The following is a 72089-nucleotide window of genomic DNA, read 5'->3' as shown; positions in this document are numbered from 1 at the left end:
TAGTTTTTTTTCTTTTTAGTTTTTTTTGTAGTTTTTACCTTTTTTAGTTTTTTTCTTCTTTTGTATTAGTGTGAAATAATTCAGACGTCATATGCGGACAAACACGACGTCACTCGACAGACAGACAGACAGACATAACCCACAAACAACTTATTTTTATATATATTTATTCATATTTTTTTAGTTTTCTTTTTCTCTTTTATTTTTCAGTTTTTTCCTTTTTTTTAGTTTTTTTCTTTTTTAGTTTTTAGTTTTTTTAGTTTTTTACCTTTTTTTAGTTTTTTTTAGTTTTTTTAGTTTTTTAGCTTTTTTAGTTTTTTTATTAGTTTTTATTTTTTTGTAGTTTTTGCCTTTTTTTTTATTTTTTTCAGTTTTTTTTTAGTTATTAAATTTTTACCTTTTTTTAGTTTTTATAGTTTTTTAGCTTTTTTAGTTTTTTTCTTTTTAGTTTTTTTTGTAGTTTTTACCTTTTTTAGTTTTTTTCTTCTTTTGTATTAGTGTGAAATAATTTAGTGTGACGTCACCTGATCCATCCACAGATCCACACACAGACAACTTATTTTTATATATATAGATATAAGGGGGCTTGCCCCTCGTCGATACCTCGCTCTTTACACTAAAGCTTAAATTTTGTCCCAATTCCTTAAGAATGACCCCTGAATCACAAAGACCGTAGAATAAGTAGTTGTAATTACTAAAAATACTTTAGCGTAAAGAGCAAGGTATTACGAGGAGGTAAACCCCTCACATGCGTTATAATGTCTGTTCGTTTTCAGTTTTAATGCTGCTCCTCACTTTCAGTAGAAAAAACTTTGCATATTTATTTTTTCATTGCTTTTTTAAATAATGCTAGAAAATCCTGCGCCCCCTCCATTGAAAGTCTCTTCCCCCATGAGAAGTTCTTCCATGAAAAGATCCTAACACCTAGGCCCTCCCCTCAACTCTCCCCCAACTAAAAAAATCCCCCTGAAAACGTCTGTACACTTCCCAGTAACCATTACTATGTATATAAACACAGGTTAAAGTTTGTAACTTGCAGCCACTCCCACGGGGACTGCAGGGGAGTAAGTTGTCCCCAAAGACATAGTTATTAGGTTTTTCAACCATGGTGAATACAATGGCTATCTCAGAATTTTGATCCGATGACTTTGGGGAAAAAATGAGCGTGGGAGGGGGCCTAGGTGCCCTCCAATTTGTTGGTCACTTAAAAAGGGCGCTAAAACTTTTAATTTCCGTCAGAATGAGCCCTTTCGCGACATTCTAGGACCACTCACTCGATACAATCACCCCTGGAAAAATAATAATAATAATAATAAAAAAATAAACATGCATCCGTGATTTGTCTTCTGGCAAAAAATGCGAAATTTCACCATTTTATAGATAGGGGCTTGAAACTTCTACAATAGGGTTCCTGGATACGTTGAATCTGATAGTGTGATTTTCGTTAAGATCGTAAGACTTTTAGGGGGTGTTTCCCCCTATTTTCTAAAATGAGGCAAATTTTCTCAGGCTCATAACTTTTGATAGAATTGACTTTTGATTTTCTCAGGCTCGTAACTTCGTAACCAATCTTGATGAAACTTATATATTTAAAATCAGCATTAAAATGCGATTCTTTTGATGTAACTATTGGTATCAAAATTCCATTTTTTAGAGTTTCGGTTACTATTGAGCCGGGTCGCTCCTTGCTGCTTCGTTTGTTTGAGTAAATGGAACAAATTATTTCTTTTATTTCTCAGTTGTTTGTTAGTACCCGTCGTTGGCAGTTCAATTTTGTTTGGATTTTTTGCAAGTTGCGGATATTAGCGAATAACTCACTTTATTGCTTAGTAAGTATTTGATTTTAATTTTTGGTCTTTTATTGAATTTTATTCAATTTTTTTAACTTTTTTTTTATTCGTTTTGTTGTACTATCCGCACTTGTTTTTTGTTTTTTCCTTGATGTTATTATTTTGTTTTCGCTGAAGAAGAGAGGTGGTTGTTCTCTCGAAATATTCGCTTTCTGTGTTTTCTTCAGTATTTTCGTTTGGCCTTTAAAAACCTTATTTATTTTATCGTTTTCTTTCTATATGTTATGGCATGCCACCGTGGTTTCAGAAATTTTCTTAATAAACAAAATTTAACAAATTTCCTTAGAACCCATTACTGAATACTTACATGTATGCGTGAACAATGTTTATGTGATCAAAAAAGTGAAACAATATTCTTTATTAAAAAAAAAACATATTACCTGTCTTTGCATGGAAAGTTAGAAAAACAAATTTATTTACGTGAATTCATCCTTCGGGGCTGAAAGACATGTCTAAAAATTGAACTCACTTATGTAAAATGAGACAAGACTTGAGGTAGCTTATTCTGGTGACACATGGCAAACAGAAAGCTCTCATATGTGATGTGATAATTGATTTGCTGAAATCGTCATATGTGGCGGGATCACTCAAAAGCAAAATGTGCGTATTTATTTACGCTCTAGCGACCTCCATTTGAACCCAGAAACGATACAAGAGACAGCTAATACACTGAAGTGTCTTAAATATTCGTTTTCCTCCCTCACAGTAAAATGCTGGCTGATGGTGACATATAATTTATGGGGAAAAAAAGATTGATACAAGTATACTCAATGGATTTGGAAATGGTCTTGATGACATAAATTGTCTTTTCTTCCTGTTTTGAAGGAAATTACAGAGGAAAATGAAACTTAATTCCTTGCAGGGTTTCTTAGTAACTACAATTTTACTAAGTGCAAATTGTTCTCTTATAATGACTGTTTTACGGCAAAAACCAAAACTAAACGGCACTGAGCTTCATAGTCTCTACTGGTAGTGCTGAGCTTCGTTTCTTGTCCCTCCAGACAGGAACTCCATTAAAGTGGGGATGTGGCGGTTCTAGGTCTGGTCACAAGGGCAGCAGTCCTTCAGTTTATAATGAAATTAAATTTCTTTTATTTATATTTTTACACTCCTATGGTATACCCCCTCCCTCTGAATATGAGATGTAAAAACTGCTACTGGTGTAGCGGTAGCTGCTCTGTTCATAGATCCTTCCTGTTTACCTTCCCTGCATCTCCGGGCACTACTTTGGATCTGGTCACCTATGTCTAAGCTTGAGGAATTTCACTACTGACCCTCGTCCCTAACAAAATAGTTGGCGGAGCCAGGGCTCGAAAACCCAATCCCAAATGCCATGAGCCTCAAGATAATGCCAACATATATTAAATACATAAACGATAGACATATTATTTAGCTATATTTTTATACATTCAACTTACTACAACAAGACCTAAGCGAAAGCCAAAAAAAAGATGTGTTATCGATTAAGAATAATAAGGACATTTACCTTAAGTTGATTATCTTTTGTTATTTTCTATTTAAATTTAACAGACCATTAGAAAAAAATTAATTAGACAGACACTTTATTCGAAAGCAGTCTTTATCGGGAAGGAATGGTTTATTAATAACTTATACATGCTATTATTGTTATTGTATAAGAAAACTGTTTTTTCACCCTAAAGTAAGGTGCATCATTAAAACTTAAAATGGACAGAAATTATTACGTATGTGAGGGGGTTGCCCCCTCCTCAACACTTCGCTCCTTATACTAAAGTTTGACTTTTTGTTCCATTTGTAAAAGAAAAACTATAAGAATAATAAGTTTTTTTAAATATTTAGATATAACTTTTGCGTGTAGAGCGAAGTATTGAGGAGAGAGCGACCCCCTCATATGCGTAATATTTTTTGTTTTGTTTTAAGTTATAATGTTACTTTTTACTTTTAGTTGAAAAACTGTTTTTTTATTTAATCTTTGATGTTTTTTAGATAATGCCGAGAAATCCGGCTCCCCTTCATGGAAGATTCCCTTCTCTAACGAAGGTTCCTCGATGGAAAGATCCTCCCAAGTAGTCCCCCTCCCCGGAAAATATGTGCAAACCTCCCTATAACCAATACTACATATTAACAATAGGCAAAGTTCATAGCTTGCAGCCCTTGCTCGGAGATCGTGGGGGGGGCCAAGTCATCCTCAAAGACACAGTTACTAGATCTTTCGACCATGCTGACCAATTGGTAGTCACAAAATTTAGACGGGGTGACTTTCGGAAAAAATGGGCGTGGTAAGGGGGCTAGGTGCCCTCCACTATGTTTATTCACTCAAAATGGTACTAGAACTTTTGATTTCCAATCAAATGACCCTCTCCTGACTAGTGTTGTGCCAAGTACTTCTTTTTTTACTTAAGTACAAGTACCAAGTACTCAGAGAAATTTTTACTTAAGTACAAGTATTAAGTACTTCTCTAAAAATATACTTAAGTAATAAGTAAGGTAAAGGTAAAGGATGCGGCATTTAGACTTTACAGTCCGTTCCGGCGGTGCTGATATCCGTTTCTTGGCCCTTCAGCCAGGAAGTGCAATGGGGGGTTGGGGGCCAGCCAACCTGTACTTTCGCACACCCTTCCTGTTTACCTTCCCCAGATTTCTCCAGGTACCCATTTAGAGCTGGGTCGACTCTGGCTAAGCTTACAGGATCATGCCACTGACCCCCGTCCCAAACTGAAGAATTGGGTACACCGGGATTCGAACCCACGTCCTCTCAGACACAGGATCCCGAATCCAGCGCACCAACACACTCGGCCAGGGCGGCTTTAAGTAATAAGTACTTTTGAAAAAGTACTTCAGTACTTAAGTACTCAAGTATTTCGATTTTGCTTCAGTATTTAAGTACTAATTTTTTACCTACAGTAAGTAACACGCAAAGCACTTCTTTAATATTCGTTTCCTTTCCAAGTAGACAAGATAAGCAAGATTCTGACGAAAAATCGACCGCTTTTCAGAAAAACCGACAGTTTTCATGAAAAAAATCAACTGATTTCACAAAAATAAAATTTTACTGCAGTTAAGATATAAAAAAAGATTTTGCAAAGACATTAATTACGGCTTCATCATGACTTAGCCTAATTTCTTAATTGCTCCTTAACAGAAGAAGCTTTTCAAACATATCATCTCCAAGCATGTTTCTTTTTCAAGTAAAAATTCCACCACCTACCAAAAAAAGTCGTTCTGCAGGTGCAGATGAAGGAATAATACAGTTGTACTTCCTGAAAACTTTCATTACCCTTGGGTATACTTTGAGCACATATATTTCCTGTCGCCTCTCATTCATATATGACAAAACCTCCACCTTCACAGAACTGATTTCATGGTCACGGTTGCCAGAATTATCACAAGTAGTTTCTTCACCACTAAGATCAAAGTATTCTTCTCCAGACAAAAAGCTACCTTTATCAGCCTCGTAAGTAACCCTGAAATCTTTGACGTTTTTCACTTCGTCAAACAAGATTTAAACTGGTACATCCTTCTGGTTATAAGGAAACCACTTCATTTTGAAGAAAGTATGACTTACCATGGCAATTACATAGTCTCTTGCATCTAGAATTCTCTCGTCCAGGACCGTGGGGAATCGTTTTTCAAGACCCACAAGTAAAGCATGTACCAAAGGCTGATTGACTTTCGCTAAATCTTTCAGCTTTTTGAGCTTACTTTCAAGCATTATGATTGTAGGATAAATAGCACCGAAGTAGCATTTTTCCTCCCCCTCAAGAATGTCCAATGCCACTGCTACTGGCTCCATAATTTTCATGTATTCTTCAAGAATTTCCACATCACGAGAAGTTAGCCTCGGTTTTTGCAAAGCATCACATACTTCAGCAAACTTTCCAATTCTGTGACAATCCATCAAACGTTACCCCCTGGCTACCATAGGTCTTATAAGCTGTTTGTTGTCATATACCTCTTTCACAGCATCAGCAGCTTTTGAAATCTTATTCACGGCATCCCAGAGAGCAATACACTTCAAAAAAGCGGTATGGTACTGCCTCTTAAAAGCAATAATCAGCATCGGTGAATGCAAGCAGGTTAAGTGTGTGGCTGACACCTGAAGTGTGGGGGAAGTTAGAAATACTCAGGGTTGTCATGAGAATCGAGTATCTTTCCAACGTTTGTAAAAGAGAACGAGCCATTCTGGCCTGCTTCATCTACATTTTCTTCATCACTGACTTGAACATCTTCATCGGAAATCATCGGATATTCCCTGAAAGCCTTACTAAGGTTAGAGGCATTATTGGTCAAAATCCATCATACCTTTTTATCGGCTGCTTTTTACCATTCAGTTTTTAATTAAGTGTGTGAGCCCTTGAATCAAGAACAAGCAATGGCTCAAGATTTCCATTTCAAATCTTCATTGAGCAAGTGTGCAGTCATTTCCAAGTAGCTTTTGTTGTTGACAGACCAAATGTCTGTTGTCAACAACACGTAGTTTTTGAGTTCAAAATCATGAACCATATCTTTCTGTACTTCAACAAACTTAGCTTCAATTTGCTCAACTAAAGCTTTTCTTCCTGAAACTTTTGCATAAGGTGCAAGACCTGTTATCAAATTTTTGAACGACGGCTTCTCAACAGTGTACAGGGGTCACATATCATCCACGATATAGTCCAGTACCAAAAAAATCTCCTTTTTGACTGTGTCAGTTTCAACATTCTTGCAGCAATTGCAGCAAAGAAATCTCCATTAACTTTTTAGAAGGTGAGCTATAATCAGGGTCAGTATTATCTTCAATATCTTCAGCTTCAGATGACCCCAAAAGTAAGCCTAAAAGCTCGCTAGCCTCTTTGCTACTTGATTTCCTTTTGTTCTTACTGTTCTTGTTGAGCTCAGTAAACTCCTGGTAATCAGAAGGATGGGCAAACTCACCTTGAGATATTTCTGGAAATTTGTTGTTGTATCCATATGACTCTTCAGAATTTTGTTTTTGCAGTTTTTGCATGTGGCGGATACTGCACCATCCTTCCCCATAATGGGTAGGATGGTGCAAAAATTCCCATAAATGGTAATTTTTCCATTTATCACAAAAAAACTTTCTGTTTAATATATATGGTACTTCCGCCATGATAGCATCCTTTTTTGAAATTTTGGGCTGCTTTTCCCAAAGACTAAAATCCATTCATCCATTAATATATAGGTAGTTCATTTTGTCACATTGCCCTGCATCATGCCGGTATAATTTTTCTGTGCCATGAAGAAAGTACTTGAGTACTTAAGTACCCTTAAATACTTCAATTTTGTACTTAAGTATAAGTATTAAGTACTTTAGAAGTTGTTTACTTAAGTAGAGTACAAGTACTCAAATTTTTTACTTAAGTAATTACTTAAGTACTTTTACTTAAGTATTTCCCAACACTGCTCCTGACCCTCAAGGATCACTAGTTCAATACGATTACCTCTGGGAAAACAAACAAATAAAAAATTAACACGCATCCGTGATCTTTCTTTTTTGTGATCTTTCGGGCAAAAAATGCAAAATTCCACATTTTTGTATATAGAAGCTTGAAACATCTACAGCAAGGTTCTCTGATATGAAGATCGTTAGATATTTTGGGGATGTTTTCCACTTTATTCCAAAATTAGATAGATTTTTCTCAGGCTCGTAACTTTTGAATGGTAATATTAGACCTGAAGAATTTTGTATATTTTGAATAAGCATCAAAATTCTATTCGTTTGACGCATCTATTGTTACCAAGACTGTTTCTTAGAGTTTCAGCTACCATTGAGCCGTATCGCTAGTAGCCAATGATTTAAAACAAACCTTACAGAAATATTCTTGTTCAATATTTGGCGTAGCGTATGGGGAATGTCAACATCCACTGTATAAGTACGAAAGATAATGATCTTTAGCAAATATTCTAGACGCACTCCAAGCAATTATGTGGATATGCATGCTCCCTGAGAATGCTGAAGCTATCCAGATTTTAGTCGTTCGCCGGAATTATTATACAAGGGTTTTTCTGATCAAAATGGTACTGCAACTGACTCTGTGTGTGACTTAAGGTCCGGGCCCTATGGCCACAAGTTTCTCATCTACTCCCCAACTATGGAAATACCGTTTGTATTTGCAGACTATCAAAGCTACTCTTTTTTGCGACACTGTGTCAAGGCTGCTATTCTTTGGAATCCTTCCCCAGATCTCGGGATTTCATTCCTGCACTTAGGGTCTTGGAAAAAGTGTGTGTATATTAGACATTACCCTCTAAAAGCACATTAGTTATTCAGATTTTCATATTTTGTAATTTTTATTTTAAACCATGGGGTTTTTTCACAAGTTGACCTTGAGATATTGTCACTTTGTCAGTGGTATCCCTCTTTATTGCGAATGGGCTTTTTGTTTATCAAGAGGAGCATATGGCACTTGACTGCTAAACTCTACGCCTCAAGTTGTACTCTGGGAATGCCCAAATTTTTCGCTGAAATTTTATTTCATTTATATCCATGCTTTTGTTTTCCATTTTAAGGTGTCCTTTTAGCATGCACGCCATGTTATAATTATTCTATAGGTATACCAGTAAAAAATTCGGACAAAGAGAGCAAGTATTTAACAGCAAAGTTCTAATTTCGTAAAGGAACAGTAAGGGAATAATTTATATCGTTTATTATTCAATGGGTGGTCGTCTCGATTCTAGTATCTATGACTCTTGCAAAATTATACAAGATGACGAATGAATCAGATACTTTAAAGCAAAGTGCACGACAAAAATGTCTGAGGTAATGACCGACCAAAAACCAAGCACAAGAAAATCTTTGGTTGAAAGATATATAAAATTACAATTTAATGAGAGAACGTGTTATTTCAGTGCTACTACATAAAAAAAGGCAAAATTAATACCGAGGACTGTTGATCTTTACCAAGGAGACCATGAATCCTATAAAAGCTACGATTCTTTGACGGAATAACAGGAAGGAGGACTTGAAATAGTACCAGAATTCCTTAATTTAATTGAAATTGTTGATTTGCCACATCATGACTTAAAACAAAAGAATAACCGGATAATTATGGAAAAACGTGATTTAGATATTTAAAATCTGCGGCTAGAAAACAAGCGACAAATAGCATCACAATAAGTTACAAATGAAAATGATACATAACAAAATTTGCGGCTAGAAGAGAAGTGACAGTGAGAATTACATTGAATCGCAAACGAAAGTGACGCAAACCAAAACTTGGGGTTAACAATTTAGATTCTTCAGAAGATATTGTAATGGAACACGCCTGGATGCTACTGAATCATGTAACAAAGTAACTAAAACAAAAATAGTTACTTGGAAAAAGACTGGAAAAACTCCACACTAATTTACGGTTATAAGACAAGGGACAGTGAGAACTGTATGTCTACATACCTGCCGCGTGCCAAGTTCTAGCGACGATCTAAGTTCGGAACACGAGCTATCACGAGCATCTTTTGACAGGAGTGTGATGTCATGATGAATTGATTCTGTTGCCTGATTTCATTAAAAATGAGATGTTGTGATAAACACTTAACGTGGTATTTGTCAAAATTGTGTCTTACTTTAGAGATATCACTTTTACCAAAATGATCTTTAAAGTGATACATAAGACTAAAAATATAACCTTTGGCTTTTTCTTAGTTGTAAATAAGAAGCGAGTACTTACAGATCAACAGCGAGTACTTCAAACTTGACGTTTACTGAGAGTTGTCGCTTCCTCGTATTGTTTGCGTCTGTTCTTTACATTCAATTTGACAGCACCCTGGTTTCAGTTATAATTTTTTTTTTCTCGGCAACTTGTTCAGCTTGACTTCCATATCATTCTTTCTCTCTAAGTTCTTCTTTTAATTTTGCGCCACCGTCCAAGCTGTTGTCTACTTTCCTGTTAATCTAGAGACAGTTTCTTCTTTCTCACGATTATTAAACTTTTTTAGCTATCAAAGAACGTTCTAAACAGATGAACCTAGCTTATATTTAAATGGGATTTTAAGAAAAAAAATAGTAATTGTTGTGTAGAATTTCAACACTATGAAAATGATGGACTATCTTACAATTTATCGATCAATAGAAACTTTCTTCGTCAGGGGAGAATCATAGTTTGGTTCTATATTAAACTTGAGATCAGCCGAAATAAATACCTACACCGTAAAATTTTAAACTCATTACGTCCAGAAATGTCTGTTTAAGAATAAATTTAACCCAAAACTAACAGAAATTAAATTAACAATTATAGCAGACAAAGATACAACATATAGGCCTACTTATATAATGAATAAATACATCTTAAATTGAGTAAAACTTACATTGAATTGGCGTTGCCTCTTACAGGTTTTATGTAACACCTTCAAACAAAATAAACCGTATTCGGTTTATAAATTCTCTCGCTGCTTTCCATATAATTTCTCAGGTTTTCACTTCTCCCTTTCAATTTTTACCCCTACAACTGTCTACGTACAGTAACTGTCAACGTTGCATTACCATGAACTGTCTGACGAACAGCATGGTACTTAACCGTCTTTCATACCATAGCGCTAGGGAGAGCAAAAGAACTTATGTCTTGAGAGAAGTATTAATAAGATAATCAAAACATTATATACTGTTTCAACCCAAGTGTGTATTGCTTCAGGCTTCAGTGGAAAATGTAGAGAGGGTATTTTCATACTATTTACTGATCTTTGCTTGAGAGGTCCTAATGTGACAGTCGTGTTTCTTTTAAACAACAGCAAAGTGATCAATCTCTTTGTTAGTTGGTATTAAAATCTTCAAGAGGTCAAAGTTCTACAAACCTCTGGTCGTAAACTGCTACAACTGAAGAAAAAAATAGCGCTGAATTTATTCACACATAAAAATAAAAAATATAAAAGCGTTAAAAAATGTATTCATTTTACATATTCACACGTAAAAAATATAATACGTAAGATTTCGGACAAAATTCGGTAAAGTTTCAATAGCAGATTTCGGAGAATGATTCCTATATTTAAAGAACTTCCTACATTTAAATTAAAATTTAAATTACAATCAGATTGGATTATACATTCATATAATCGAATAAAAAAATTTTGTTCGTCGCATACAATTTCGATTTATGGTCATGAATCAGTTACATCGAACAGCGGCTGTAACAAGTAGGAGAAAATGCACTCATGTTTAAGCCACAATGATTCCTTTGCACAGTTATGTGGTAATTAAAAAAGAACCACATGCTTTTCTCTTTCACAAAGCATAAGTGCGGTCGAAAGTTTTTAGTTTCCAGGAACGGTAAGGATAAGCGTCCCTGTTTTTGGAGGGAAGGGGTAAAAATCTGAGACAAATACAAAAATAAAGGCATTTGTCCTAATTTTCAAGAATACAATATTGGTATTCTATATTTCGTCAGATTGGTTTTACAACCGTTCCTCATTCTTTTATAATTTCAACTTCAATTATAAGTTTTTTTTGTCAAGACTTTCATTCTTTAGCTCCCTCTCCCTTCGAAAAAAAAAACCTATAACCATGCCTGTTTTGCGTCAAATAAACTTGAATTAAGAAGAAGAAAACAAGAAAACACAAAAGGCTATTCTGGCTTCAGAATCCACTGCTAGATTTTCATCATCCACTTTCTTGGCTCCAAGGTTATTCGGCAATTTTTTTATGTTTCTAGCTCTGATTGTCGAACTGCCTTCTCAGTGAAAAAACACTCGGAAACTAAGACAGACACGATGGATCAAAAGCAAAAATGCTGGGAGTGGGAAAAACAGCAGCCCTCCTCTTTCATAAAACAGTATCTTCCATTTCAGATTTTGGACTTTAATATTTATTGTCATTATTAAATAGCTCATTTTTCTGTAATAAAAAACGAGCTTTTAACAACAAAAAAAAATGTAGGACAACGAACAAAACGAGGAGATTTCACGACCAGTGAAAAAATTCAAATATTTCTTTGCTATACTTTCACTCAGGTGTCCTCAGTGGAAAACCGAATAGAATATACTCTGCAAAACAATCAAACAGACAAACTTAAAATACAAAAATAACAAAGTGATGCATAGCCTTTTCATCTGTTGAGGCTTTTTTTTATTTCGTTTTATTGACTGTAATTTAAGTTTAATTCCAGTTGCCTCAAAACAGCTGACCGATGGTTCTTGGGCTGAATGTCAGTATTTTTGCCTTGTTTTCCACAAGCTGTGTATATTTTCTTGGTGTAGACCTGAGTGTTCTCTAGTTTTCATAATTATGCATTGTGGTCCGAGAGCCTATTTACGATACAAGCTACAACAAGGCTGCCACTCCTTCCGAATTTTGCCAAACTTTTTGGCTTTCAGTCCTAAACTTAAGATCTTTGGATTTATTAAACCTTGACCTTAGAAAGTATGCTGACTATGTGTACTATTACTATTTAGTGCCTAGTCATTTTTTCGGAATTTACGAAATTCTTTTTCCAAGCCATAATATCAAGTTAACTTTTACAGTTACCCCTTTTTCCCTTTAATAGTATCTAAAGATGCAAGTAATTCATTTGTCTATTAATGAAAATGGAACCTTTTTCTTTTTTGTCCGTTTTTCTAAATTTACTTGAATGGGACTTTGTCAAGTGGATTTTTCCTTAAATTAGACGCTCTCAATGTTATTTCTCCTCGAAAACTGCTAATACCCATTTAAAAGTCGGGATCTCCTTGTAAACTTTCTCCGGGAGAGATAGAGTTTGAGAACGCATCTCAAAACTTTTCAAAGGGAAAGGGCCCCACCTGCAAAATCAAGCACTAATACTTTGCTAGTGTTCTTGGAATGAGGATATACTAATACAGGTAAGCTTGAAAAAACAATCCAGTGCTGATTCGCAAGTGAAATCAAAGAAACTCAATAAGTTTTGCTAGAATTGTGTTATGAGAGGAATTCATGTTATTTGAAAGAAAACTTTGTCTTTGACCATTTCACAACCAAAGGGGGATATTTCTCGTATAGTTTTGATTGTATTTTGGAGTGACACTTGAACCCTCTAAAGCTATTCTTTTGCCGGTTTAGTATTTTATTTAATCTCAACCAAGTTTCTTGCTTCCTACGTTTCGGAGAAACATAAAACCCCCTACAGATGCTCTCAGTATGCCACCCTCTGAAGGTGTAAGGACAAGTAGCACATCTTGCCACTTCTCAAAGTAGTAGAATGGCTATACTTACTTATGTATTTTCCTTTTTTTCTAAGAAATGAAAGCTGTCATCAGGGTGCTCATAAGCCAATCTCTGGAGCTCCGAAAGATTTCAGAGAAAAACAAGGGAGGCATGTAAAAATCAGGGTTAAAATATATATTTACCACTGGCTGTTCTAAGAAAGATGGAGGTAACAAGTCATTCACAGTAACAAACAATAACGAAAGAGCAAGGTTTGCCGACATAAACCTACAAACTGTAAATTTATCAACAATGGGAGCATCTGTGTAATATACATTTAATCTTAATTTGAACTATATGTAATTCATTAAGTTCAAAGTTGCACATCACCAGCTCTTACAAAAGAAATCTGTACAATTTTAGAAAAAAAGGGTAAAACACCTCTAAAAGGCAAAAGAGAATCTGGATAAAATTCCCACCGTAAACCACCACCTAATATAATATTTCCGTAAACCCTAACACAAAGTTTTCAAACCCTTATACATGAAAATACAGAATTTAGTATTTTCCCGAAAAGTATACTAAGGGGTGCGGGTTTACTGGTTTATCTGTATTTCTATTTTTATCACAGGGAGAAACTGCGGATAAATAGAACTCGTACAATATATCGGGGGAGGTATGACTCGGGTCGAATATTTAAAATTATTGTACTGTTTCCAATATCGAAAGAAAGCACACCACAGAAAGAAAGTTTGAGATTGCAAAACAGTTTAAACCTGTCAGAAAGCTATTTTAAAATAGGGGAGTTACAGTCCATAGTTAATAGTTCATAGTCAACTATAGGGTCCATAAAAATAAGAAGTTTTTAGAGACTGTTTTTGCGAAATACCAAATTAATACCAATACGTCGTTGCATCAACTATTTGGGGAAGGAAAGTGAATTCCTCTGTAGGAGGAAAAGTTTCCAGGGCCTTAAAGAATGTGTTCCTAGGACCCAAATAAAATGAAAATGTCGTACTAGTAATTATTTTTTTTTCCAATTGGTCTTAATTTTAAATGGAAAAACAGCAAAGTAAATTAAACTTTTTATGCATTTTTAGGACTAAATTTTCACGATTTACCAAGTAATTTCCTTTAATTTGGACAACTATATTTAGACTAATTGTACAATATTGATCTGAGAAGGTGCTGCTGCCCTCTTTCATAAGAATTATAGCACATTTTAAGAAATTTTTACTTGCCCAGGTATCATGGGGGTGGTTACCCGATTATATTTCAAATGGCCCTTAATAGTATGTAAGAACGACCAAAAATTAAGTGTAAAAAATTAGTTTTTTTTTCGACGAAAGTAGTGACCGATGAAAAAGCTAGCGTAAAGAGCTGTAGATCCTTTCATGTAGGAGAAAACATGTTATATTTTAAGTTTCATAAGTGATACGAGAAAGGTTTCCGTATTGGAAGAGAGAAAGAGACATCGAGTAGGTGTTACTAACATTACCACAGAAATAAAACATCGAAAATGAGGGTTCTATAAAAGATTAAATAATAAAAGCAAGTTTTTTTCACCTAAAAGTAAGGAGTTACATTAAAAATTAAAACGAACAGATATGGTTGCGTATATGAGAGGGGATGCTCCATCCTCAGCCTTCTCACTTTACGGGAAAGTATTGAAATTTTGAAAAATAGTTCTCATTCAAATTCAAAGGTCCTTGTGTGTGAACAGGCTTTCATAAAGAAATGTGACAAAAAAAGCGTAAAGAGCAAGAGTTAAGTAAAGTGCTAACTCCTCATATTCAGAATAATTTTTGTTTACGTTTCATGCTGCTTCTTACTTTTATCTGAAAGAAGTTGTTATTTATTTTATTTTGATCATTTTCAAAATCTTACCAGCAAACCCTCTCCCCCGTGTTAAATTTCTCCAGGAAAACTTCCCCGGAAAATTACCTCCCCATGGAAAATTCTCTTTGTGAGAATTTAAGTGGTGTTTTAAGTGGCAATATTTATTTCTTTTCATTTGTAAAAGATCTTTACACTTATAGCCAAAAATTAGAATGACAAATTTTTTTTTAATTTGTTCTTTTAGAAGTTTTGATTGATTTTGTAAATATGTATGAAACTCCACTTAGAAAAATGTGCTACCCCCCCTAAAAATATATCCCTATATTTCCTAATAACTAATAGCCTCTATACAGTATGTGAATAATGGGCAAATTGCGTAGCTTACAGCCCTTTCCCTAGGAACTGTGGGAGGTCTTGTCTTCCCTAAGGGCATGGCTATTGGACCTTTCAACTATTGTCAATCATAGGGCTATATGAAATTTTTATTAGACGTCTTTGGGGTAAACGGAGCTTGGGAGGGGGGCTAGCTACGTACCAATCTTTTTGGGCACTTATAAAGGGGAGTAAAACTGTTTACTTCCGATCAAATCAGCCCTCTCCCGATATTCTAGGATCACTGGTTAGATACAACTATCCCTGGGGAAAAAACACACAACAAAAACAACAAACAAACACGAATCCGTAATCTTACTTCTTGCAAAAAATGCTAAATTCCATGTTTTTGTATATAGGAGTTTGAAACCTCTACAGTGGTGTTCTCTGATATGCTGAATCTGATGGTGGGATTTTATTAAGATTTGTTGCCTTTCTATGGGTGTTTCCCCCCTTTTTCAAAAATTGGGCAATTTTTCTCAGGCTCGTAACTTTTGATGTGTAACACTAAACATAATGAAATTTATATATTTGGAATCAACATAAAATACCAAATCTTTTGATGTATCCATTATTATGACAATTCTAATTTATAGAGTTTCATTTACTATTTGGCTGAATCTGGCCGGACGCTCCTCCAAAAATTATACTGCCTGTTAGTTCTTTTTCAATCGCGGCATATCACACAAATACTCAAGGTTATCAGATTTCACTGCCGTCATTAAACTCAAGGAGTTTCTCACTGAAAATTACGACTAATGTATATTCATTCTTCGTAATTCGACAAGTAAATAGGAATATTTATTTGGAAAAGAACTATTATTCGAGGAGAAAATTAGAGAAATTATTATTCGAGATTTTTTTTGGAGGAGGGGGGTTCAGCGCTTACGAAAGAAATACCAGGAAAACACAGGAAAATTAAACATTTCGCTGACAAAATTAAGCATTATACAAATTTAAGGTGGGTGAATCCCTCGCCTGCGTGTGTGCCTGTGGTCTGGTTATCATTATTTGCCAGGAGACGCGGTATAAAATTGTGGAAATTACAAATAAAAAATACATATTTTCGGGTTTTTACTATATGCAGACCTATTTAGAAAATATAATTTAAATAATTGCTCGCAGCGAAGTGACAAATTTATTTCATTTTATCAAAAAGTTCGTGGTAACGAACTGTACTAAGGAGCGACCCGGCTCAATAGTAACCAAAACTCTAAAAAACGGATTTTTGATACCAATAGCTACATGAACAAAATCGCATTTTAATGCTGACTTTAAATATATGAGATACCTATCTAAAATTACGAGTCTAATAAAAATTGCCTTATTTTAGAAAATAGAGGGAAACACCCGATAAAAGTAATAAAACCAAAATTACACCCATCCGAATCAGCCTATCAGGGAACCCTACCGTGGAAGTGTTAAGCTTCTATCAGCAAAAATATGGATTTTTTTTTCCAGGGGTGATTATATCGAACCAGTTGTCATAGAATGTTGCGAGCGGGCTCATTCTAACGGAAATGAAGTTATATACAAGTGAATTATATATAAAAAATGAAGTATATAGTACCCTTTTTAAGTGATTTAAAAAATTGGAGGGCACCTAGGCCTTCTCCCACGCTAATTATTTTCCCACAGTCACCCGATTAAAATTGTGAGATAGCCATTTTATTCAGCATAGTCAAAAAACCTTATAACTGTGTCTTTGGGGACGACTTATTCCACCAGAATCCCCGTGGAAGGGGCTACAAGTTACAAACTTTGATCAGTGTTTATATAGTAATGGTTATTGGGAAATGTACAGACGTTTTCAGGAGGATTTTTGGTTGGGGGGGGGGGGGTTGAGAACAGGGGGTTATGTTGGGGGAACTTTCCATGGAGGAATTTGTCATGGGGAAGAAAATTTCTATGAAGGGAGCGCAGGATATTCTAGCCTTATTTCAAAATAGAACAATACAAAAATAAATATGAAACAGTTTTTTCAACTGAAAGTAAGGAGCAGCATTAAAATTTAACACTAACAGAATACAGAAGTTCGTTACGTAAGCTAACTCGTAAGTTACGTAAATCTTTTACTAGCAAAAACGTTCGTAAAATATTAAAAGTTCTAGTTCTAGTTGCCTTTTTAAGTAACCAAAACATTGGAGGGCAACTAAGCCTCCTCCCCTGCTCCTTTTTTCTCAAAGTGATTCTATCAAAATTATGAGAAAGCCATATAAATATGAAATTTCCTTTTAATTATTCATCTGTGGAGAGCCAAAATCAAAACATGCATTAGTTCAAAAACGTTCAGATATTAAATAAAAAAAGACATGTTTTTAACTGAAAGCAAGGAGCAACATTAAAACTTAAAACGAATATAAATTTATTCGTATGTGAAAGAAGCTGCTCCCTCCTCAACGCCCCGCTCTTTACGCTAAAGTTTTACTCTTTCTCTCAATTCTACTTTTTAAACCAGTTAAAAATTTTAGCGTAAAAAGCGGGGCGTTGAGGAGGGAGCAGCCACTTTCATATACGAAGTGATTTCTGATCGTTTAAGTTTTAATGTCGCTCCTTACTTTCAGTTAAAAAAAAACTTGTTTTTTTTTATTTAGCTTATCCATACGGGTTCATTAAAAAATATTCTAAAGTTCGATTGTTGCTTGAGCATTTGTATATCTGAATCTGTATTCGGATAAGACTGTAATGACACATGATAACTACCCATACCTAGCACAGTTGGATTTATATAAACGGTTCTGGTATCTCCATACTTCTTGGCAACCTTCCGTCGACAATTTCTGGTAACAGTGCCTCAAAATAAAATTTTTGTAGATTTGGCAGCATTTTTTTAGACCAGAATTCGCGTTCACGACCAATCTTTTCATAATATAATTCCTCTTCCCCTAAAAATATTACAAAGTATACAAAATCAATGTCACAACATTCCAATTGCATTTGAACTTGGTAAGAGTAATCATGTGTTCTTTTCAGCTTTATTTCACTATTAACTTTCTTTTCTAGACATGTATTTTTTTAAGGGCTATCCACTCTTCCAATGTAAGCCCTTTTGCTGTCAAAGGGCACTTCAACTCCGAAAGAGTCTTCTCACCCGAAGGAAAAATTGCGATCCCGTCCGGACTGGCCCCTAGAAACCCATATTCCTTGTGAATGAAAAGTCCAGCAGAGTTCACAATGCAACCCATTTTCTTTGCAAAAGCTGCAATAGCTACAGGCTCATACATCTGACCATGCTCCATTGCCTTTGTTTGGCGGTTTCTGGGATACAGCAGCTGCCGAACTAATGAGCCCACAGTCTTCAACCGCCTTTTACAAACAGCACCAGCTTCGGAAGTTGTAATTCTGTTTTTTCTGTATTCTATCCAGCTATTATCGATAGAATTTCTCTGAAGCCTAGTGGCTTTTTCGATACTGAGGATATCTGTTGCAGTACATTGGAAACGAGTCAAAAAATCTGTTTTGGCAATTTCGAGCGCACTGCAATCAAGATCCGGAGCAGTTGCGTCCGAGCCGTAGTTTTTGTCTGCTCCGGTTGGCTCCCTGATTTCTTTTGAAGGGAGTTTTGTGGAAGTATTAGTGAAAAGGCGCTTTTTAGCAGACAGTTTTTTACGTCGAGCAGTAGTCATGGCCCGCTGTTGTGCAAGTTTTTTCAACTGCCTACTTGGTGTAGATCCTACAGTTCTTCGAAATACTTCAAGGCGAGCTGAGTGACCTTTCGTAAATCGGATTCCTGCTGCTTTAACACGGGTGGTATATCGCGCACTTTGGCTAACCATGATGTTTTTGCCACCTATAAGCCTTGCAACTATGCTCATAAAATATTCTGCCAGGTTGCTCGTGCGGTTTCCTATCAGTAGACGAGCCCTTCTGGTCAGCGTATCAAAGGCTGAATACACATGGCTGAGAAAGATGTTGCTAGGGGTGTCTTCAGGATTGACCTGTAGAACTTTCCCGGAGAACGAGCAGCGTGTAGGACAAAATCTATGGTCGCCACGGAAAAAATGTAGAGGAATTGCCTTCAGCGCACTGATGAGATCCTTCACGCTTTTCTTCTCTGTGGTGGCACATACAATTGCATTTCTGGCAAAATCACACATTTTCTTTATTATTGCGGCACTAAGAAATCTTCTGCATTCGGCATTTTCATGCTGCTTCTTATATAGTCTGTTTTTCAAGCATTTGCACGCATGATTAGCACACTCAATTTTTTCTACATTTCTGCCATATGGTACCCTTGCTATAATTTCAGAATGGGTACTTGAATCTCCGTCGGCAACAAATCGAGTATATCTTAGATTTTGCATGGATGTTGCTATTCGGAATGCCTCAACTAATATATCTGACTCCATACCTGTACTGGGCCCCTGCCAGTTCATAAAACATGTATGTTCAGGAACAGATCTATTTACTTGATGCCTGTATTTCACGCAAGCACAGCAATATTTGTTCCTAATTCCTAGATTTAAGAGTTTCTTCGAATAGAAACCTATCACCACTCCACAGCCTGAGAGTGCACGATATCTATTCCCATAACTTCGTGTACACCAGCTTCCATCGACTATAACACATGTCTCTGCAGCTCCATTTGGGTGAATTTTCTCACCTGCTTCCAGCGCCATCCTTTGCTTGGTTTTCCCATTTTCGATAAGATAGTCATAGAGAACTTTTTCCAATTCTACGCAAATTTCTTTCTCAAATTTCGTAAAGAGTTTTTGAGACGGGGTATTTATTCCAATGGTAGAGAAAAGTTCTTGAACCTGGGCGTGAGTCATTCCACCATTTATTGCACCAACCACTACCTCTTTGTTGACACTTACTGTTCCTGTTTCTGTTTTGTGTTTCTTTCTGATAGTATTCACACTATCAAAATCAGTCCTTAACGTTTTTTGACTACGGTTTTCGTTGAGTCTTTTTTTTTAAGCCTTCTAGGAGCAAGGGGTTTTTCTGTGTGAATTGTGGCTTCCTCATGACATGATTCGCATTTGAAGATGAGTCTTGAGCGCAATCCAGCTCTATGTTCCTTAGAAAACATCATATTTGAAACCAAATTGATGTCTTGGCACCTGTAAATAAAATGCTAATTGGTTGTGAGGAAGTAAAATAGTAAAGTAGCGATTTTATTGTTTTGGTAGAAAGGAAAGTGCTATAGCTTCAAAAAGGATAGGTAGTATGTAGAGTAGTGAGCGATGTAGGGTAATTAAAATATGAAATAAAATATAAAATATAGCTAGAAATGGGCGAGAAGTGGAAATTATACGATCTAACCAAAAGTTTGTTGTATTTCATTGTCAGATTAAACCACCCAATTTTATTTATATATGTAACCAAGCCAAAAACTGTCCTGGAACTACCAATCAGGAAAGCCAAGTATTTCAAAACTTTACAAAATCCTTTGGGGTATGACAGGAAATGCCCTCTAAACAGACCCGTGTCGATTTACCAAATTCCAACGGAAATTACTAACCAAATTCCAAGAAAAATTAAGTCTCACTTGACTCCCTAAAATCAAATTCAAAGTAAAAATCCGTGCCCCAAATTCAGTTACATCTCAACTATCATTTAAATTTTTATTCGAGTAATTCACAAAGTTCTTATTAGTACGATTAAAAATACCAATATGCTTTTATGAGTTAGGAGGATCAAATTAGCTAGTTTGTTTCTCAAATCCTTTAAAGCCTTTGCAGACATTCTTTCAGAACCTTTATCCGTACTTTTTAATGATTAGATAAAAAAACAAGTATTTTAAATGAAAGTAAGGAGCAACATTAAAACTTAGAACGAACAGAAATTATCCCGAATATGAAAGAGGCTGTTTCCTCCTCAACGCCCCACTCTTTACGCTGAAGTTTGACTCTTTCTCTTAACTCTACTTTTTAAAACAGTAAAAAATTTAGCGTAAAGAGCTGGGCGTTGATGAGGAAGCAGCCCCTTTCATATACGAAGTAATTTCTGTTCGTTTTAAGTTTTAATGTCGCTCCTTACTTCTGTTAAAAAAACTGTTTCTTTTTTATTTAATTTCTGAACGTTTTTGAATCAATGCATGTTTTGATTTTGGCTCTCCGCAGATGAATAATTAAACCGAAATTTTAATATTTATTTTTTTGTCTAAATTGCTTTCTCATAGTTTTGATCGAATGATTTTGAGAAAAAATGGAGCGGGGGAGGATGCCTAGTTGCCGTCCGATTTTTTGGTTACTTAAAAAGGCAACTAAAAATTTTAATTTTCTACGAATCTTTTTATTAGTAAAAGATATACGTAACTTACAAATTATCTTACGTAACTAACTTCTGTATTCTCATGTTTTTATTACGTATACGAAGGGGCTCACCCCCTCGTTAGTACCTCGCTCTTTACATTAAAACTTAAATTTTGCCCCAATTTCTTAAGAATGACCCCTGAATCACAAAAGCTGTAGAATAAATAGTTGAAATTACTAAAAATACTTTAGCGTAAAGAGCGAGGTATTAGGAGGAGGTGAGCCTATCGTATGCTTAATAATTTCTGTTCGTTTTAAGCTTTAATGCTTCTCCTTACTTTCAGTTGAAAAAAGCTTTTTCATATTTATTTTTTCATTATTTTTTTTTAAATAATACTAGAAAATCATGGGCTCCCTTCATGAAAATTTTCTTCTCCCATGACAAATTCCTCCAAGGAAAGTTCCCCCAACATATCCCCCTCTTCTTCGAGTTACGAGTTTGGAAAATAAGGGGAAACACCCCTAAACGTCATAGTATATTTTTTTATTTTTCAAAATGGCAAGTTTTTTTTTTTAATTGAGAGTTGCGAGACAGAGTCAAACTTTAGCGTAGAAATCAATACGTTGAGAAGGGAACAGCCCCTATCATATACGGAGTAATTTCTGTTCGTTTTAAGTTTTAATGTTGCTTCTTACTTTCAGTTGAAAAAACTTGTTTTTTTTTATTTATTTCAGAATAGCGCGACTCATTTTTTCCGCCGATTGATTAGCTTTCGTCATAAATTAATACAGAAGTAAAAAGTGGGGCTATTTCAAAATGTAATGGGGAAATATATAATGGGCTATAAACTGTCGCTTAAAGAGGGGCGAGGGGTGGGGTATAGCAAAGCATTCGCTCTTAGGAATAGTATAAGTAGCTACTTATGGTAGTTTTAAGTTCTTTTCTGAGTTTTTAGGCCTTCCTTCAAATGTGCCCCTCTCCTTGTTTTTTACCAAAAATATAATTTAAAAGATCTACTGTTTAATACTGTAAAAACTTTAGCGTAAAGAGCGGGGCGTTGAGGAGGGAGCAGCCCCTTTCATATACTGGGTAATTTCTGTTCGTTTTAAGTTTTAATGTTACTCCTCCCTTTCATTTAAAAAAATCGTTTTTTATTTAATTTCTGAACGTTTTTTTTTAGTTAATCCATGTTTTGATTTCGGCTCTGCGCAGATGAATAATTAAAACGAAATTTGAATTTTTATTTTTTTGGCAAAACGGCTTTCTCATAATTTTGATCGAACGATTTTGAGAAAAATGAGCGGGGAAGGAGGCCCAGCTGCTCTCCAATTTTTTGCTACTTAAAAAGGCAACTAGAGCTTTTAGTTTTTTACGATTGTTTTCATTAGTAAAAATATACGTAACTTACGAATTAGCTTACCTAACGAACTTCTATATTCGCAGGTATCTATTACATATATAAGGGGGGCTCGCCCACTTGTCAATACCTCGCTCAGTACACTAAAGCTTAAATTTTGTCCTAAATCCTTAAGAATGACCCCTGAATCACAAAGGCCGTAGAATAAATAATTGAAATTACTAAAAAATACTTTAGCGTAAAGAGTGAGAGATTAGGAGGAAATTAACCCCTTATGTGTGTAATATTTTTTGTTCTTTTTAAGTTTTACCGCTGGTCCTTACTTTCAGTTGAAAACACTTTTTCATATTTATTTTTTCATTGTTTTTTAAATCATGCTAGAAAATCCTGCCCCCTCCCATTCATGGAGAATTTTCCTCTCCATGACAAATTCCTCCATGGAAAATTTCCCCAACATAACCTCCTCTTCTCAACCCCTCCTTCCAACCAAAAAATCCCACTGAAAACGTTTGTACACTTCCCAATAATCATTACTATGTGCAAACACTGGTCAAAGTTTTTAACTTGCAGCTTCTCCCATGGGGACTTTGGGGGAGTAAGTCGTCCTGAAAGACATAGTTATAAGGTTTTTCAACTATGCTGAATAAAATGGCTATATCAGGATTTTGATGGCGCTAGAACTTTTCATTTCCATTTGAATGAGCCCTCTCGCAAAATTTTAAGACCACTGGGTCGGTACAATCACCCTTGGAAAAAAGAATTAAATAAATAAACACGCATCTGGGATTTGTGTTTTGGCAAAATATACAAAATTCTACATTCTTGTAGATAGGAGCTTGAAACTTGTACAATAAGGTTCTGTGATACGCTGAATCTGATGGTGTTACTTTCTTAACTTTCTGTTTTGGGATGAAAATATCTTTAAAAGTTATCGAACATTCTTTCTCTATAGCAGAAAAGACAATTATCGAGAATTAATAAGGTACAAGTTGTATTAATTGCAACCCAGAATAATTCCCCATCCTAATAATTTTGATACCAGTAAATCAACGACGTAAAATGAAAGACAAAGAAAAAACTTACATGTGGCGAATCACGAGCTTTTCATAATTCTCAAAAAGGTAAGGCAGATCCACAATCCAGCGTGAGCCTTTTAGAAGGTCTGACCCCAAATTTCTTCCAGAAGTGATAACTTTCAACACAAAAGGGGAATTTGTTCCAATTCCTTCGGAACTTGATTCGTCGTGAACCGAAGCATCCGTTAAGTCTTCTAACATATATTTTGGTAAACGCGGTCTGCCTCTAGCCCCATAATTTAATTTCAACTTTTCACGATGGGCCTGCACATTTGGCAAATGGAGCCCTCGTATATTTCTTTTTTTTTCCCATGTTACTGTGGTCAATAACAAGAACTATATAAGAACTTTATTAGGGTTTCGACCATTTTTATCGGGGTTCACTTACTAAAGGGTTGAATTGTTTCTTGGAAAGGCCTTGGACTTGAGACTGGTCATTTGACTGCTTTAGTATGGGTAATTTTTTTTGGGGTTTATTTACCAAGGGGTGGGATTGTTTCTTGGAAAGGCCTTGGACTTGAGACTGGTCATTGACTGCTTTTGTAGTTTGCTTTGGTAGTTCTACAGCAAGACTCGGGTTTTGCTATAACAAATTTAAATATTCTGGGGACATTTTGTTTCGTTCATTATTTATTTTGTTTCATTCATTAGTTATTAATTAGCTTGTTTTATATATTCTTAATTCTTATTTCAGTACGAAGATTATGCAAAATTGTACTTATACTACAATACATAAATTTGTCCTGAATTTATTTTAATTAAACAAAACGATAGATCAATCTTTTTAAAATAAAACCATTGCTTCTTATTCGGCCCTTGTGCTGTGTCCAATTTATCTCTAGGATTAGACTCAGCATATCCTTAATTATTTATACAATACAATTTTCTTATATATTCATTAACCGGCAGTTTGGTGTCTGCACCTTACTTCTTCTCTAGACTCTGTTTAAAAAGGTTAGAACTAAATAATGCTTGACTGAATCGCTCCTGAACAATCCGAGTGGTTAGCCCCTTGGTGTAATTTTTGCATTCTTAGATGCTCCGATTACAGCTCAATCTAACCTTTTGAGGGGAAATTTTGATTTCGGAACACAAATATGTAAAGTATTTGAAGGGACTGCAGCCAGGAGGTATATACTATAGAAAAAAGCTTCTTATTGATGAATAGAAAATTTTTTGTTCTATTTTTTTATACCCCACAACAACAATGTCAAGCATAGCAATCTAGAATGCAAACCCGAAACAGGTTTTATAATTATTTTGGAATTATAAAAAAAATAATTGTCGGCTTTAAGATTTGATTATGCCAAAATATTCACCAGATTTTTTTACTTCTATTGACATAAAAACAGCCAAAATCACTAATTCAGGAACGTCAGGCAAACTCCAAATGTTTAACATGGGAGGTATAGGAAGATTCTTTGCAAGTCCATCCAGCCTTAATATAGAAAAATTATAGAGAGCGGGAAAAAGTTTGGTTACTTTGTAGCAGAAAAGTCGAGACTAGTTAGCAAGAAATTAATATTATCTTAAAAAATATTTTAGAAAACGAAAAATCTAAAAAAAATTTTTTTTTGGAGCCTTCAATTTCGAATTAAACGGTAGGAGCTAACTACGATTTTTTTTTATTTTATTGCTTTGTTTTTGGAACATCGATATATTATTAAAAATAAAATCGTTGGGAAAGGTAGACAAGCAGGGGGGGATTTGGAATCGTATCCCCCCTAAAAGTTGATACTTTTTATTTCTTCTATATATGTATCTACATATGATGATGATGGTTGATTAACTATACCTTCTTACCTGGTGACTTAGGACGTAATCTTCATTGTTATATGCTTATTTTTATCTTTTTTACAAAAGTTTGCCTCTCCCCAATGGTGCTGACTGATGAAATAATTTCATTTTTTGGACCTGCTTGGCTGAAGAATTTGAGGTATATCCTCAAAAAATTCGGAAAAAGTGAAGACATTGCCTGTCTCTGTGGACTTTAAACCCTTAAGGAGAAGTTAACACATGTAATACAGTGACATGAAGTAGTAGAGGGGAATTTTTAGAATAATTACAACTTCTCTTTTTGTATGCTATATCTACATGTTCGGAAAAAGGTAACATATAAATAAACTCCTAAGTTAGGAATGGCAATTAACAATGATAAGAGTAAAAGAAAAGCATCGTCTGGACGTCTGGTAATTTTATACATCTGGTTGTGCAAATAATTGGTAAGTTAGTGTGCAAACAATACGGTCGGTCCCTCCAAGCTATTGTGTTCCCAGGATATTTCAATTTTATCTTGGTTTGCAAGGTTTATTTTCAGAGGGGTTTATACTTTAAAAAGGACAGAGGAGTTTGGCTAAGGTCGAGAAGAGAAAAAAGATTCACTAACTCAAGCCCAAACGTTGCATCGAACTGTTTGCTACAGGTTAAAGTTGAACCATATTTACTTATTTAAAGAGTTTTCAAATAAAGGCATAGTCATATGGTTTTCACCATCTCCTGTTCCCTTGTCGTGGGATTTACATTCGTGTCATGAGAATTTATTCTCTACAATGTCTGTTCAGCTTTTTTTCTATTTTGTAAAAAGTTGCTTGGAGTTGCGAGTTCTTGTCCAAAGCAAATTAAAGGAGAATCATAAAAGGAAACGATAGGAAATCCGTATTATAGGATTTCTAACTTGTATAATATCTATGGCACACAAACCCGAAGAAATGAGGAAAATGTTGGGATATTCCCAAAGAGGTGAGGGGATGTCGTAAGGAAAGATTTAAGGAAAATTCAAAACTTTTCGGAAGGGTGAAAATAGGTAAGCTTTGAATAGATTCGGATGGAGGAGGAACTTGCGTCGATGGGATGACTTTGAGGAGCTTGGTGCCGCAGTGAGTTGTTACTTGTTATTCCACACAGTTATTTGTTGTTTTTACAATTATTACAACTTTTTCAACAGTCTTTTATATTTTCAAATAATAAAACAATTTAAGCATTTTATGGCCTAACGATTCTCTGCCCCATCCCTTCCAAAATAAATTCCTCTGCTAGATATAGCCTATCCCCTTTTATCTTCAGCAAGAAAAAATAATATCAGATTAAGCTATATGATACCAAACAAGCGCTAGGAAAATGCCCATAAACATCAAATAAGCATAGTTTGAGCCAAGTCCGCTAGAACATTTATTGGGACCGTTCTAATATTGATGTCTTCAGCGGGAGGGGGGGGGAATAATAAAAAATTATAGTTATATAAGAAATGCCCATAAACTAACGAGAAGTTAGGATTTTGGTGAGGTGGAGAGTCTGATGCTCAACCCTCTGCATACGCCCCTGCATAGTCTTTCCTTTCTTTTTAAAGATTTTCCAACAGAACAAAGTAAATAACGTGTGGAAACTTATTTTATAGCAAGTCCATTCAACGTTAAAATACCAAGTATTTTTCTTTGCACTTATCTACTGAACTTTACTTAGCTTATATATTTTTTCCCAATTAGAAGATTGAAATTTATACCTTTGATATATGAAGACAAATAACAAGAAGAATTTCGGAAGTAATAAATCCCAAAATTCTTAGAAATTAAATTTTTAGTGTATATCCTTGCCGTTTTCAAGGCTCTCTTACTGAAGACTTGCCTCCACTTCCATTTTAATTTAGGTAGGCCTAATTAAAAAAAAGTTCTTAAATAATTTCTTACAATCCTCAAAAAAGCAAAACAGAAATATGTTCCAAATTGAAGTCTTATTTGGTTCTTAAAATGAAGGGATTATCCCTGAGAGCATACCCAAAGATCAGACAGCTGGAGAAACATGAGAAATGTTATTGCATTGCGGTTTTTGTTTTTGGAAGATACTTAGCACCGAAAAATGGCAGGAAAAAACCACTTCAACAGAAACAACCGAATTTATAGCTTATTGCTCTTTAATATAGTTAGTTTCCAAGAAAGTATGGCAGCACGCTTAGAGATCCAACCTACTAACGCTTCTGTTCAGAATTTACGATAGGGGAATAGAGGAAAGATGATGATGGATATTTGGCCGGCTATAAAATTATCTTTAGCTTTATTTGCTAAAAGTCACTTTACCCATATTCGTTCTGAACATACTAAAGAATGTTTTTCAAAACTACGTAAACAAAGGGCGAAAAGATTTTTTTTTTCTTCCGCCAGGTGGTTGCGGCGTCAATTTTAAAACTAGTGATGTATATTCAATTTTACAGACCATTCTAAAGTTCCTTGAAGCGTGTTTAGGAAACACTTTCAAACAGTTCGTGCCAACGAACTGTAAGTAAGGAGTGGCCATTAACTATTGGCTATTTTTTTAACAAAACTCATATACAATAATCATTGAACACAACAAGAGCTAAGAGCTCATATGGCACTTGTGACGACGCAAGAAGAGCCAAGAGCTCATATGGTATGAGCTCTAACAAATTCTATGAATCAATAGATTGAATTAAAAGGAGAACCAGAGGCTTAATGCCGGTCAGGATTTATAATATGAGCTCTGAGTCACGATGACCTTCTAAGTATCAAAATTCATTAAGATCCGATCACCCACTCGTAAGTTATAAATACCTCATTTTTTCTAATTTTTCCTCTCCGTTTAGCCCCCTAGATGGTCGAATCTGGGAAAACGACTTTTATCAAGGTAATTTGTGCAGCTCCCTGGCACGACTACCAATTTTCATTGTCCTAGCACGTCCAGAAGCACCAAACTCGCCCAATCACTGAACCCCTCCCCCCCCCCCAACTCCCCCAAAGAGAGCGAATCCAGTACGGTTACGTCAATAACGTATCAAGTACATTTGCTTCTCCGAGTGTTTTCCAAGATTTCCCGCTCCAACTCCCCCAATGTCAAAAGATCTGGTCAGGATTTGAAATAAGAGCTCTGAGAAATAAATTCCTTCTAAATATCAAATTTCACTAAGATCCAATTACCTATTCGTAAGATAAAAAAATAACAATTTTCACGTTTTCCAAGAATTCCGGTTTCCCCCTCCAACTCCCCCCAATATCACAGGATCTGGTCGGAATTTCCCCTTCGGATTTCCAAATTACCCCCCCCCCCGCGCCCAAATCCGCCAGAGAGAGCAGATCCTGTCCGGTTATTTAAGTCACGTATCTTAGACAGGTTTTTATTCTTCCCATCCAGTTTCATCCTGATCTCTCCGCTTTAAGTATTTTCTAAGATTTCTAGTCCCCCAACTTCCCACCAAATGACACTGGATATGGTTGATATTTTACATGACAGATCTGAGTTACGAGGTCCTTCTAAATATGAAGTTTCAGGAAGATCCGATCACTCCTTCGTAAGTTAAAAATAGGTCATTTTTTCTAATTTTCTAGAATTAACCTCCCCCCTCCAACTACCCCAAAGAGCGCGGATCCGTTCCAGTTATGTCAATCATGTATATAGGACTTGTGCTTATTTTTACCACTAAGTTTCGTCCCGATCCCTCAACTCTAAGTGTTTTCCAAGATTTTAGGTTTCCTGCTCCCAACCTCCCCCCAATGTCACCAAACCCGGTCGGGATTTAAAATAACAGCTCTGACACACGATATCCTTCCAAACATCAAATTTCATTAAGATCTGATCAACCGTTCGTATGTTAAAAATACTTAATTTTTTCTATTTTTTCCGAATTAACGGGCCCCCCACTCCCCCCAGATGGTCAAATCAAGAAAACGACTGTTTCTAAAATAATCTGGTCTGGTCCCTGATACGCCTGCCAAATTCCATCGTCCTAGCTTACCTGCAAGTGCCTAAAGTAGTAAAACCGGGACCGACAGACCGGCAGACAGACAGACCGACAGACCGACAGAATTTGCGATTGCTATATGTCACTTGTTTAATACCAAGTGCCATAAAAACCTCTCAGGGAAGGCATAATGCGCCTGAGAAAAGACGGCTACTGCCCTTTAACTCTCCACCAACTACACAATCAAATAAAAACAAAAAATACTCCCTCTCATCATAGCTTTAAAATTAAATATAAAAAAAATTTTTTTTTAACTGAAGGTAAGGAGTGACATTAAAACTTAAAACGAACAGAAATTACTTCGCATATGAAAGGGGCTGCTTCCTCCTCAACGCCCCGCTCTTTACGCTAAAGTTTGACTCTTTCTCTCAACTCTTCTTTTTAAAACAGTGAAAACCTTTAGCGTAAAGACCGGGGCGTTGATGAGGAAGCAGCCCCTTTCATATGCGAAGTAATTTCTGTTCGTTTTAAGTTTTAATGTCACTCCTTACTTTCAGTTAAAAAAACGTGTTTTTTTTATTTAATTTCTGAACGTTTTTGAATCAAAGCATGTTTTGATTTTGGCTCTCCGCAGAGGAATAATTAAAACAAAATTTGTATATTTATTTTTTTTGGCTAAATGACTTTCTTATAGTTTTGATAGGATCTTAATCATAGGATCTTAATATAAATAGACAAATCTTTAAAGCTGATTCTCCTCAACCTCAAAGCATAAGGAAAAAGGTCTTAACGGGTCTTTTCAAGTTGAGCCTTTCAAGCCTTTCAAAATTGACAATACTGCTTAAAAGATTACCAAACAACCGGTAGTGAAAATTCTATTACAAACAAAACCAATACATATATTGATTATTTGGAAAGAAAAAAAATGAAATTAATTTTAGTTGTAAATCTTTAATGTATGCTCGAAAGTTTTCTATTGATTTATTACAGGATATTCTTTATCCCAGACATAGAGGTATAGCATTAGTTTTTTTGTTATTGTTGTTGTTTTGAAGATGAAATTGTAAGCTGTGAGTCATGATAAGAAATTAGACAAAGCAGTTGTCTCTTGCACAAAATTTATACTTATTTGAATAACTTATGAATAAATGACAATTTTAGATTTCTATGCTTGAACTAATTGACGGTTCATTACTTCAAACCTTGTTTAAAGTATTTTGACAATAATACTTTCTCCTGATTAGGCCATCTACCCTCATTAAGACAATTGAGATTTTTAACATCTTTTTCCGCAAGTTTTTCAAATAGTTAATCTGTTTTTGTATGTATCCCGACTTTTCAGAAAATTTGCCCCGTCTACCAGATAAATTTGTGTGACAGGCTTTTACAATCTATAAAATTGAATAAAGCTCAAATAAACACAAGAGACCAAACATCATGACTCGATGTCATCATCACACAAATTCCCGAGAATGGATGACCGACAAAATATCCGTTCCCAGATTGTTGCGCGAATCTCGATTCAAAATTTATAAATCTAACTTAGTGTTCACATGACCTTTATCTTTGCTGATAGAAACATTTATACTGTGGAAAAAAGAAGAAAAACAGAGAAGGGAACCATGTCCAAATAGGAAAATATTTATGAGTTAATGGAAAATTGGGAAGAATAAAAAAATATTACAAAGCAGGACAAGGTAAACTAAAGACAAAAGTAATTTGAAAGTAGAAAGGAAATGAAACCATGCTGTAAGGTGTTGTAAGGTGTTGTAAGGTTGTATAGAAAAAAAAATTAAACTTAAATGAAAACTAATTTAGTGGATGATTCGACTTAGTCTGGTGTATGACACAGACTGTCGCCTTTTCCGTTTAACTGGAGCGTTCTGAAGGATTTTACTTTGTTTAACTTAGATTTAGGATTTTACTTAGGAGAAGTTAAGGGCTTTAGTTTGTGAATTTTAAGTTAGATTATATCTGGCTTAGATTATGCAGACAGTTTCGGGCTATTAGTGAGGGAGCCTAAAAATGTTGAAAACGCTGAAAATGTGACTAGTAGGTGATCCGTTAGTAGCGGAAGGTTTTACTGCAGAATATGGGGTAATCGATAGCGCTGATTATGAATATGAGCTCGGCTGATGAGTACTATAATTTCTGATGATATTGAAACTTGCAATTTCAATGACCCGCATTGCTGATGACCTTCAAACTTTTAATAACGTTGCCCCACATTGCTGGTGACCTTGAAACTTGCAATTTCATTGTTTTCATCGATAAGAAAAAGATCACTTTAATATTCAAGTATTTTATCAGAAAGTTATACTATGACCTCTATGTCCTTCACAAGCAAATTAATCTGTTCCTGCAACCTCCATTTCTCGGCAGTCTTAGCCACCATTCTTTTTTCTTCAAAGAGCATAAAACCAACTAGGCAACATCACAGCCCAAATGTGTATGAAGAACCCCTCTTCAATCCATACCCCTCTTCCATACCCCTCTTTAAGCATTCCCTGTGCAACACAACTCTAGTATCCACCTCTTTATGGGTACAACTCAAACGCTGTTTAAAGCCTGTATCAATACTTCTACTTTTGCTGAGCATCATTATTTAATCTGGTCCTGAAAGCATTCAGAGAGGCAGAGACTTAAAGCTGCTTCAGCACATGGAGCAAGTTTCAAATTCACCCAATACAAGTTCATTCAGCTTTGCCTTTCCCTTGGCGTTTGATAGTGTTGAGTTCCAATCATTGACGCCCCGCTCTTTACTCTAAAGTTTGACTCTTTCTCTCAACTCTTCTTTCTAAAAAGGTAAAAAAAAACTTTAGCTTAAAGAGCGGGGCGTTGATGAGGAAGCAGTCCCTTTCATATACGAAGTAATTTCTGTTCGTTTTAAGTTCTAATGTCGCTCCTTACTTTCAGTTAAAAAAACTTGTTTTTTTATTGAATTTCTGAACGTTTTTGAATCATTGCATGTTTTGATTTTGGCTCTCCGCAGAGGAATAATTAAAATGAAATTTAGTTATTTATTTTTTTGGCTAAATGGCTTTCTCATAATTTTCATCGAATGATTTTGAGAAAAAAAGTGTGGGGGATGAAGCCTAGTTGCCCTCCGATTTTTTTGGTTAATTAAAAAGGCAACTAGAACTTTTAATTTTTTACAAATCTTTTTATTAATCACAAAAGCCTTAGAATAAATATTTGAAATTATTAAAAATAATTTAGCGTAAAGAGCGAGGTATTAGAAGGAGGTGAGCCCCTCATATGGGTAATAATTTCTGTTTGTTTTAAGTTCTAATGCTCCTCCTTACTTCCAGCTGAAAACAAATTTCATATTATTTTTTTCATTTTTTTTTAAATAATGCTAGTAAATTCTGCGCTCCCATTATGGAAATATTCTTTCCCCATGACATATTCCTCGATGGAAAGTTCCCCCAGCATATCCCCCTCTTCTCAACCCCTCCCCCCAACCAGAAAATCCACCTGAAAACGCCTGTAAACTTCCCAATAACCATTACTATATGTAAGCACTGGTCAAAGTTTGTAACTTGTAGCCCCTCCCACGGGGACTCTGGGGGAGTAAGTCGTCCCCAACTACATAGTTATTAGGTTTTTCGACTATGGTGATATCTCAGAATGTTGATCCGTTGACTTTGGGAAACTAATTAACGCGGGAGGGGGCCTAGCTGCCCTCCAATTTTTTGGTCACTTAAAAAGGGCACTAGAACTTTTCATTTCCGTTAGAATGAGCCCTCTCGCAAAATTCTAGGACAACTGGGTCGATACAATCACCCCCTGAGGAAAAAAACAACAAACAAATAAACACGCATCCGTGATCTGCCTTCTGGCAAAAAATAAAAATTCCACATTTTTGTAGCTAGGAGCTTGAAACTTCTATAATAGGGTTTTCGGACACGCTGAATCTGATGGTGTGATTTTCGTTAAGATTCTATGACTTTTAGGGGGTGCTTTACCCTATTTTTTAAAATAACGCAAATTTTCTCAGACTCGTAACTTTTGATGGTTAAGACTAAACTTGATGAAATTTATGCATATACAAAATCAGTATTAAAATGCAATTCTTTTGATAAAGCTATTGGTATCAAAGTTCCATTTTCTAGAGTTTTGGTTAATATTGAGCCGGGCGCTCCTCACTACAGTTCGTTACCACGAACTGTTTGATACAACCTTCGCAGAAATTGCACTTCTTCCAAATACCGAAGGTGTATATGGGAGGAGCTCATGAGAATCAAAATCCTTCAAAAGGTGAATTCCTATGTCGCAAGTAACATCAGCTCTCATGTCTCAGTTCTTATGTCCCCAGTAATAGCAGTTTGAAGTTCAAAATTGATGAGTGTATCTACAGCACTAAAAGTCTGGGATTTTTTCTGCTTCCCCTGCTCATTACTCATGACTTTCACTTCACTAAGGGTAGCTTTATCTTCGTCCAAGTACCACTCAAGTTCACTGTTTTTCAATAGCTCTCATATCAAGAAGACTGTCAGCAATCTCATTATCGACTGTCTCAAGAGTATGAATACTGAGCAGCTCGTCATTACTGCAACGAAAAAGATTGAGCCTAGACTCAAAGACAAACTTCTCATTAATAGCAGCCTTCTACTACATCAGGAAGGACGATCTTTGGGGTGAGTGGTGCCAAATTCACTTTCAGGTACAATACGTATTATATCACTAAATATAGCCGAGGCTAAGACACATAAGGTGAATTCCTATGTCGCAAGTAACATCAGCTCTCATGTCTCAGTTCTTATGTCCCCAGTAATAGCAGTTTGAAGTTCAAAATTGATGAGTGCATCTACAGCACTAAAATTCTGGGATTTTTTCTGCTTCCCCTGCTCATTACTCATGACTTTCACTTCACTAAGGGTAGCTTTATCTTCGTCCAAGTACCACTCAAGTTCACTGTTTTTCAATAGCTCTCATATCAAGAAGACTGTCAGCAATCTCATTATCGACTGTCTCAAGAGTATGAATACTGAGCAGCTCGTCATTACTGCAACAAAAAAGATTGAGCCTGGACTCAAAGACAAACTTCTCATTAATAGCAGCCTTCTACTACATCAGGAAGGACGATCTTTGGGGTGAGTGGTGCCAAATTCACTTTCAGGTACAATACGTATTATATCACTAAATATAGCCGAGGCTAAGACACATAAGGTGAATTCCTATGTCGCAAGTAACATCAGCTCTCATGTCTCAGTTCTTATGTCCCCAGTAATAGCAGTTTGAAGTTCAAAATTGATGAGTGCATCTACAGCACTAAAAGTCTGGGAGTTTTTCTGCTTCGCCTGCTCATTACTCATGACTTTCACTTCACTAAGGGTAGCTTTATCTTCGTCCAAGTACCACTCAAGTTCACTGTTTTCAATAGCTCTCATATCAAGAGGACTGTCAGCAATCTCATTATCGACTGTCTCAAAAGTATGAATACTGAGCAGCTCGTCATTACTGCAACGAAAAAGATTGAGCCTGGACTCAAAGCAAACTTCTCATTAACAACAGCCTTCTACTACATCAGGAAGGACGATCTTTGGGGTGAGTGGTGCCAAATTCACTTTTAGGTACAATACGTAGTATATCACTAAATATAGCCGAGACTAAGACACAAAAAGGAAGAGTTAAAGTCTACTTTACAATTGCCAGCTCATTTACTGTAATCTCTATAATTACACCCTTTATATTTGTATCCAAATAATTGTGAATTCCATTGCATGATCAGGGATATAGACTTAGATTTGGCATTTTGTCTCTTCACATTGAATAGTTCATTGCAGAATGCCTAATGTACCCTTAGGGGTATCCCGTATTTTTTGTTATCACATGCAAGTAAATAAGGAAACATTTGGTCTAATCTGGCAAGGTTGCCATCCCAGTCACCAGATCTTTCATTGTTTTCTTGAATTGTTTCCAGAAATTTCAGGCTTTTGAGCATGTACTTGAATTCTCAAACATTTCCAACCAGGAAGATGATGTGGTAAGTTTTTCCTTAAGACACTGAATGCTCTCATGAATGGGAGTATTTTTTCTTGACATTTTGAAGTTATTTAGTAGGCCTTCAATTTCTCCAAAAGTAGTAATGTACAATAAATCTTTTGATTTGATCCACAAATCTTCAGAAGCTTCCTAGAACAGAACATATATATCGTCAAGAACTAGGACATGAGGGGTTCATTATACAGTTTTCCACTTTTCAATTTCCTTTTGGTTCCTTCTATTAGAATTTCTGCCTCAAAAATCAGCATTTTGTAACCAGGGCCTTTTTTTATATAGCCCATCTTATCGATAAAATACATTAAAATATGAAGAACATCCATTCTGAGGACAACGCTAGAAGATGCTGTGGAATTTCTTACCCTTAAGGCATGTATGATTTCATAATTCTACAGCCTGGTCGCATGTAACAATGGCATAACTTAGTCTTAGTGTTTTGGCAGTTCTTAAAAAGTCTTAATGGCTTCTGTCACAACTGCTTGATTAGATGATGAGTGGGGAGCCACTAGCTTCCCCATCTTGGTAATAGAAATATCAGTCTTATTCTCATATGTAGCTGAAAAAAGAAATTGAAACCAACATATGGTTGAGATTCTGCTGGGCTACTTGACACATTAATAAACTGCGTTAGGAGCACTGGACGAAGAAGCAAGATCGTAAAAGTCTGAAATGGCAGCCTTCTGATCAACTGCCAAAGCAATGAGATCTCTGCATTTTACTGTCACCTGCATTTTTCACCTTAGCTAAACTTTACGAGACTTACCTGGCTGAATAAGATTTGAAGATGACAGGATAGCGTTTCTATTCTAGTTTTAGAATTTCCATTTTTCGACAAGTGTGATATGTATAACTTACCGTCCAGTAAATATATTTCTGGCAAGAGGCTCCATTCAAGTAGCAGCATTATTCTCATCCATAGATCTTAATGTTTTGACTGAGTTTTCCTATTTCCCTCAAAGCACTATAAATTATGATACCTTTTTCATTGATTTTTACAGATTATAACGGAACAGCAAAGATGAAACAATTTTGAAAAAAAATATATTAACTTTATTCAAATTCCTTTAATTTGACCAATAATTGAGTAATTTTGGAGCAGTTTATTAACTGTAAGGAAATTTTTGTCATTTGAGATCAGTTTTTAAGGAATTTGAGGAAATGGGTATGTAACACCCATTTGTCGACTATATAACACCGATTTTCATATTCAGCATGATCAATTACATCAGATTGTATTCTCAAATCTTCTGCTGTCCGTTGATCCCCCAAAACCTTAGATATCAAAATTTCCCTTGTGTGGCTCCTTGACCATATAATATGAAAAAAACTTCGTTTTCTGAAAGAGTTAAAGAGGCTGCGTCCCAAAGTCGAACCTTAAAACGTACAGGAATTAGGAGAGGCAGTTGGAGGGCTGCCACCCCCCAAACCCCCCCACTTTTAAAGACTCTTTTGTACAGGTTTTTCGTTGTGGGGGGATGCCGCCCCCCCTAACCCCCCGCTCTTGGCCTCGGAAAAGCCCTCTTTTAATTAACAAAGAATACAAAACATGTTTTTGTTTGCTACCCTACCCCCGCCCCCAGCTCTTAGCTTGTGTGCTCTGTTTCTGGGAAACAGTTTCAATAATTATGTTAAAATGTAAATGGAGTGGTCAACTTCATTGTTACTAATTACTAGTTTCGGCGCAATGGTTCTCCTGTCCTCTTGTGTTTAACATTTTTCGAAGTTATTCTATTATTCATTCATTTCAATACATCAGTTGCAGTAAAATTACTGCATCAGTTGCAGTAAAACTGATGTTAACTGCAAACTATTTAAGTTAGTGAGAATCAAACAGTATGTGGTAACGAGCTGTAGTAAGGAGCGACCCAGCTCAATAGTAAACGAAACTCTAAAAAATGGAATTTTGATACCAATAGTTATACTAAAGAATCGCATTTAAATGCTGATTTTAAATATATAAGTTTCATCAAGATTAGTCTTACCCATCAAAAGTTACGATCTTGAGAATATTTGCTTCATTTTAGAAAATAGGGTAAAACACCCCTATACAATATTTGCCTCATTTTAGAAAATAGGGTAAAACACCCCCATACAATCTTAACGAAAATCACACCATCAGATTCAGTGTATCAAAGAACCTTATTGTAGAAGTTTCAAGCTCCTATCTACAAAAATGTGGAATTTCGCATTTTTGTCAGAAGACAGATCACGGATGCGTGTTTATTTGTTTTTTTTTCTGGGTTTTTTTTCAAGGGGTGATCGTACCGACCCAGTGGTCCTAGAATGTCGCAAAAGGGCTCATTGTGACGGAAATTAAAATTAAAAATACAGATCACGGATTAGTGTTTTTTTTTCAGGGGTGATCGTATCGACTGAATGGTCCTAGAATGTCGCAAGAGGGCTCATTCTAACGGAAATTAAAAGTTCTAGTGCCCGTTTAAGTGACCAAAAATGGAGGGCACCTAGTCCCCTTCCCACGCTCATTTTTTTCCAAAAGTCACCGGCTCAAAATTCTGAGATAGCCATTTTATTCACCATAGTCGAAAAAACTTATAACTATATCTTCGGGGACTACTTACTCCCCCGCACTCCCAGTGGGAGGGGCTGCAAGTTACAAACTTTGACCTGTGTTTACATATAGTGACGGTTACTGGGAAGTGTACAGACGTTTTCAGGGGGATTTTTTTGGTTTAGGGGGGGGGGAGTTTGGGGGGGATTACGTGGGAGGATATTTCCATGGAGGAACTTCTCATGGAGGAAGAAAATTTCAACGAAGGGGTCGCAGAACTTTCTAGCATTATTTGAAAAAACAATGAAAAAATAAATATGAGAAGTTTTTATCTACTGAAAGTAAGGAGCAGCGTGAAAAATTAAAACGAACAAAAATTATTACGTATATGAGGGGCTTTCTCCTAGTAATACGTCACTCTTTACGCTAAAGTAGTTTTAGTAATTTCAAGTATTTATTCTACGGCCTTTGTGATTCAGAGGTCATTCTTAAGGAATTGGGATAAAATTTAACCTTTAGTGTAAAGGTGAACCCCCTCATATACGCAATAAAAACATACGAATATAGAAGTTTGTTACGTAAGTTAATTTGTAAGTTATGTATATTTTTTTACCAATGAAAACATTCGTAAGAAATTCAAAGTTCTAGTTGCCTTTTTAAGTAATCAAAAAATTAGAGGGCAACTAGGCCTCCCCCCTCGCTCCTTTTTCTCAAAATCTTCCGATTAATTACAATTAATTAATACACAAATTTCGTTTTAATTATTTATTTGCGGAGAGCCAAGATCAAAGCATGCATTAATTCAAAAACATCCAGAAATTAAATAAAAACAACAAGTTTTTTAAATGCAAGTAAGGAGCAACATTAAAGCTTAAAATGAACAGAAATTACTCCGTTTATGAAAGGGGCTTTTCCTCCTCAACGCCCTGCTCTTTACGCTAAAGTTTCTTACTGTTTTAAAAAGTAGAGTTAAGAGAAGAGTCAAACTTTAGCGTAAACAGCGAGGCGTTGAGGGGGAAAAGCCCCTTTCATATACGGAGTAATTTCTGTTCGTTTTAAGCTTTAATGTTGCTCCTTACTTTCACTTAAAAAAAATGTTTTTTTTTATTTAATCACCAAGGAAAATCGAATTCTTCTCAGCAATGTACTTAACAAAAAACCTGTCATATCTTTCTTTGAGCAATATTTCATGTCCTTTTGTTTCCTTTTTATTCTGTTCATGTTTCTCTGGCAATTGTTCTAAGGCTGTCAAAAGCAAAATGGAATGAATTTTGTATTTGCTGGCTAGTCACTAGAGACCTTAAAAACTCTTAAAAAAAAATGGAGACTTCTGTTGTAAAAATTAATACCAAAGATTCCGAAAATGTTTGACTGAAAATAACAAAAACATTGCCTAGAAGTTTTACTAGTTTAAAATAGTAAAATACACAAGGGCTGTCTATTGCCTTTCAAAGCTCAGATTATACTAAAAAGATAGTAAAGCTATATCTACTTCTGTTATCTCGTCATAGCGCTAAATAATTTGAGCCTGACACATTGGTGGTCATCAGCCTTAAAAAACCCTCAAATATTCCCCAAAAATTAAAGTCATTTTTTAAATTTTATGTAGCCTAATTTGAGTGCCTTATTTTGAGTGCTTTATTTTGAGTACCCTATCGTTTCAACGCTTCCATTAATTATCGTTTCAAACTTGGAAGAGGGGCTATATAAATGATAAAAGGAGAGGAAATATCAAAATGCTGGGATGTAGAGTCAAAGCCTTTTTTCCCTTGGTACTTGTGCTTCAGATTAATCAAGGAGTCTGCCTTTACTGATCCTGTATTTTCCATGGGTTTTAGTTATCACTAAAGTTCCTCAGAAAAACCTTCAAAAGTTTCCCTTTTGGACTTTATTGGCCCATATTGTATTACAGGTCCAATCATATACTCTCGTCCCCTACCCCCCAGAAACCAAACTGAGCGCATTATCTAGCCTAATTTAAGTGCATTGCGTTTTTCTTATCCCTCGTAGGCTAACTAACGGAGGTTTTTTAGGGATGCAGTCTGAAAATAAAGAGGATATGTCAAAATCAAAGCCACTGGACTCTCTTCTTTTAATCAAATACTTGCAGACCAATTTGTTTTTATAGCGTAGCATTCCATCTTACTTGAATACACTAACGACGCTAACTCTGAAATCCAAGTTTCAACCTTCCTCTGATCATTTAACCTACAATATCGTATAGATTTGTTTCTGCATAGTTCTAGTGATAAGAGGAACAAAGAGGTTACAGATCAAGGAGGCACACTCGTGCCTCTTTAAAGATGCGAACCACGACAATGTTAAGCGATCTTCGGTTCCAGTGGTCGCAGAGGGATGGGGAGGAATGCATTTCGTAGCTCGAGCTCCAACTAAGAAACCTGCCAAATTTCATCCCCCTCCGACTTTTCCTTAATGGGGAAAATCTGGCCGAAAGTTTCGACCCCCCGACCCCCCCTCCCCCTTTAACGTTGTCTGATCGGGCTGAAATTCACAAGTTAAGGGCCCCTAGGGCCCAGGAGCTTATTCGCGAAATTTCAGCTCGATCCGATAACTCCTTCCCTGTTTTCCAGAAACCACGCATAGTCACTTAATGTTCATGTTCTCCTTTTGTTTTGTTTTTTCGCCATGCCTATAGGTCACAGCTGACATCGGATCTGGGTGTACGAAGACTCATTCGACGCGGCATTCTCCGAGTAATTTTCCTAGAAAGTTTCGTCGGAAAATATTAACCCCTCGATTTTCTAGCTTAGAAAAACCCATTTCCCCATAAGAGCCCATGTTAATTTTTGAAATTCTTAAAAGTTACGAATATCAAAGAATACCAATCTTTTTCACACATTTCGCAAATAAAGCATTCTGTTTTCCTCATATTTATTGTCACCAAACTTCACTTCTAAAGTGTGTTTTATATAGTAGATAAGTACACAAGTTTCTATCTGAATCAGATTCATGGTCAGCCTTTGTCCTACTGTTCTAGATCCTACTACATACTATTCAAGCTTAAGTCTTATATCGGCTCGCTTAGCTCAGTCGTTAGAGCGTGGGACTTTAAATCATATGGTCAATGGTTCAAGTCCCATATCGGGCGCTTTTTTAGAACATGGTTTTGTATTATGAATATGTGGAGAACGTATCTTAAAGCTGATTATGTTACTCTTATTGAAAACTGTATTTTCTTCGATTGCAAAGAACGTATTAGATTGTTTCGATTGTATTAGGTTGTATCGATTCAATTGTAAAGATCAAATCATACTCATTACTAATCAAGTGGTTCAAGCCCACTGAGTATGTGTATAATGAAAAAGCGACTTACATGGCTTCGACACGTGCTTAGTTCTTTTAGAATAGTTTCATAAGAGCATTAAATTTTATATTGGAAAAAATAGAAATAAAAACTCACCATCATCCGGCAGTTTCCTCTCGGCTTCTACGAATACTTCGTAAAATTTTTATTTTATTACACTTCGGCTTAGTGTCGGGGATCTCTGTCATGAACACAACAAAAAACCTGTACAAAAGAGTCTTTAAAAGCGGGGGGTTGGGGGGCGGCAGCCACCCAACTTCCTCTCCTAATTCCTGTACGAGAAGTACAGGAATTATTAAATTACATCCACCATGGATTGTAGAAAAACGTACAGAATTAATATGAAAAAAACTTCGTTTTCTTAAAGAGTTAAAGAGGCTGCGTCCCAAATTCGAACCTTAAAACGTACAGGAATTAGGAGAGGCAGTTGGGGGGCTGCCGCCCCCCAAACCCCCTGCTTTTAAAGACTCTTTTGTACAGTTTTTTGTTGTGGGGGCTGCCACCCCCCTAGTCCCCCGCTCTTGGCTTTGGAAAGACCCTCTTTTAATTAACAAAAAATTGAAATGAATGAATAATAGAATAACTTCGAAAAATGTTAAACACAAGAGGACAGGAGAACCATTGCGCCGAAACTAGTAATTAGTAACAATGAAGTTGACCACTCCATTTACATTTTAACATAATTATTGAAACTGTTTCCCAGAAACAGAGCACACAAGCTAAGAGCTGGGGGCGGGGGTAGGGTAGCAAACAAAAACCTGTTTTGTATTCTTTGTTAATTAAAAGAGGGCCTTTCCGAGGCCAAGAGCGGGGGGTTAGGGGGGGCGGCAGCCCCCCACAACGAAAAACCTGTACAAAAGAGTCTTTAAAAGTGGGGGGTTTGGGGGGTGGCAGCCCTCCAACTGCCTCTCCTAATTCCTGTACGTTTTAAGGTTCGACTTTGGGACGCAGCCTCTTTAACTCTTTCAGAAAACGAAGTTTTTTCATATTATATGGTCAAGGAGCCACACAAGGGAAATTTTGATATCTAAGGTTTTGGGGGATCAACGGACAGCAGAAGATTTGAGAATACAATCTGATGTAATTGATCATGCTGAATATGAAAATCGGTGTTATATAGTCGACAAATGGGTGTTACATACCCATTTCCTCAAATTCCTTAAAAACTGATCTCAAATGACATAAATTTCCTTACAGTTAATAAACTGCTCCAAAATTACTCAATTATTGGTCAAATTAAAGGAATTTGAATAAAGTTAATATATTTTTTTTCAAAATTGTTTCATCTTTGCTGTTCCGTTATAATCTGTAAAAATCAATGAAAAAGGTATCATAATTTATAGTGCTTTGAGGGAAATAGGAAAACTCAGTCAAAACATTAAGATCTATGGATGAGAATAATGCTGCTACTTGAATGGAGCCTCTTGCCAGAAATATATTTACTGGACGGTAAGTTATACATATCACACTTGTCGAAAAATGGAAATTCTAAAACTAGAATAGAAACGCTATCCTGTCATCTTCAAATCTTATTCAGCCAGGTAAGTCTCGTAAAGTTTAGCCAAGGTGAAAAATGCAGGTGACAGTAAAATGCAGAGATCTCATTGCTTTGGCAGTTGATCAGAAGGCTGCCATTTCAGACTTTTACGATCTTGCTTCTTCGTCCAGTGCTCCTAACGCAGTTTATTAATGTGTCAAGTAGCCCAGCAGAATCTCAACCATATGTTGGTTTCAATTTCTTTTTTCAGCTACATATGAGAATAAGACTGATATTTCTATTACCAAGATGGGGAAGCTAGTGGCTCCCCACTCATCATCTAATCAAGCAGTTGTGACAGAAGCCATTAAGACTTTTTAAGAACTGCCAAAACACTAAGACTAAGTTATGCCATTGTTACATGCGACCAGGCTGTAGAATTATGAAATCATACATGCCTTAAGGGTAAGAAATTCCACAGCATCTTCTAGCGTTGTCCTCAGAATGGATGTTCTTCATATTTTAATGTATTTTATCGATAAGATGGGCTATATAAAAAAAGGCCCTGGTTACAAAATGCTGATTTTTGAGGCAGAAATTCTAATAGAAGGAACCAAAAGGAAATTGAAAAGTGGAAAACTGTATAATGAACCCCTCATGTCCTAGTTCTTGACGATATATATGTTCTGTTCTACGAAGCTTCTGAAGATTTGTGGATCAAATCAAAAGATTTATTGTACATTACTATTTTTGGAGAAATTGAAGGCCTACTAAATAACTTCAAAATGTCAAGAAAAAATACTCCCATTGATGAGAGCATTCAGTGTCTTAAGGAAAAACTTACCACATCATCTTCCTGGTTGGAAATGTTTGAGAATTCAAGTACATGCTCAAAAGCCTGAAATTTCTGGAAACAATTCAAGAAAACAATGAAAGATCTGGTGACTGGGATGGCAACCTTGCCAGATTAGACCAAATGTTTCCTTATTTACTTGCATGTGATCACAAAAAATACGGGATACCCCTAAGGGTACATTAGGCATTCTGCAATGAACTATTCAATGTGAAGAGACAAAATGTCAAATCTAAGTCTATATCCCTGATCATGCAATGGAATTCACAATTATTTGGATACAAATATAAAGGGTGTAATTATAGAGATTACAGTAAATGAGCTGGCAATTGTAAAGTAGACTTTAACTCTTCCTTTTTGTGCCTTAGTCTCGGCTATATTTAGTGATATACTACGTATTGTATCTTAAAGTGAATTTGGCACCGCTCACCCCAAAGATCGTCCTTCCTGATGTAGTAGAAGGCTGCTGTTAATGAGAAGTTTGCTTTGAGTCCAGGCTCAATCTTTTTCGTTGCAGTAATGACGAGCTGCTCAGTATTCATACTTTTGAGACAGTCGATAATGAGATTGCTGACAGTCCTCTTGATATGAGAGCTATTGAAAACAGTGAACTTGAGTGGTACTTGGACGAAGATAAAGCTACCCTTAGTGAAATGAAAGTCATGAGTAATGAGCAAGAGAAGCAGAAAAACTCCCAGACTTTTAGTGCTGTAGATGCACTCATCAATTTTGAACTTCAAACTGCTATTACTGGGGACATAAGAACTGAGACATGAGAGCTGATGTTACTTGCGACATAGGAATTCACCTTATGTGTCTTAGTCTCGGCTATATTTAGTGATATAATACGTATTGTACCTGAAAGTGAATTTGGCACCATTCACCCCAAAGATCTAGACAATGGGATTAGACAATTATAATTAGACAATGGGAAAGCCAAGAATGTTGTATATTCGCAATTTTTACGTAGTTTGAAACACATATATAAATCTATCTATATTCACAGGTGGGACACAGGGACACAACTACAATGGCGCGTAACTAATATGGCGCGTAACGACTTACGTGCGCGGGGGGGCTTGGGGGGGGGTGCGAAGCGCCCCACCAACTAGGTGTTGGGGTGGCGCGAAGCGCCACCCCAACAGCTAGTATCTTATAATAATTTGACTGAATAAGTTTATAATTACTACGGTTTATACCTTTCAAATGGAAAAACGTGCCAATTGTCCTTATTTTCCTCTTTTCTTTCCTTTTTTGTTACAGACGATAATTTCTGGTATAAAATAATATTCTTTGGTTGAAAACATGTGCTGTAAAACTCTAAAAAGTAAAGAAAATCAACAATTTATATTTTCGAGCAACAAAAATGGATATAAACAAATTTTTGACTCGTTTTGTAAGTTTTTTTTGTAGACCACTCCCACCTAAAAACAAGTAACCCTCCACCCTCCGACCAAAAATTTATTTTCGAACATTTTTTGTTATTGTCAAAGCTTCACAGCGCTATTGATTAGCCCCTTTTGTTTCAGAGGATTTATTTTGAAATTCCAGTGTTTCATTCAAATGTAAATAGCCAAACTGGAGAAGTGAACATTGGAAATAAGTGGAATCCCAAATCACACTCAATTTATCACGCTTTAATCCAGACATGCAAGTTGATGCAGCGATCTGATTTCAATAACCCCATTTGCCAAGAGGCAACCACTCTGTGAGTATGCTACTTGTCTGTAGTATGAATTCTTTCTGTCTTTGGCAGACGTTTATACCTGAATATTTTTTTTGACGGTAGAGGAGTGAATAAAAAAAATTCTGGGGGGAATATAAGAAAATTTGATATTTTAATAAGGAGTACTCTGTAATTCATGAAAATTTAGGATTTCAGGGTTGGGGCCCATGCCTTGAAAACAATCCCCCTTCTTGTGTCACTCGTTTAGAGTATATGGTTTATTGTATAGTTACTTTATATATATATTTTTTTTGTGTGTGTCTGGGGGGGGTCAGGGTAATTGAATTGCCTAAGAAAATTAAAATAATGTGCTTAAAATTTGCTGTTTCCAATTTTGAACCCCTTCCCTTCTAGGAAAATTTAACTGATGATAATTTAAGAAACATACAGGCTACAACCGTGTACCAATTTTTTTATTCCTGAAGTGCCTTTTGATTTTGGATGGCCAGATCCCTCATTTCTTTTGCCTTAAATGAAAAATTTTTTTTGTCGGCATTATATTTCTTATTCAAAAAAAAAATAAAACCAAGGCCTTGGAGTCAGTAAATTCGAAGTGTCGACTCGTAGTACATTGGTATTTTTACTCCATTTCCGGGTTATTTAGCTTCTGAATGTGTGACAGCAACTAAATTAGCTTTTGAAGATATGACTTTGGCTCGTTCTAAAATTCTTTTTCTTCTTCGAAATGGGTCAGAACAAATGTTGAGATGACTTGTCAACCTGAAGAACACGAAATATACTAATTGAGATTTGGGGTTGGTTCCTTTGTACTGTCAATGACTGTAGCCTTAATATTTAACGACTTTAAGAGAAATCCGAGTAGTTCTATTTTTATACAAAAATTCAGGCTTCTTTAAAATTGATTTCAGGCTTGGGTTCACAATATAATCCAACAACTCGACATTTGTTCTATGTAATGCATTTATCGTCGCTGTCTTATGCCATAATAGCTATTTTTATTAAAAAAGACTCTGGTATCTGTAGGAAGTTTCAATTTTAAATTGTCATTGCTGTCACATTATAGTAATATTTTACAAAATATTTTTTGCAATATTTGTAATATGTACATATTTGTAAAAAATGTAAAGTATTTGTAATATTTTTCAAAATCTTGTAATATTTTATTTTTTTTATCTTTAATATTTAAACGTTTATAGTATAGAGTAATATTTGGAAACTGAAAAAGAAAAGGTTGCATTTTTCCTAATTTAGATCCCTGGTAGTTTTTTTCGACTGCTTGCCCCTCCCTCTCCCAGCGGAAATGTTTCTGTGGGTACTTCTGCGGTAAATGAGGACTGACTCTGGTTCTACAGTCCTGCATAAACGGGTACTTTTGCGGTAAATGAAGACTGACTCCGGTTCTACAGTCCTGCATAAACGGGTACTTTTGCGGTAAATGAGGACTGACTCCGGTTCTACAGGCCTGCATAAACGGGTACTTTTGCGGTAAATGAGGACTGACTCCGGTTCTACAGTCCTGCATAAACGTCGAGACTTGTAACTGACATTGCAAATAATATTGGGCCATGCATTTAATACTCAGGATAACAAAATACATTCAATGATAGAAATGAGTGGGTTCCATAATAATGATTGGTTACGATATTTAAAATTAAAACGTAACTTATTTGGTTCCCATGTAACTCAACCCCGGTTAAACCCAACCTCGTTCAAATGAGCCGATTTTGTTTACCCTTGTTCAACTCAGCGCCTCCTTAAACTAAGCCAACCCCCATACAATTTAACCTACGTGCATTCCGACCCTCATTTAACTCAACCCCAGGTGTTTTGCAGGGGGATTGAGCTAAATGGGTTGAATTAGACATACACTGATATATTCATTTGTGGGATTTAGGGTATTACAGTAATAAATTTATTGCCTGAATAGATTCCAGATGATAGAGAATATGGAAATATAAAAAAATTATACAAGTAGAAATATAGAAAATAAGGAAATATAGCTGACATAGAAAAAAACATTGCAAAACGTGAGCAGCTAAATAAGCATCAGGTATCTAAAACGACTGGTGTAATTATTAGGGGCAATAGAGACATGGGCCTAAATTACCAGTTTACATTATTTCTATTAATCTTTATTTATAAAAAAATCAAACAGCAATAAAGCGTTACGTAACTCTTTTCTCTCTACACAATATTTTCAAATCAAAAAGGTGATCTTCATACCCTTGTGAAAAAACAAAACACAAAAAATACAATTCATACATCAGACCCCACAAAGGGCTCAATGGCCTGTATATGTAGGGCACAGCCCATGTATTAACCAGTTGCGCGGAGTCGTATCATGCCCATAGAAGGATTTCAGCACACATCTTTAGACTAGGCGTTAACCTCCGGCGCACCCACAGCCAATCAGCGTGGAAAGATCTTGCCTCTATTCCGGGAGTGGCTCTATTCCGCCAATCAGCGCGGAAAGATCTTGACTCTATTCCTATGTCGTGACGATAGCTCTGTGTTGCTTTTAAAAAATGTTTGCGCTACTGGTGTCTATATAGGCTGTGATGTAGGAAGAACAACTAAACAAAAAAGTCAACACAAAAATAGATAAATAATAAAGAAAAGAATCAAATGAAAATTATTGTCCAAGTTTATACATTATTATTACGTATTAATAAAAAAAAATTGCTGGTTGCATAGAAGAAAAGTGACCAGGAGCTTGCTAAAATACATGTCATATGTGGCTTATTATAAATTAATACATCTAGATTACAACCAATAAAGCTCGGTACAAAAAGATTTTCGTATCGTGCTTTGTTGACGAGTATAATTGGAGCCTAACATATTTTTTAACGTGCTAACACTTGCTTACCAAATCACAGAAAGAGAGGCACTACTTGTAAAAAAAATCTTGTGACTAAAAAAAAACTTTTGTCTTCCAACTTTGTTAAAATTTTATGCAGGTAGTTTGAAAACCATCAGATTTACAAAGAAGTGGTTATTGTCTCTCCAGAAATAAGTAATCAGGTAAATGGAGTATGAAATACGTCACAGCTGTGAATCAATAAAATTAAAGCAAACTTTTGACAATAGGGCTACGGGAAAATAACCTTTTTGAGTTTATGCTTACTCTACTCTGTTATTTAATTTATGTTTTTGACACAAATCTTAAACAATAGTTATCTAAGAATGGATGCTTAAAATAAATAAAAAATAGATCTATTTAACTAAAAATATTGTATGCTGCGACAAATTTTTGCCAAGACCTAATTGCCTCATCTTGGTCGTTCATGTTTAGCGATCATGTGCAAAATTCCTGACTTAACACACCTCAAAGTTTCTAAGTGTAAGTATTTTATGAATGAAAAGATCTGTTGATACGAAATCTGTTGATATTTAATAGCCTACGCAAGGCCTTATCTTGGGGGTCACCTGAGTTCAACCCCCCTCTCAAAAATAAAAACTGTCTGACTCGTAAAAACGTGACAGAATAAACAATTTTTGATGCATTTTTTTTGTGTAAAAAAATGCTTGAAAAAATACCCCCCCCCCCCCCGAAGAAAAAACCTGGATACTTATGTGTTAATACGACATAAATGCATCTAATTTGATAAACTATCAATTGAATTTGTGTGCTTAACAGCAAAGCTTGGTTTGACTTTTTTTAGGATTTAAAAAAAGCTATTTATTGTAAACTTGATGGTGTTTTCTGTCTTCTGGTTATTGTTTATTATATGCTGCAACATTTACTTCGTGTTTAATCCAAACCATAGTAATTTGTATAAAGGCTTGTAATTAACCTTATACAACTCGCAATAAATCACGAAACCTTTATTTAATAGTTAATTTAACTAAAATGCATCTAACATTATAGATTATTGGATGAAGTGTTTAAACATAGCAGTTCATGGGATAACGAGATAGGAGTATATTTTTTAAGAGCATTCGATACCTTAAAAATCATTTTATAAGCTCGTCCTCTACTTTGGCTGACCGTTTCAAAAGCAGAGAGTTCATTAGCGAACTCCGGAAGGACTAGTTTTTATCAAAGCCTATTGAAAATAGGTGGTTTCCTATCAAAGTAGGGAGCACCATAGGTAACTCCAAAAACTGTAAAATCTATACCAGTTAAAAGAGGAGCTAGGTAAGGTGCAATCGCCTCACCTTGGTGTTTCAATAATTATGTCCTCGAGGCTCAGGACCAGGGTGAGATGTCTTAGTATCTCCTTATCTCTCTTGTCCCTTATCTCCTTATCTCTCCTTAGTATCTCTCTGGCCTCAGTATCTCCTTAGTCAATTATGCTGATTTTTAACATCTGTCGAACTTTGGACATAATTTCTGAAACTTTCCGAAAACTTCAAACAGTATACAAATTAAGATAAAACAGTATACAGCTTAATTCTTTTTTTTTTTTGAAAATAGGTGGTTTCCCATAAAAAAAGGGAGCACCACAGGGAACTCCCAAAGCCGCAAAATTTATCAAGTGGCATTTCTTCTGAGCTCATTTTTGGTGTTTTCCCTGCAGGTGTACTTGAAAATTTTTAGGAAGGTCCCTTTCCTGAACTTTAAGAAGAAAATTCTACTCCGTTTACGCTTTTCGACGATATAAGTTTTATCAAAACCGAACATCCCTATCTGCTGCGCAAAACGAGAGAAGCCAAATGGCTTTAATTTGCTATGCAATATCTTTTATCAAAATCTCTAGGCTTCGTTTGAGAAATGCTCAAATACATTAATGCTAGCAGCAGAGCGTATCGGAAGACATAGATAAAATAACCAGGGTGTACACTCTTCGTGAGGATCAAAAAAAGATATTTTCCTTTTTCTCCCTACACAAAATTTGTTCATACTTAACCCCCCTCCACTCAAAAAGACCCTGAAAGTTTAAATTCGGTCTCCCAGCTGTGAGTAGACTTACTGAAAATATGTAAAAAATTTGACACCGTTTTAATTAGCTCCATTAACTGCATATCTAAAGAGAGATACTTGCTTGGGTTCATGTACTCGTTTTACGGCTTCATATGGCATCATGTACTCATTTACAGGTTGTGGGGGTTTTGTGGGGATCGGTATATTGTAATGATGATTTTCTGATTAATGTTTTTAACGATTTTAATGTTCTAATGACCGTCTAATGATTTTTTGTTGTTTTTTAGGGAGGGGAATATATATTATCTTGGAAATTTATACGATAAGCATAAGGCTAGTGATTTGCTGGGAGTAATAACACACACAAATGATATGTTCAGTATTTGAGAAGGTTATTTACCAAGGCTATATTCAGGGGTGGGGGTGTTTACTGGGGTTGAACCCCTCCTCCCTCCGTAATTTTTGTCCGATTCGTAAAAAACTAACAAAAATGTATAGATAAACTTTTTATGTGTTTTGTAAATTTTTTTCTATCCCCCACCCTCCAAGCAAAAATCCTGGATACGGCCTTGTTATTTACCAATACACATATTTTGAATCAGTCTTTAGATAAATGTCAAGTGGGATAGGAGGCTGATATTTAGCTTGCAAGCTATTACGTGTGAACTTGTTTTATTGTTGTTATCTACTCACTTTATACGTGAATTTTAGGTATATAGAAGACAAAAGTGAATTTATGAAACGTGTAGACAAATCGATTTTCGATTGCCGGACACGACTTTTCAACTGTGATGTTGCTGATCCGTATTACTCCAGATTCTCGCCATTTAACAAGAGCATCCACGGCCAAATTATGGAACAAATGAAAAGAAGACAACAATCTAAGGTGTGGTATATCCTCCTTTCTCCCCCTAATCCTCTTACACATTGAATATGCAGGTATTCCTGTCAAAGAGTATGTGAAGCTGATACAAGAGTAATCTTTGGTGCTTTTACATAGGTCTAATCAGTTAAAACTACTAGTGCCATTGAAAGTGCAGCTTTAACCTGCGGAACTAGAACAATGCACTGAGGAACAATCTTTACCTTGCGGAACTAGAACAATAAGCTTAGTTCTAATTTATTTAAACTTCTATTTAAATTACAGGTCAAAGTTTATTTCAACTCAGCGAAGAATTACCTGAAAATATGTAGATTCTTTTGTTTGTAGCCGTGGCTCCCAACGGTGGTGTATGGCATTATTTTGGTGGGTCATGAGCAGGATGTACACCCTTCGACTGATTATACTTTATTGTCTTAATTTTTGAATTTTTTTTCATGTGGATTTGGTCATATTCGAATGCATTTAAAGAGCAAAAAATAGACAAAATAGCATTGCAATGACCTTGTACATTGTATAAAAGATGGTGTATCCACACAATATTTTCATTAGTATAAAATATGCCCAGAGAACGGCCCCAAAAAAGATACCGAGTTGATTGTCTTTTAAGCTTCCTTCAGGTAAATACAAGTAAGATTTTCAATAACAATATTTAAATATTACAAAGGGGGCATCAGGATTATACTAATGCATAGCCGGGGCATGACCCAAAATTGGTTGAGAACTACTAGTTTATAGTATATTTGTTATGTAGATTCTTGTTGAATCTAAAGTTGTTAGGTTATATCCAGAATTTAGGCTAGTGGGGGACAAATACACCAATTGTTTTGTTTTGGGGATGAGTGGATGTCTAATTTTAAGCCATATAAAGTGCAGCTTTACCTAGCAGAAATTGAAAAATTTTAAATGAGCATAATTCTAATTTATTAAAGTATTTATTTAAAATTACATGTAAAAATTTATTTGGATCTAGAGAAGAATTATCTCGAAATATGTAGATTCTTTTATTTACAGTATATTTGTTACATAGATCCTAATTGTATATAAAATTGTTGGGTTATATCCAGAATTTAGGCTAGTGGGGGACAAATACACCTGTTGTTTTGTTTTGGGGATGAGTGGATGTCTAATTTTAAGCCATTTAAAGTGCAGCTTTACCTAGCAGAAAAAAGAAAAATTCTAAATGAGCTTAATTCTAATTTATTAAAGTATTTATTTAAATTACATGTCAAAATTTATTTGAATCCAGAGAAGAATTATCTGGAAATATGTAGATTCTTTTATTTACAGTATATTTGTTACGTAGATCATTATCGAGTATGGAATTGTTGGGTTATATCCAGAATATAGGCTAGTAGGAGAAAAAATATACCAATTGTGTATTCTGGGGATGAGTGGATGTCTAATTTTAAGCCATTTAAAGTGCAGCTTTACCTAGCAGAAATAGAAAAATTCTAAATGAGCATAATTCTAATTTATTAAAGTATTTATTTAAAATTGCATGTCAAAAATTTAGTTGGATTCAAAGAAGAATCATCTGAAAATATGTAGATTCTTTTATTTACAGTATATTTGTTACGTAGATCATTATCGAATATGGAACTGTTGGGTTATATCCAGAATATAGGCTAGTAGGAGAAAAATATACCAATACTTTTTCTGGGATTTTCATCCCAGAAAAAGTATTCTGGGGATGAGTGGATGTCTAATTTTAAGCCATTTAAAGTGCAGCTTTACCTAGCAGAAATAGAAAAATTCTAAATGAGTATAATTCTAATTTATTGAAGTATTTATTTAAAATTGCATGTCAAAATTTAGTTGGATTCAAAGAAGAATCATCTGAAAATATGTAGATTCTTTTATTTACAGTATATTTGTTACGTAGATCATTATCGAATATGGAACTGTTGGGTTATATCCAGAATATAGGCTAGTAGGAGAAAAATATACCAATACTTTTTCTGGGATTTTCATCCCAGAAAAAGTATTCTGGGGATGAGTGGATGTCTAATTTTAAGTCATTTAAAGTGCAGCTTTACCTAGCAGAAATAGAAAAATTCTAAATGAGTATAATTCTAATTTATTGAAGTATTTATTTAAAATTGCATGTCAAAATTTAGTTGGATTCAAAGAAGAATCATCTGAAAATATGTAGATTCTTTTATTTACAGTATATTTGTTACGTAGATCATTATCGAATATGGAATTGTTGGGTTATATCCAGAATATAGACTAGTAGGAGAAAAATATACCAATTGTGTATTCTGGGGATGAGTGGATGTCTAATTTTAAGTCATTTAAAGTGCAGCTTTACCTAGCAGAATAGAAAAATTCTAAATGAGCTTAATTCTAATTTATTGAAGTATTTATTTAAAATTGCATGTCAAAACTTAGTTGGATTCAAAGAAGAATCATCTGAAAATATGTAGATTCTTTTATTTACAGTATATTTGTTACTTAGATCCTTATCGAATATGGAATTGTTGGGTTATATCCAGAATACAGGCTAGTAGGAGAAAAATATACCAATTGTGTATTCTGGGGATGAGTGGATGTTTAATTTTAAGCCATTTAAAGTGCAGCTTTACCTAGCAGAATAGAAAAATTCTAAATGAGCATAATTCTAATTTATTGAAGTATTTATTTAAAATTGCATGTCAACATTTATTTGGATCCAAAGAAGAATCATCTGAAAATATGTAGATTCTTTTATTTACAGTATATTTGTTACGTAGATCATTATCGAATATGGAACTGTTGGGTTATATCCAGAATATAGGCTAGTAGGAGAAAAATATACCAATACTTTTTCTGGGATTTTCATCCCAGAAAAAGTATTCTGGGGATGAGTGGATGTCTAATTTTAAGCCATTTAAAGTGCAGCTTTACCTAGCAGAAATAGAAAAATTCTAAATGAGTATAATTCTAATTTATTGAAGTATTTATTTAAAATTGCATGTCAAAATTTAGTTGGATTCAAAGAAGAATCATCTGAAAATATGTAGATTCTTTTATTTACAGTATATTTGTTACGTAGATCATTATCGAATATGGAACTGTTGGGTTATATCCAGAATATAGGCTAGTAGGAGAAAAATATACCAATACTTTTTCTGGGATTTTCATCCCAGAAAAAGTATTCTGGGGATGAGTGGATGTCTAATTTTAAGTCATTTAAAGTGCAGCTTTACCTAGCAGAAATAGAAAAATTCTAAATGAGTATAATTCTAATTTATTGAAGTATTTATTTAAAATTGCATGTCAAAATTTAGTTGGATTCAAAGAAGAATCATCTGAAAATATGTAGATTCTTTTATTTACAGTATATTTGTTACGTAGATCATTATCGAATATGGAATTGTTGGGTTATATCCAGAATATAGACTAGTAGGAGAAAAATATACCAATTGTGTATTCTGGGGATGAGTGGATGTCTAATTTTAAGTCATTTAAAGTGCAGCTTTACCTAGCAGAATAGAAAAATTCTAAATGAGCTTAATTCTAATTTATTGAAGTATTTATTTAAAATTGCATGTCAAACCTTAGTTGGATTCAAAGAAGAATCATCTGAAAATATGTAGATTCTTTTATTTACAGTATATTTGTTACTTAGATCCTTATCGAATATGGAATTGTTGGGTTATATCCAGAATACAGGCTAGTAGGAGAAAAATATACCAATTGTGTATTCTGGGGATGAGTGGATGTTTAATTTTAAGCCATTTAAAGTGCAGCTTTACCTAGCAGAATAGAAAAATTCTAAATGAGCATAATTCTAATTTATTGAAGTATTTATTTAAAATTGCATGTCAACATTTATTTGGATCCAAAGAAGAATCATCTGAAAATATGTAGATTCTTTTATTTACAGTATATTTGTTACGTAGATCATTATCGAATATGGAACTGTTGGGTTATATCCAGAATATAGGCTAGTAGGAGAAAAATATACCAATACTTTTTCTGGGATTTTCATCCCAGAAAAAGTATTCTGGGGATGAGTGGATGTCTAATTTTAAGCCATTTAAAGTGCAGCTTTACCTAGCAGAAATAGAAAAATTCTAAATGAGTATAATTCTAATTTATTGAAGTATTTATTTAAAATTGCATGTCAAAATTTAGTTGGATTCAAAGAAGAATCATCTGAAAATATGTAGATTCTTTTATTTACAGTATATTTGTTACGTAGATCATTATCGAATATGGAACTGTTGGGTTATATCCAGAATATAGGCTAGTAGGAGAAAAATATACCAATACTTTTTCTGGGATTTTCATCCCAGAAAAAGTATTCTGGGGATGAGTGGATGTCTAATTTTAAGTCATTTAAAGTGCAGCTTTACCTAGCAGAAATAGAAAAATTCTAAATGAGTATAATTCTAATTTATTGAAGTATTTATTTAAAATTGCATGTCAAAATTTAGTTGGATTCAAAGAAGAATCATCTGAAAATATGTAGATTCTTTTATTTACAGTATATTTGTTACGTAGATCATTATCGAATATGGAATTGTTGGGTTATATCCAGAATATAGACTAGTAGGAGAAAAATATACCAATTGTGTATTCTGGGGATGAGTGGATGTCTAATTTTAAGTCATTTAAAGTGCAGCTTTACCGAGCAGAAATAGAAAAATTCTAAATGAGCTTAATTCTAATTTATTGAAGTATTTATTTAAAATTGCATGTCAAAACTTAGTTGGATTCAAAGAAGAATCATCTGAAAATATGTAGATTCTTTTATTTACAGTATATTTGTTACTTAGATCCTTATCGAATATGGAATTGTTGGGTTATATCCAGAATACAGGCTAGTAGGAGAAAAAATATACCAATTGTGTATTCTGGGGATGAGTGGATGTTTAATTTTAAGCCATTTAAAGTGAAGCTTTACCTAGCAGAATAGAAAAAATTCTAAATGAGCATAATTCTAATTTATTGAAGTATTTATTTAAAATTGCATGTCAACATTTATTTGGATCCAAAGAAGAATCATCTGAAAATATGTAGATTCTTTTATTTACAATATATTTGTTACGTAGATCCTTATTGAATATAAAATAGTCAGGTTGTATCCAGAAATTTGACTACTGGGAAAACCAAATTCACCAATAGTGTCTTTCTTTTTGATAAATGGCTGTCTAATCCTCAGCCCGTTGTTAAGCAAATGTAAAAATACACCTAAAATTTTTGGGTTTTTTTAAGACTAATTTTGTGACTTTGCTAGGTAATGTTGGATGGCATTGTTACTTTTTATTTAATTTTTTAAACTGCCTCGAGTGCAAAGAATAATTTCTTAGATTATAAACAAAATTAAATGAAAATATGTTTTGACAGATGCTCGATTATTTTGGCTTCACCCCTTGAAGCCTTTATCGACGAAGAAAACAAACAAAAATGCTACACCAAATGTCTAAAAAGTTAAAAAAAAATTCAAAAAATCTCCAATACGGTGACACAACACTAAATAAATTCAATCGAACTGGTGTTTGGTAACTTTCGCTTTTTTTGTTGATAAAGACTTGCGCACGTAAAGCTGAATCATTTTGGTATTTTTTTAGTATATATTTAATCACTGTTTTATTAAAAAAAATTTACTGGTTGTTGTATGTTTTTGTTTAATTGTGGTGCGAGAGCAACACTTTGGTTTTGTCCCGTTTTTTTTTTTTTTTTTTTTTTTTTTTTTTTTTTTTTTTTTTTTTTTTTTTTTTTTTAATTTTTTTTTTTTTTTTTTTGCCGCCGATGTCGGCTTATTCCTGAAAACTGGCAAGGGTCTAACCTTTGTGGTTTTTACGGAAAATGTGGACCTCAGGCCGGATTGATGAATATGGCATTACATTTTGGAAAGCTCTGCAGAACTCTTGCCCAGGGCCAAAAAGAATGGTTTTTGCTTGTCCACGAGCCGGAGCCTATGGTGTGCGAAGTGAAGTGGAGTTATGTAGCCTGTGTCAGAGAGGAGTATCAGAAGTTGTGCAGCCAAGCTTTCGTTTCATCAAACCATGTTTCTGCTTTCGATTGGAAAGCTCCGTTCTAGCAGGCAAGCAGGCAGGCACCACTTTCAAATTGAAGATGGACTAAAATCTATAAGTGTTAAATATATGCGACAGTTACCCGGCCCCACAGCCGATACATCTTCTTTGAGTGATGAATAGAAAAATTTACAGAAGCAAAAAAGTGGCATTTTCCCACGGGTCCGAAAGTGCTGCCGTCATTTTCGCTGGGTTTATCATTTGTTTTTTCGGACTTGGGATTGAGGTAGAGAAATGTTATCAGATGTACCTCTTAAACTTTAAAATTTCTGTCATTGCTGAAGAAATTGGAGCTTATCCTTTGCTCCTTTCTAAGTGGTGACGTTAGAAAGTTGGCCTATGGCAAAAAAATCAGCTTTTGAACTAAGACAGATAGATTTTTTTTTATGGCAATCGATAGCTCTTGTGAGCTGATCAAAGCATATGCCATCCATTTTTTGATACAAAAATTCCTTCATGAGATAAACTAGCCTGAAAGTTTCATGGGGCTGACAACTTCAGTAGTAGGGTACACACTGGAACCAAAAATAAGCCGATACCAATTGTAAGACATGTAGGGAACTTGTAAGGAAAGGTCAGCTGTTAGCTCATAATCATCTTCGGCAGTGAGGGGTTTGCAAATTTTGCTATTTGGTGTACCTATTATTTGTTTCCACTGTATTTGATGGATAAGACCGAGTTGGTTCCAGTGGTAAGACATGTAGGGGACTTGTAAGTAATAATCGTCTGTTAGGCTGCAATCATCTTTAATGAAGAGGGTTTGTAACTTTTGCTAGTTGGTGTAGCCTACCCAAACTCACTGTACCCTAGAATTAAGTATTTACGCAACGGGTACAAACGATAACGTAAAATAACGAGGCAGTTTCGTAATAACTAATAGAGTGTCATCTATGATATTTTGATCCTGAAAAGTTACGGATAGCTTTATAATACCAACTAGGTTATATAAGATATGGTTCCAAGTCTTGATCCGTCACGATATCTACGATTGAAAAGGATAAAGTTCAACTGGCTGCAAAATCAATTTAGTCCCTACTTTCGATATTCTTTTGTTATTGTTGTTTTTTCAACACTGAGGAATAGCCTTTGATCATGTGATTACTGATCGCGTTCTTCTTTGAACATGACGCTTTAAAAGCTTCGATAGGCTGACAACTTCAGCGTTTAACCGATAGCAAAGAAACAAAACCAAAGTATTGCTCTCGCAACACTTTATTCGGCGAAGCCGGACAAAGGTTACCGCAACACTTCACGTTGCTCAGGCAACGTAGGTCTAGTTCTGTTTGATTACCTATTTTATCAATCTCCTATTTTATCTATTTTTTTTGTAGTTACCTATTTTTGGAAATTTTCTATATAGGAAATAGGAAAAATTTCCTAGGTTTCATAGGTAGAAATAGAGAATGAAAATAGGGTTGGAATCGGAGAAAATAGGAAAAAATTTCTATATTTTCTATTTTATCAGTTTAGTTTTCTACAAAATTCAAAACTTCTATTTTCCTATTTTAGTTTCCTGTTTAGTTTCCTATAAATTAAATTAATTAAAATAAAATTTTGTTTAATTTAATTCGACTTTCCTATTTTATCAGTTTCCCTTTCTCTTTGGAAAAGACTATGATAAATCCGAAAGCAAATCAAGTTTGTCAACATTGATATAACCAGAAGAATTATTTTGGCTAATGGGCTACAAGTACATAAATCCTGATTTTATAGCAGTTACAACTTGACTTATATCCCATCCGGGCTATGTGGCTGTATTGTGGCTTCTTCGCTTCTCACTAGTCGTTAAATATGTCGACGATATTCAGTTCTATCTGGTGCTATACGCAGGAGTTGGGGGAGGTTCTGGCCATTGAAGTTATCATAGGGATCGGCCACGAGGTCGTCTGCCATGTACCCGTCCTTCAATCATGATTTTAGAAAATTTATTGGATGACATTCGTTGGATGTGACCAATCACAAAACGATTTTCAAATACAACACGATTCTAGTCAAAAGGAGCTGACATTATTTTTTAACCAAACTTTTGTTTGGTATTCTTCTATAATTGCATATTATTTAGACCATGTATAAACAAATGTGTATACCGTCTTACAGCTAGATTTTTGCTTTATGAACCCCCTCCCTATTTCTTATTTAAAAATGAGATTATGAAGTAACCCCCCTAATCCCTTCAATAAGGAACGAATATATCCTTTTAATTCCCTAGATACATAAGTGGAATCTCATACTTAGGGTAATTAGAGTCTGTTTATTTTTATGTATTTTTATTCCACTAAGGTTGATATTGTTGGAACCAATTTGATGTATAATTTTGGAGAACGATCTGTATTAAATAGTTAATTCTTGTGCTCTTTTTAAGAGCTGAAAACGATAGAGGGCCTTGTCCATGGGGCCTAGCGTGGCCAAAAATAACACCGTGACGAAATTTCAAGGTAGCTGTTTAAATCAGAAAGGCTATTTTGATCAAGACTATTTTAGGCCTGTCCAAACAATTTTCGAGGCAACCCACCACAGCTTATGCAGTTAATCATTTGAAAATAATATATTTACCACTTAATCACATTAGAAATGTAAGCGTGTTATACCGTGTTGAAATTATGACTGCATAGAAATTTCGTTCAGAAAACTTCAGGGTTCAAAAGACTTTACATCTTTTATGCAAATATAGTTCAATCAATGATGTCATTTTCAAGTAAATGAACCTGGATTCGAAAATTCTAATAAAGTCTTGCAAAATCACTAGCGGATTCAAAATCACAGAGCAAATGTAAAACCAAAAAGAATGGTAGCATTGGATTCCAAAAAAAAAGCCCAACAAAAATCTGATTTTCCATATTCTAATAGTATCACAGTGTTTTCCTCTTTTAGGTTCCAATGCTAATCGAAGCTCTTTCCAGTTCTTTGTAAAGTCATTTCAGTAAACAAGCCGCCTGAGTCCAACACAGCTTCGTAAACTCTCCTCTGTCCCAATCTGTTTAAGGTGTCACTCTTTACTCCGTTCCGTGAATTTCCAATATTATTCTGAAACAAAGACTTCTCAAACTAAGCTCTCAATATTATTTTCTTTTAGGATTAATTTTTCAAACATATATAAATAGTTTTATATAAATAGTACATATATAAATAGTTTTTCTTCATTTCAGGATAAAGATGGCTCCAATCAATGTTTAACTTGGGTAAAGACAGGATCTCTTAGGCCATTTGCAAGTATTTGACAGTTCTGTTATAGAGCTTATCGTTTGTGTATGTACTCCTTTGACTACTTAATATTAAATCAATCTTGTTAATAAATTATGTTTTTAACTAAAACCTTTGAAAGAATAAACTTTAAGTATGAAAAATATCAGCTTATCTAATTCGGATATCAAGCGATCTAGTTCATCTCTAACTCGGCAATTGGCTTTGCTTCGACTATCTGTCTCACTTATCTGGGTCTGGGGAGCTTTGTTATGTTGTTGAAACCCTTCAGTTTTGTGTAATGCCGTTGATAACTTCATTAGTTTTTTAATTTAATAAATTATTTCCACATGAAGTTAAATAAGCTTTGCTACTAAGGAGAAGAAGCTGGTTCCTTCTTGCCTAGGATGTTTAATAGCATAAATGGAGCTGGTGTGGTTATTTGAGTTGCAGTTATGGTACCGCATAAATAAATGGATAAATTGTCAACGTTGGCCTCTATTCTAGAATCGATCGGCTTCCCTGAAAAATACTGCCCACTCTTCAAAGGTCAACACCATGGTATAGAAAGCTGTGTTCAAGTCAGCAGCCGTCGCTGCCCATTCTTCCGAATCACGACAGGAGTACATCAAGGATATGCGGTAGCTCCATAGCTCTTCAATGGCATCATAGACCGCGTTCGGCCTCCCTGAGAAATACTGCAGACTCTTCAAAGGTCGACACCATGGTACAGAAAGCTGTGTTCAAGTCAACAACCGGCGCAGCCCATTCTTCCGAATCAAGACAGGAGTACATCAAGGATATGCGGTAGCTCCATAGCTCTTCAATGGCATCATAGACCGCGTTCGGCCTCCCTGAGAAATACTGCAGACTCTTCAAAGGTCGACACCATGGTACAGAAAGCTGTGTTCAAGTCAACAGCCGTCACAGTCCATTCTTCCGAATCACGACAGGAGTACGTCAAGGATATGCGGCTCCATAGCTCTTCGGTGACATCATAGACCGCGTTATGATAAAAAACGGCTTCACGTCTCAGCTGTGGGCTCAAGTCTGGATATTTTGTCATCTCAGATGCTGATTTTGCTGACCATTTGGCCATCCTAGTGGACTCCATGGATCAGTTGTTGGGAGAACTTTGAATCTTTTGAGAAGAGGTCACAAGTGTAGGACTAAAGATAAACTAGGATAAAACGAAAATTGTGGCCATAGACCCGTCTTCTCCTACTGTCAATTCTCCAGTTAGCCTAGACAGAACAACTAGCATTGAAGTTGTCCAAAGCAGGTGTGCAAAAAGTTTCCAAGCTGCTAATAGCAGAACTCCTAAAGCTGCTCACATTTTAGCAGCAAAACTTGTGTTTTGACAGCTTTGCTTTGAACAAAAAGTGATTTTATATTCAAAATTTGCAGAAAAGTAACAAATATAACTTAGTATAGCTTGCAGTTAGAAAAGTCAATAGTTTTTTGAATCACAATTAACTATATAATAAGCCATAACAACATAACTAGCCATAAATATCACTCCATAATTTTATATGTACCTCTTTATCAAAAGTACTGTATCATATTTACTCTAATGCTGCTAGTGGAATATATTATTAAGAATCTGAAGTATAATATATATAGCTTACTGCTGTTACTTTATGGATGGAGTTGTACACCCCAAGGCTATAGGTATTATAAAAAATAATGCATACCCAACTGCATTCTTGATACTCATTGATCGCCATACTATAACTATAAAATTACAATTTGATTTTCTGGGGGGAATAATATTGATTGGCAGCCCGGTAGTCACATGCATCATGAAGCTGGGATATTAGTTTCGCCCTAATCTAATCCCCAAAATAAGCAGATAATTTTGGCTACATTGTAATATGGCTGTTTTATGCTACTAATCTTCCACGTTCCAAGTTTCCCATTACCTGCTTTAACTGTATTTACACATTGCCCTTTTAAGGTTTCTTCAACTGACAAATAAACAGTTTTGAGAGAACTTAACTATTTTGCGAGATTTTGACAAATATTCACTTTCAGTTGAAGAGAAGTGGAATAAGTAAAAACTTGTCCTCAAGGACAAAGGATAACAATGACTTAAAAATAAATTTTTAAATAGCGACATTGAAACTCAATGAGCTTTTACTTTAAACAAGTTTTAAAAAGCAGCAGCGTCAGAAGAGATACATCTCTTCTGGCCGAAGAGAGAAGAGATACATACATCCCGTGAGAAGATGCCACACAGCATTGTTGGACTTCTATGCTACCCCACGTTTTGCACGGTGGAGCGAAACTTGTGCTTAGACAGCTTTTCTTTGGAGTAAAAACTATTTTTATTGGTAAAAATGGTATTTTCAGACAAAATCTGCCAACAAATTTGAAAACTACCTAGCAGCATTGCTAGGCTACTATGTTACTTCACTTTTTTTACGGCGAAGTACAACTTGTGTTTTGACACATTTTCTTTGAGCAACAAGTATTTTTATACGTAAAAACAGTATTTTAAGACAAAATCTTTCAAGAAATTTGAAAACTGCCATATAGCATTGCTACTATGCTACTCCACTTTTCACACGGCGGAGCATAACTTTTATTTTGACAGTTTTTCTTTGAGCAAAAAGTATTTTTACGTGTAAAAATCGTATTTTCAGAAAAAATCTGCCAACAAATTTGAAAACTGTCAAGCAACATTGCTACTTTCTACCCCACTTTTTGCATGGTGGGTCCAAAGGCTCGCCTACCTGGGCTCTACAATTCTTCAGACGTCGCGATTCTCGCCGGGCTGCTAGCAAGGATATTCAAAGTGTCTTCTGCCATGGGCATGCTGAACAGTCACCTTTGCCGAAAGCTGAATATCAGTCCTTCCACTAAACTGCGGATTTCCAACGCCCTTGTCGGTCCTGTAATGCTTTACGAAGCTGAGACATGGTATGCTTCAGCTGCAACCCTAAAGGTTACCGATGTATTTCAGTCGAAGAGCCTGAAAAGGATCGAAGGTATAAGGTGGTTTGATTCCTTGAGTAATGAGAAGCTCCTGCGGCTCACCAAGCAGTCTCGGCTTTCTACTGAAACAGCTGAATGTACTTTACGGCGATTTGGACACCTACTGCGAATGTCCCTGTACTTACCCTCAAAGACCATCTTTGACTTTGAACTTATGAAAGCCGGTAGGAAGCGACCTCGTGGCTGATCAAAGAAACAATGGTCCGACAGCCTTTCCGAGTTCCTGGCAATGGCAAATATCAGACCGAGCAAAGTGCAGACGCTCGCACTGGACCAAAGCGGATAGAGGAGGCAGACGCCAGTCTCTACGTCAAGCAGCGCCCGGCAGGAGATCTAAGTCAAGTTGAGTCCTCTTATTTTATTGTAAGCAAAAGAAAATTTGTCCATTGGAATATAGTAAGCAATAAATGGTAATTAACTAGGACACTTCACGAAAAGAAAAGTTATTCCAAATTATCGTCTATTAATGTGCTATATCTAAAAACGGTCTAGAAAGGTATAGAGGCTTTTGCTTGTGTCTTTATTTGTTTAAGCTGCGTGATAGTGCAAATAGGACTAATTTGGTAAGTTATATTGTAATTTTGGTTTCAAATGGTTAGATTGTCAAAGTTAAGTCCTTTTATGTTCTGTTAAATATAGTACACATTAGCTAAAAATTAACCAGAACAACTAAAAGAAGTAAAAAAAAAATTTAATTTGAGAATAGTTTCAAAAGGTTATGCAGGCTTTTTCACGGGAATAATTAATGATGAACCTTTGTGATATCATAGTTAGACTAGTTCACGGTTTTAATTTAATTACTTTTGTGTGTTGTGACTAGAAACCTAGGAACAATATCTATAAATTTCAAGAGACTCATGATGAAATCTATGTATCAGCCTATTCTTTGCGATCAGACGCTTCAAAATAGCTAAGAGGCAACCCAAATCAAATGTTTCTATCAACTTTTATCGCAAAGAAATGAAATTTTTTCTCTAAGACAGACAAGAAGCTTCAGTAAACTTCTGTTCTTTACAAAGACAATAACGGGCTCAACCCTATGGAATTTGACGACGTGTTGACTTTTTTTATGAGGCGACTTTAAATCTGGCTCATGAAGTGAAATATGGCTCTTCTCAAAACCTAATTTGAGAGCTATAAACCTAACTTAAGAACTATACCTAGCTTAACCTAATTTAGAACTAACTTAAGAACTATAAGTTAAGAGCTTGAAACCCGGATCATGAAGTAAAATTTGCCGCTTCTCGGAACCTAACGTAAGAACTATAAACTTAACTTAAAAACTATTCATAACTAAACCTAACTAAGAACTGAACATAACTCAAAGGCTATAAACTCAAGGTCTTAAGAGCTTTAAATCCGGCTCATGAAGTGAAATCTGGATTTTCTCAGCACCTAATTTAAGAGCTATACTTCATATTCTAGCTGTCGGAACGTTCTTTGGACATAATACTTAGCTCTATGCTAAGAGGAAAATGAAAAAAAAACGTCTAATTTTCAAAAATCCTATAAAGTTTGACTAGATTTATTGCTAGAATGTTTTTTTTTCAAGTGATATTTACAAAAAAAGCAATTTCTTTGTGCTATGGAAAAGCACAACTTCCTCTCATGTGGAAGAACTGTGAACCTCGTTCTTCCAAAATTAGAATCTCAATCGTCAAAATAAAATGTACTCTGTATAACAATTTTTCTAATATGACAATAACATAGTTGAAATTCTATTGTTTTGACGTGAAATTTTTACTGTAACAATGTAACAACAGAAAGGGTTTGAAAAACAACAGAATATTCTTATAATGACGGTTAACAAAGCAGCAAGCAGCTGGATATTAGGGTCACTTCAAACGCCGTCTTTAAGCTGTAAATTATAACACAAAAACAACAGAACACAGTTGTCAGAACACAAAAACAAGCTGGCAAAGAAAAAAATTGAGGAAAAAAGCCTGTATTATATCGAAATCAGATTAAGTAAAACTGACTTGAAATAAAAATGAAGGGCTTCGTCAATATCTTAGAAGCTCCGCGAATCCAAACGTGGGAAACAGAGATTCCTGGCCTAATAAATAAATATTCAGACCCTTTTTTACGATACTTCCAGTTTATGGACAAAGAAAAACTGAGAATTACTAATACTACTTTTACTGATATATTGTTGTAACCCCAGGCCATCCATAGCCAATGGAGCTTCACGTGCTCTTGCTCCATTCTACTCTATTCAAAGCTTTACTTTTTGCCCTTTTTGATAAGTTCCTACCTCTTCAAAATATTTTTTTTATATCTACCCACCCCATTTAAATATTGGTTTCATTTTGTTTGGCCCCAGCTTGTTTACCAAAAACTGCGATTTTTGGCAAGCCATCATTAGTAAGAAATCACCTAACTACTTTACACTTCCTTGAATCAGAGCTGTGGAAAGGGAGATAGAACTGTTTTCATATAATTTGTTCTTTGATATATGATCATTCAAACTAGTACCTAAAAGTTTTCTTATGTAATCCCTCTAGAAAATATATAGCCTACATCTCAAAGCATCCACATTTCAGAGCCATAATTGACTGCTCTCATTACCATATCCTACATTACATTCCAGGCTTAACAAAAAGTAACTAAAAGTTAAAAAAAATTAATTTTATTCTAGCTGGGGCTATCGGAGTAGCTGGAACGACAGAAAAGTAACTTCAAACTTGCTTTTTTTAGTAACTTACTAAAGATGAGCATCTTAAGGGAAGTAACTGAGTATGATTATCACCATTGGTGCTACTAAAAGTTTAAAACGTTTTGACAGTATTATTAGACTTCATTATAGAGAAAGGATAATAAATTCATTGAAACTTATGAAGATTACGTCCTTACAAACGTAGTAAGCCTGTAGTTACTTCACTACCGTTGCTGGTGGATTTTAAGTAATTCCTGTATTTAGAGTAAAGTCACTACAGTTTGCAAACTGAATGCGTTGCAAAATGTATCTTTCTATTCCACCAAACTTCTTTCAAATACTAGCTAATTAATCTTCCAATTGTTTATAGGTTATACTAAAAAACCAAAGAATATATACTGCGTGACTAAATGAAGAAAATAGTCATTTCCCTAACTACGCAATTATCTGTAGGATGACATTTTGCTTTGATTTGGCGTTATTTTGTTTGCCAGAATTGTAGCAGGGTCATTCTTAAATTGTTTTTCCATAAAAATTACTTTATTAAAAGTCATAATTACTTGAACTTTTAAGTTAATAGTTTAAAGTAAAGTTGATATCTTTATATATTTTTTTTTTATTTTGTTAATTGACTCAAACTTTGAACTGAACTAAAGTTTTGTCTATTAATTAATTGTTTTTAAAGATCATGTGGCGTGGGAAACCAAAACGTAGCTAGTTTCACTTGTGGTGTTTTGTCGTTTATTTTTATGTTGGTTCCGGTAAATGGTTTTATGCTCCATACTCTTACTCTTTTTATTTATTTATTTTAGTACATCCTCAAGAGCTCCACTTTTGTTGTGCTACTATATAAAAATAATTATTTTCAATACAATTGTTCTGCCACTACTACTGCTACAACCACAATATCAATGCTAAAATATTCTGGTTTTATAATAAATCTTCGCAGAACATATATAACCTTGTTTTCTATTTGATTCTTGAGTCTGCACTGCTATAGCTTCTACCAATATAATTGAAATACCAAGTTTTGTTGTATATTGTAGTGGTTTGTTGTTTATTTTTATGTAGGGTTCAGGAAATGGTCTCATGCTCCATACTCTTTTTCTCTTTTTTTTTTTTTTTTTTTTATTTTAGCACATCCTCGCAAGCTCCGCTTTTGTTGTGCTGGTATATAAAAATGATTATTTTCAATAAAATTGTTCACTACTGCTGCTACTACTACTGCAAGGAATCCTAGTTGCTCCACTAAAAGCGTATTTTTGCAACCAATGTGCTACACTTGCTGCTAACGATCTTCTACTAGCTCATAGAAATAGAATGTAGTAGCAGTAGTAGTAGTAGACATGTTTAATATCAAAAACTTGGCAGCTATCGCCGATTGGCGTTTCTTTACAACATATTAAAAATCAAACTGCATTTGTAAATATAAATCAAACTATAAACATTAACTCTTATTGTACATATCGACGAAAACCGGGACGAAAGAATTACCATATCGGTTTGTTCTTGCTTTAATGGGAACTAACTTATCTTGCTTTTTCGTTCTTGATGGTAGAGGTTGATCAGGTAGAATGTCACAGTGCTGAGATCTAGAAAGCAAATAACTATTAAATTGAACATTAAATTATTTATAAAATTAAATCAAAATTAAATTAATAACTCACAAAAATATAGTACCAGCAATTTGCCCAGACATATTAATCGTGTGGTAAATTTCAAAATGGAACTTTCAAACATATAGCCATTATTTTAAAATACAAAACAAGCAAAGTATAGTACGAATTTACAAAACAAAAGCTGTCTACAATTGTTCTTTCAAAGAAGGTATTTGTATATTTTCTTTCCATTTGTCGACTTTTTTATTGTCGTCCTAAAAATACTATCACAATTTTTTCAAATAGTATGTTGAATATTAGAAAAGTTGACCTATTGTTGGAGAATTGTTGTAACAATTATATATTGGCTTGTAGAAGCCTCGCTGCTGGGAAAGTTGTGAAAAATAACTCTTCGTTAAAAAAGCAGAAACGTATCAAAATTTTGAAAGGCGGAATTAGTTTAGAATTGAATTTATAGTGAAATTATTTTCAAAAACTAAACATAGGCTATACTTCCCTTACTCTTTTTTCTTCATTCCCCCTTTCCATTCACGCAATCTATTATAACAAAAATTGTCGACCGTTTGTTTCAGATAATTAGCACCAGTGAAATATTTTAACGAAACTTAACTGATTATGCAAAACTGAAAGTATTCGAACCGAAAGTACTCGGTTTTGCAGAAAGTTAAACCATATTTTAGTTTTCTGTCGACCAAACATATTATTATACAGAAAACCCCTATGGGTGGGGGAATTAGATCGAATTTCATTTTGAAATTGAATTTATATTAGATTGAAATTCAGTGGTATACTCTTTGTGAATCCAGTTCTTACGAGTATAATCTTATTAGGGAATATTTTAGAAAACCACACAAGATGCCGCTAGTATATTTCCTCATAACGTTTTGAAAAATGTACAATACTAAGGAGTAGCGTTTTTTCCCATCATTTTAAGTCATGCATGCGCAATTAATAGGCTGGCCTTTTCAGTGAAAAGGTGACGTATTTTTGGCAGATTATTTGAAGTTTCTAAAACATCAGCATCAAACGATGACAACTTGCTTTGCCTAGTCACCAATTAGCAGATTAAGTGAGATGCCATGTAGCTGCATAAATCTTATGCTAATATATTCCGACATACGGAGAAAGCTTCGCAAAAATGCTCAATTTGAGTGTTAATCTAGAAAGTAAACCTAGTTTGAAAGCTGACGTAAAATACACTTCTGTCGAATAAACAGGGATGTTTCAACTTAGAAAACACTGTGTCTGCCCAGTCTTTTAGAAAGTTTTCCAATGTCAAAATAGCGTACCGTAGTATCTGTAGCTCAAATTATTTTGATGATGTTGATGAAAAATAATGTGGACATTTTAAGTTACGGAATTGGTCTCTAGCAAAATTCGCTATCTTTAACCATACAATTTTAGTAGCGTTTATTTTCAACATTTAGGGGTATATTCATCATACGCTATTTTGACTTTATTTGCAACGCTGCCTCAGCCATTTCAGTTCTTTCAATTTAACCTCGGAGATTAAAAGAACGTTACTGTTATTGCTGGTATTTTCCCTGAAAATAAAAGATTCCAGACTTTTGTCATTTTGTGAATTAAAATAAGCATTAAAAACGGGTCTTTTTCTGTTTGTAGATTCAAAAATAAAAAAATTTGAATTTCTCCTTTACGAATAGGCATTCGTAAGTGTATGTTTCCTTACATCCCCCATGCCCCCTAATCTATTGGCCACTTCATGGATACGTAGACAGATAATATTTTAGTTTTCTGTGGTTGTCAAAAAATAAAATTTATTGATTTTTGTCAACATTGCTTTTGAATAATCAATTCTCCAATCCGCGGAAAAAGCTACTTTCCCGAGTTTCGCTTGTCACTCGCTTGAAAACAAAATTTGGAAATAAGGGAGGATATGGAATTCTGGAAAGATTTTAATAAATTGAAAAACTGATACCATCACTGACGGAGCAATGTTACCCAGCAGAAATAAACATTTTGAAAGAAGAGCTTATCTTTAGCTTTTTTGCACTTTTGGTGTCATTTCAACTTAAAAGAAAATGAATTCTGGGTCTAATGGGTAACTTTAACACTGTCAGTGGTGCTATTAGCTTTTGATTTTAATAAAATTAACATTAAAGCGTTATACCCCTATTTAAAATTTTCCAGGAGGAAGTAGATTTATTTTATATTATTCTTGTTACTTAGTAGAACTAGATAAAAAGAAATCGAAAATATGGTAAATGTAGCCTAATCTGTGATGCCAGGTTTTAAAGTTACAACAGTTTCTAAATCATAAACAGATAATTTTACATGTTTAATCCAAAACAAAAGGTGCAGAGCAGAAACCAACAGAGCAGAACATATTCAAATGTGTTAGGCTGTAGGTAACTTAATTTTATTTCATAAAACATATTCAGTTTAATTTCTTAGTGTTCAGATCTAGTATCAAATTTTCTAAAGTATGTATCCTTTTAATTCTAAACTATTTTCGTTGATGTTAAACTACTTGAGCTTAATTTAATATACACATTGTGCGCCAGTAAAAAAATACAAAATTATAGAATATACCTATTTCAGCCATTAAAATATACCATTTTTTGCAAAATCAGTTTCGAATCTTCGCTTCAACATAAATCAAAACTTGTGACACCCCAAAAATTAAATAAATTGAATCATAGTATATCAAGTTCTATATAGTCACCTTGAAGCGTTTGCTGAAAATTTATTTTATGGTGTTTGTTGCATTTCATAGAAACTAAAGTAGTCTCCTTTGTCAGAGTCCTATATCTTTTTGGCGGATACCGTACATATAGGGCCCATTTTTATGAGGATGGGAGTTGAAGTGACGTTCATCTTCTACCTTCATGAAAACCATGATCTGTTCAATAAACAAGGGGATTTCTCCATCCGATTCTAATCAAGTTTCAAGGCAGAGATGAATTTTAGCTCTTCATCATGTTCAACAACAGATTCATGATAGGCTTATTTTAGTTGAACAATTGTAGCGCAGGAGCATAGGCTTACGTGGTATGATATTTACCCAGTTCTCGCCCTCATGAAAATGGCCCCAAAATGTATATTTTAAAGTGCCTTTTACAAAAAAAAAATATGTATAGCTGAAACATAAAAATTGTCAAGTATCATCTATTTATTTAAATGTTACAAAAATCTAGATGCCAGTTATTACACACAAAATTTGAAAACACATTAGCGAGGCTTTTTCGAGATAATTTAAATAAGTCACTGCAATCTAAGTTGTGAAGTTAACTGAGATATTAAGCATTAAATAAATACCCATATTTCATATATTGATTGTGGAAAGATGTTTCGAAAAGCCAAACTATCTAGGAATCTTTTGGCAATGAAGGTATGACTTTTTTGGTCAAGTTTCTAAATTAGACTAGGGTAAAACTCCTAATAGATAAACCGTATCTGACGAAATGCTGTTGCATATGAACTCTTCTTTGAAAAGTGCCATAATAGCAAGTGATGGTGCAAGATTTGACCTGAAATAAGCCTATTAGGTTTGGACAAGATAGGTCCATCCAGTCCTCACACAACTAATCACCATTTTAGTACTTATATTAGTATCATGTGTAAATGTATGACCATTCAACTTCATAAGGAGACATGTTTAGAAAAAAATTCTTACTTCATAATAGCCTATGCAAGATAATCCTATTTAACATATTTTCCAGTTGGAGAACCTTTATTTTCGCTTCTGTACTTTTTTTCCAGTTCTTTTTTAAGAAAATCATAATTTTTCACAATAGCTTTTCTTTCAATTTTGAAAATTTGGCTAAACACAATTAATGCCATTGCTAAAAAAAAAAACTTTGGTAAAATTCTAGTTAATTGACTTCTTTCTATCTTGGAAAGGATTTAGGTTAGGAAAATGAAACTTTCAGGGATGGGTCTACAGGCTAAAGTATGTCCCAGGAAGGTATTTTGAAGTACCCAACTCCACTCCTTCTCCCTCTAGAGAGCCCTGAAATTTGCCTACATGACAGGGTTATGCCTATTGAAATTTTGACAAAACAACATTTTACTTGAATTTTCAGTTGCTAGTTGCTTTTTCTCTGCCTTTAGCTCTGAAAATACAATTCCTGTTATTTGAGTAGAATTTTGAGTCATATCAATGCTTTTTTTTCAAAATTTAGGAAATGTATTTGAATATCTTTAAAACCTTATAAAATGGCATTGAGCAAAGTTATGAAGCTGAAAACAATTTTGTTGTACTTCATTTAAGCAGAAGATCTATTTTTTTAAGGTTTCACTTTTCATAACAGACATATTTTTAAAAGTCATTAAAGGTCAGGGCCCTCTAGAGGGAGAAGGAGCATAGATAGGTACTTCAAAATACCTTCCCAGGACATACTTTAGCCTGTAGATCCATCCTTGAAAGTTTCATTTTCCTAACCTAAACTCTTTCTGAGATAGCAAAAAAAAATTAACTAGAATTTTACCAAAACTTCTAGAAACTTTGTGTGGCAAGGGTTCTGTGATCTATAAAAAGTTTTGTAGGATGGCATAAAATGCTTATCAAAGGCATGGCTTTTTGCAAAAATTTCATTACAGA

The 72089-nt window shown here is 34.9% G+C and overlaps 2 protein-coding genes across 2 annotated transcripts in view; both read left to right on the top strand.

Annotated features, from left to right (window-relative positions):
* Nucleotides 1–12591: 12591 nt before the first annotated feature.
* LOC136043691 (AKT-interacting protein-like) lies at nt 12592–60367 on the top strand. The gene is made up of 4 exons (XM_065728584.1): nt 12592–12614; nt 45143–45321; nt 50876–51050; nt 60220–60367. The coding sequence occupies exons 2-4, from the start codon at nt 45272–45274 to the stop codon at nt 60289–60291; spliced, it is 297 nt and encodes a 98-aa protein (XP_065584656.1). The 5' UTR covers nt 12592–12614; nt 45143–45271; the 3' UTR covers nt 60292–60367.
* Nucleotides 60368–70706: 10339 nt separating this feature from the next.
* The window catches only part of LOC136043690 (M-phase phosphoprotein 6-like), an 8536-nt gene continuing 7153 nt past the window's right edge, over nt 70707–72089 (top strand). The window contains exon 1 of the mRNA XM_065728583.1: nt 70707–70877. Within this exon, the coding sequence (XP_065584655.1) occupies nt 70833–70877 (45 nt within the window). The 5' untranslated portion in view covers nt 70707–70832. The remainder of the gene's footprint in view (nt 70878–72089) is intronic.

Source organism: Artemia franciscana, unplaced genomic scaffold (assembly GCF_032884065.1).
Source record: "Artemia franciscana unplaced genomic scaffold, ASM3288406v1 Scaffold_838, whole genome shotgun sequence".
Taxonomy (NCBI): domain Eukaryota; kingdom Metazoa; phylum Arthropoda; class Branchiopoda; order Anostraca; family Artemiidae; genus Artemia; species Artemia franciscana.
Note: the sequence above shows the minus strand (reverse complement) of the source record. Positions and strands in the feature narration are given on the sequence as shown.

Bases quoted from the DNA above. Each gene is read 5' to 3' on its own strand.
- LOC136043691 (XM_065728584.1), top strand. From the start codon at position 45,272: ATGCAGCGATCTGATTTCAATAACCCCATTTGCCAAGAGGCAACCACT. The intron at 45,322-50,875 runs GTGAGTATGCTA...CGTGAATTTTAG, and splicing joins TGCCAAGAGGCAACCACTCT to GTATATAGAAGACAAAAGTG. The intron at 51,051-60,219 runs GTGTGGTATATC...TCTTCATTTCAG, and splicing joins AAAGAAGACAACAATCTAAG to GATAAAGATGGCTCCAATCA.